The sequence below is a fragment of the Capricornis sumatraensis genome, chromosome 4 (genome assembly GCF_032405125.1).
Source record: "Capricornis sumatraensis isolate serow.1 chromosome 4, serow.2, whole genome shotgun sequence".
NCBI lineage: Eukaryota > Metazoa > Chordata > Mammalia > Artiodactyla > Bovidae > Capricornis > Capricornis sumatraensis.
In genome coordinates this window covers 101,315,990-101,370,001 of record NC_091072.1, presented here as the reverse complement: position 1 = coordinate 101,370,001, position 54,012 = coordinate 101,315,990, and the positions used below count along the sequence as shown (strand labels likewise).

At 46.4% G+C, this 54,012-nt stretch overlaps 5 protein-coding genes across 6 annotated transcripts; 1 reads left to right on the top strand and 4 right to left on the bottom strand.

Moving 5' to 3' along the window:
* The first annotated feature begins 464 nt into the window (after window positions 1–464).
* IL23A (interleukin 23 subunit alpha) lies at window positions 465–2,023 on the top strand. The gene is made up of 4 exons (XM_068969718.1): window positions 465–629; window positions 853–954; window positions 1,593–1,739; window positions 1,855–2,023. Exons 1-4 carry the CDS (start codon window positions 465–467, stop codon window positions 2,014–2,016), a joined length of 576 nt encoding a protein of 191 aa, XP_068825819.1. The 3' UTR covers window positions 2,017–2,023.
* Window positions 1,184–16,199, bottom strand: STAT2 (signal transducer and activator of transcription 2). Its single transcript, XM_068969717.1, has 24 exons — window positions 16,089–16,199; window positions 13,648–13,791; window positions 13,345–13,498; window positions 12,900–12,995; window positions 12,635–12,724; window positions 12,468–12,543; window positions 11,953–12,038; window positions 11,641–11,789; window positions 8,615–8,773; window positions 8,417–8,509; window positions 8,141–8,200; window positions 7,731–7,751; window positions 7,419–7,512; window positions 6,994–7,041; window positions 6,830–6,913; window positions 6,585–6,683; window positions 6,349–6,484; window positions 6,177–6,229; window positions 5,957–6,051; window positions 5,203–5,339; window positions 4,848–5,030; window positions 4,551–4,608; window positions 3,425–3,741; window positions 1,184–3,141 (listed from the first exon to the last, which is right to left on the bottom strand). The coding sequence occupies exons 2-24, from the start codon at window positions 13,776–13,778 to the stop codon at window positions 2,999–3,001; spliced, it is 2,562 nt and encodes an 853-aa protein (XP_068825818.1). The 5' UTR covers window positions 13,779–13,791; window positions 16,089–16,199; the 3' UTR covers window positions 1,184–2,998.
* A 423-nt stretch (window positions 16,200–16,622) lies between these two features.
* On the bottom strand, window positions 16,623–18,637 carry APOF (apolipoprotein F). Its single transcript, XM_068970843.1, has 2 exons — window positions 18,489–18,637; window positions 16,623–18,258 (listed from the first exon to the last, which is right to left on the bottom strand). Exons 1-2 carry the CDS (start codon window positions 18,571–18,573, stop codon window positions 17,327–17,329), a joined length of 1,017 nt encoding a protein of 338 aa, XP_068826944.1. The 5' UTR covers window positions 18,574–18,637; the 3' UTR covers window positions 16,623–17,326.
* A 14,554-nt stretch (window positions 18,638–33,191) lies between these two features.
* On the bottom strand, window positions 33,192–34,584 carry LOC138078968 (apolipoprotein F-like). Its single transcript, XM_068971752.1, has 2 exons — window positions 34,482–34,584; window positions 33,192–34,330 (listed from the first exon to the last, which is right to left on the bottom strand). The coding sequence occupies exon 2, from the start codon at window positions 34,308–34,310 to the stop codon at window positions 33,546–33,548; it is 765 nt and encodes a 254-aa protein (XP_068827853.1). The 5' UTR covers window positions 34,311–34,330; window positions 34,482–34,584; the 3' UTR covers window positions 33,192–33,545.
* Window positions 34,585–39,851: 5,267 nt separating this feature from the next.
* Window positions 39,852–53,430, bottom strand: TIMELESS (timeless circadian regulator). Of its 2 annotated transcripts, XM_068970826.1 has the most exons (29): window positions 53,340–53,430; window positions 53,033–53,186; window positions 52,614–52,728; window positions 52,457–52,519; window positions 52,108–52,209; window positions 51,777–51,932; window positions 51,398–51,531; window positions 51,103–51,190; window positions 50,636–50,812; window positions 50,055–50,272; window positions 49,703–49,806; window positions 49,391–49,560; window positions 47,537–47,671; window positions 47,278–47,429; window positions 46,251–46,348; window positions 46,039–46,159; window positions 45,729–45,930; window positions 45,315–45,460; window positions 44,622–44,707; window positions 44,410–44,527; window positions 44,238–44,320; window positions 42,921–43,063; window positions 42,534–42,708; window positions 42,383–42,451; window positions 42,144–42,262; window positions 40,707–40,968; window positions 40,479–40,577; window positions 40,414–40,419; window positions 39,852–40,345 (listed from the first exon to the last, which is right to left on the bottom strand). In XM_068970826.1, the coding sequence occupies exons 1-29, from the start codon at window positions 53,422–53,424 to the stop codon at window positions 40,272–40,274; spliced, it is 3,654 nt and encodes a 1,217-aa protein (XP_068826927.1). In that variant the 5' UTR covers window positions 53,425–53,430; the 3' UTR covers window positions 39,852–40,271. The 2 variants fall into 2 exon arrangements, with proteins under 2 accessions (XP_068826927.1, XP_068826926.1); XM_068970825.1 differs by lacking the exon at window positions 40,414–40,419 and having other exon boundaries at window positions 40,485–40,577; window positions 53,340–53,424.
* Between the last annotated feature and the right edge of the window lie 582 nt (window positions 53,431–54,012).

Here is a 54,012-nt window from a genome sequence, read left to right as displayed (position 1 = left end):
CAAAAAGATGAGGGAAAGGTTAAACAGGAAGGAACTTGAGACTAGATTCATTTAAATACTTGCTGTTTCCACCCCTCCCCCTGTCTTCGGCCACTTTGATTCCTGGAGAGCATTACACAGAAGTCTCATCCCAGGCCTCCAGCCACAGCCACCACACGACTCATTTCCCCTGGAACTGAGGCTACTTACCTGGGCTCCCCACGGAGGGGGATGATGCAGGAGGGGAATCCCACCTGCTGTGAGTCACCTGCTAGTATAAAGGGCGGGTCTCACAATGCAGGGACCTTAAAAAGAGACTGAGACAAGGGGAGAAAGTCTACAGGAAGCAGCTCAGAACCACGGTGAACAAGAGGACCAGACGCACAGAACAGAGAGAATCAGATTCAGAGCAAGGGGAAGTGGACAGAGGTTCCACAGGGACTGCAAGGCACGGAGCCAGCCAGATTGGAGAGGCAGGCAACGAGATGCTGGGGAACAGAGTTGTGCTGCTGCTGCTGCTACTGCTGCCCTGGACAGCTCAGGGCCGGGCTGTGTCAGAGGACAGCACCCCTGCTTGGGCTCGGGGCCAACAGCTCTCACAGCAACTCTGCATGCTAGCCTGGAGTGCACACCTACCAATGGGACATGTGGTGAGTGCCAGCCCCTAGAGCCTATCTGAGCTCTCCAAGGCTACAGTGGAAGATACTGTGGCCTGGGGTGGAAGCTGGAGGGTTGAAAGCCATCAGGGGTAAGAGAGAACAGTGGCTGAGAGAACCCCTGAAGAAGGGATCCAGGGAGAGTAAGGGCCGAAAGGTCCAGGTAGGATTTGAGAGTACTTATTTCTTTACTCTTCCCACCCCTCCTCCATTTCAGGATCTACCAAGAGAAGAAGGAGGTGATGAGACTACAGATGATGTCCCCCGTATCCAGTGTGAGGATGGCTGTGATCCACAAGGACTCAGGGACAACAGTCAGGTATGAAGATGAGGCTGGGCCCCAAGGAAGAGGGGACTGGAGACAGAGCTGGATACCATGGTGAATTAGTAAAAGTTGTATCTGTCCTTGTCTATTCAGCCTGCTGTAATAATAAACCATAGACTCAGCAGTTTATAAACAACAGACATTTATTTCTCACAGCTCCGGAGGCTGGAAGTCTGAGGTCAAGGTGCCAGTGCAGTTAAATGAGGGCCCTCTTCCAGATCAGACTTCTTGTCTCCTCACATTGTGGGAAGGAGTAAGGAGTTCTGTGGGTCTCTTTTATAAGACCAATAATTCCATTCATGAGGGCTGCATCCTCATGACCTAGTAACTTCCCAAAAGTCCCACTTCCTACCACCACCACACTGAGGGTTAGGATTTCAACATATGAGTTTCACAGGGACGCAAACATTCAGATCACAGCCATGTCTTAAGAATGGCAAATATCAGGTGAGTCTTTGGTGGAGTAATTACAAGGGATCTGTTTTCTTTTATTTTTATTTTGGCTGAGCTGTGCTGTGCCCACCCAGGGATCAAACCCATGGCCCCTGCAGTGGAAGCGTGGCATCTTAACCACCGGACCGCCTGGGAAGTCCCCGTATCTGTCTTCTTTCACGACTTTCTTTTCTCCCCAGTCCTGCTTGCAAAGGATTCATCGAGGCCTGGTTTTTTACGAGAAGCTTCTGGGCTCAGATATTTTCACAGGGGAGCCTTCTCTATTCCCAGATGGCCCTGTGGACCAGCTTCACGCCTCCATACTGGGCCTCAGGGAACTCTTGCAGGTATGAACTAGGGACCTGGAGGAGAGGGGCTTGCAGGTGTCAGAGACAGTGCCTGGGGATGGGGGTGGGGTGAATGATTTAGAGTCCTCTCTGATTGTGTCCTGTGTCCTTTCAGCCCAAGGGTCACCACTGGGAAGCTGAGCAGACTCCAAGCCCTATTCCCAGCCAGCCATGGCAGCGCCTCCTTCTCCGTCTCAAGATCCTTCGAAGCCTCCAGGCCTTTGTGGCTGTAGCTGCCCGGGTCTTTGCCCACGGAGCAGCAACTCTGAGCCCCTAAAGCCAGCAGCTTAAGGATGACACCCAGACCTCCATGGCTCAGTAATGTTAAGATCAATCTATCAACCTAGACACCTGTGAGCCAATGAGTTCATCGGTCCATTAATTTTAATGAGACTTATTCTGTTGAAAAATTACCAAAGCTGACTGACTTATGATGTTGACCCAGGAGAGGCTGAATATTTATTACATGGGAAGGGAAATTTTGGGATTATTTATAGTGGCAGGAGCTTGGGGATGAGGATTATTTATTATATTTATACTGAATTATGTACCTTTTTCAATAAAGACTTATTTATGTGGATCTCTAAGTCTAGGCTTGTCAGTAAAAAGAAACAGAATGGAAAAATAGGGTCAAAGCACTATAAAATGCATCCTTCTGCTCTGCAGGGCTATGGTGGAAAGGGGTCTTACCTTGTGACCCCTTGGTATATAGAGTAACTGGGATCTTTTTGGCCATAATCTCTGCTAAGGCTGAGCAAGCTGAATGAGGTTACAAGGGACTGCAATTGGGAAGTATCGCTCCTATGCGTGGCCCTCTCTTGCTCCTTGACCCAGGGCTTCCTTCCCTGCTTTCTTGGCCAACAGTCAGAGCTGTTATGAGCAGAAAGGGCATTTCAGAAAGATGAAATGAGCACCAGGTTAGTCTTATCAGTCACTAAAATGTTGAAAGCCTTCCATACTGGAAAGAAGCCACTGCCCTGAGCCATACAGGAACCTCCTAACTGTCCTGGCCTGCCCTTGAATGCCTGTACCTCCCAGCACAGCAGGCAGCCTCCAGGCTCCTAGTCGGAGCCATGGGTAACATCTCTTCTGATTCATTGCTGCCTCTCCCTCACCCATATTATGCTTCTCCCTCACATTCCCCCAGGGTTAACCCAGTTTAGAAGGGGCACATGCCTCATGTCCATCCTTGGAGAGCAGTGTCGTGATGTGAGGGGTAGGAGGGCAGATGCACAGAAAGATCTGAGGAAATGTAGCTCCTAGTAGTCAGAAGGGCTCAAGGGCCCATCTGCATAGAAGTGGCTGGAGCTGAAGACGTCAGCTTCATCCATGGTGTTCTGGCAAGGCAACAGTGGATCACCGTTTGGCATGATTTCTTCAATCCTCATGCTGTTCCTAAAGACTGGATCATCCAGAGAAAGAAGTCAGGCCCTGATCTCAGAATAGGAGTTCCCAAACCAGCAGGGAAAATGAGAGAGGATGGCAGCAGAGGCCTAGATAGGGCCTGAGGGGGGCATTAGGTGGGGTGGGGGAGGCATGTGTATTTCCTAATGAAATGAATTGCAGGGAAATCAGCCTTTTTCCAATGAGGAGCTTAGAACATAGGCTTTTTCTGTAGTGAGTGAGGGAGGGGAGTTGGGAAAGGCAGTGTGTCCTCTCTTCCCTGGTTGCACATCATCACTTACTTTCCATGTCCTCAGTGTTCAAGTGTCTCAGATCATAGGGCAAATCTGGTTCTGGCATGGCCTGTACATCGAGCTCTGGAATAGGCTCCAGCTGCAGTTGTGGTCCTGGGTGTGGTTCTAGGACTCCCTGTGACACCTCGCCTAGTGTGCGCTCCAGCGTGCACTCCAGCGTGGGCTCCATGCTCAGATCCAATCCTGCCTCCAGCAGTGGCTCTAAGTCCAGGCCTGGCCCATGCTCAGGCCCTGATGTGAACCCTAATGACTCCAGCTCTGGCTCCAACTTGAGCTCCGGCAGTTGCTGCAGCTCATCCACCTGTCTGGATACCCAATACAGACAAAAGAGCAGGGCTCAGTTGTTTAGGTGAAGTGGGGAATGGCAGAGAAAGCAGAGGCTATCTTTCTAGTCTAAAAAGGCAACAGAGCAGAGGGCTTAAGACCATAGGCTCTGGAATTAGGCTTACTAGAGTTTAAATCTTATCATTTACTAGTTGGGGGACCTTAGGCAAAATGACCCAACCTCTCTGAGCCTAAACAACCATACTTCAGAATACTTGAGAGGCAGGAGGATGGTTAAAATCAGGGCTCTGGAATTTGAGAGACCTGGATTACTGATTAGCCATGTACCTGAGGCATGACACTTCACCACATTAAACCTCAGGTTCCTCAACTGAAAACAGTAATAACAGTATTTTCTGCCTCACAGGACTGTTATGAAGTCAATAAATAAGAAAACGAACACAAAGCTTTTAGCCCAGTGCCTGGCACATAATGAATTTTCATTAACTGTGGCTATTACCATTTCTGGCTTGGCTGGGTTCTCATAAGGATTAAATGGAAAAAAAGAAAAAGAAAAAACCATGTTCTAAAAGAATCTAGTACTATGCTTTGCATTAAGTAGATGTCCAATAACATTAGTGATGATGATGATTGTCAGGGAACCCCCATGGAGACAACCTAGGGATGGCAGCAGGAAAATAGAGGCTAAAAGGGTAGGAGAAAAACCCCCAGAGGGCTGGGGAGCCTGGGTTGGAGGAGAGAAGGCTGAGGAGACCAGAACTGGGCAGGTCTGGGTCACTATATTAGCCAAAAAGGGTTAAGGAAGGTGGGCAAAGAGTTCATATCTCACCTGTTAGAGACAAAAATGAGCTTATGTTTCAGGTATTTCTTCCGCTCCTCAGGATTAACTACGGGGGACAGACACAGGAGGCAGGGGAGGTCAGTGAATTGGACACACCGCCCCAGGGTCCTCTGGCGCAGGTGGTCCTGACTGCCATGCCTCCCTACTGACTGACTAGCAGCGTCCCACAGACACATCCCTCCCCCTCTCGGATGTCGGTTTTCCCATCTTGGAATGGAAGAGCTGCATTTATGGATGCCTGTGGACCCCTGCACTCTACCAGTGAAATGTATCAATGGTTCTCACTTTTCTCCTGGGAGTAGCAACCAAAAGCCTCATCCCGGGGGATTCGTGGGTAGAGGAAGCGCAGTGGGTTCTCAGGTATGTTCTCCTCCGTGAGCATCTGGTACTGGCTGATGATCTTGGTCAGTGGGAGTGACTGCAGCACCTCCTTGGTGAAGGGCTGCACAGAGTTGATGAGCACCTCGTCTAGAGAGCAGATGTAGGAACAGGCAGGCTTGAGAGGAGGGGCTGGGCCCGAGGGCTTCCCACCCTGGCTGCCCAACCCCAAATCTGCCAAGGGATTTGCGACAGAGCCGGGGAAGCCAAGGGCAGTAGAGGGGAGGAAAGGAGAGGCTGAGGGAACGGCAGAGCTGCTGACCATCATCTTGGTGTTCCACCCAGGAGCAGGTAATGCCCCCCTCCAACGTTTCACTGAAGCGCAGCAGGAAGGTGCCAGAGACAGTCTTCTTCAGCAGCCGGCGCACCTGGTTCCGGCTCACAAAGCCCATGATACGTCTGCAGCGTGGAGAGCAGCTGTGAGGTCCTGCTGCTTCCTACTCCCCTTGTAGAGGGACAGAGTGCCAGGGCTGGGCCCCAGTTCTGCCAACCTGTTACAGACTGTTTTGTGTTGGCCAAGTCATTTCATTTGACCAACAGTATCCACCTCCCAGGGCTGGAAGAGGTGTGAAGCTTCAGTGAGATCACACAGGCGAAAAGCACCTTGTAAAAGGCAAAGTGCTGCCCAAATGGGCAGGCAGTGTGGTGGAAAGTGCACAGGGGTGGGGTCAGACCGCCCTGGGTTCAAATCCCGACTGTCCCCCTGGTATAACTCCCTTAATCTCCCTGAGCCCTCACTTCCTCACTTGAGGGTGGCAACACCCACCACGCAGCAGGGCTGAAAGGATTACATGAGAGAATTCATCAAGAGCACCCAGTAGGCTCTGGAACACAGTGGATGCTTGACAAATACAGGCTAGGAGACTACCACTGCCATCGGGAGGGGGTGTGACCCTGCAGCGGGTTTTGTACTCTCCCTCTATTTGCCACATGAGGGCGCACAGAGTCCACTCTCAAGCCCAGAAAAGCAGCTGGGCCTGAGGGAGTGGAAAGAGGGAGACTGACCAAGGCCTTACCCATCCTTCCAGAGATCCTTCAGGTGGTCATGTACCAGGTCCAGAATCTTGTCGAGCCATGTCCAAAACGGTAGCTTGCCAGGGGGACTCTCTCGCTGAAGGAGGAATGGCAAGGCAGAAAGAGGTGCAGAGCTGCCCCGAGAGTGGAGAGCGGGGGGTGGGGGAAGGGCTAGTAACTGGACGGACCCAGGGGCCAGCTGCAAGGGATGTAGGGAATTACCTTAATGAAGTCAACCCAGGACAACGACGCACCTTCAGTCTTGGAGTTCTGCCCTGTGGGAGGACAGTTCAAGATGACGGAAGGAGGCAAGGCCAAAGGTCCTGGGACAGAAAGGACGGAGGGCTGGGGCAGAGAGGCTAGGGAAAGGCTGACAGAAAAGAAGTATTGGTACCAAACAGCTTGTCCCTCAGCATGCCTAGCTGGTCTGAGTCGAGGCCTCGATTAACATAGGAGGAGAATTGCCAGCTGAGAGCAGGGCCCAGCAAGTTCCATGGGGCCTTCGGGGGGTTGGAGAAGAACTGCTGATCCTGCAGAGGTGGGAGGGGACAGGGTGGCTCAGAGCAGTGCCCTCACATCAAGCTCCACGCCCCTCCCCGTCTCCCTTCAACTGTGGGCCCCACCTCCTACCTGGGGGTTTGAGCTGAGCAGATTGAACCAGAGAACAGAGGCCCAGGCAATTGAGAGTTGGTTCATGTTAGAAATAATCACCACAGGGAGGGTGTCCGTCTGAGGAGGAGACAGAAATCACCAGCAAGGGATGTGAGGTTTCCAACTGCAGACGTTTGGTAAGGGCCTGATCCCAGCCTACCCTGAATGGTTTCTGCTTAACCCCTCCTTATGTCTCCCCACAAATGCACTTCATTTTCACTCACTGTCAGCTCCTGCTTCAGACCCTGGAAGGTGTATTTGACTGTGAAGCTAATGATGTGCAATTCCTCTGTAACGGACAGCGGCCCCTGGGACAACAGAAGACTCAGTGATCAGAGTGCCCTCTGGCAAGTTCCTCCTGCCCCCTAACCCTCTGTCCAGGCCTCACCTTACTGTTGCCTTTTCCTGAACCCCCGGAACGCTGCTCCACCAGAGTCTGTGAATGGAAGGGAGGGAGAAAGAATGCCAGAGAAGAGACCGCAGGGACCCTGGAACCCCGGCTTTGCCCTCAGGACTTCCCAGGGCCTGGGAACTTCCCCCAGTCTGTTCCATTGCACTACAAGCTTAAAACAGCATCCCTCTGGGACTTCCCTGACGGTACAGTGGTTGAAAATCCGCCTTCCAATCGACATGGGTTCAATACTTGGTCTGGGAACTAAGATCCCACATGCCACAGGGCAACTAAGCCCACGTACCACAACTAGAGATCCCGCAGCCACAGCAAAGATGCCATGTACCACAACTAAGATCCAGTCCAGCCAAATAAACAAAAATAAATACTGAAAAAAAAGCATTCCTTCTTAACCACCTTACCAGGTAGCCGAAGTCCCAAATTAAGCCCTGAGTCTGGCCTTTCTCGGGGGTCAAAGTTTTCTGGTTTGAGGTCAAAATGTTGAACTTCCGGAAGCTGTTCCGAGGAAAAAGAAGATATATGGAGGTCAGTAGCAGAGTCCGGTAGGAAAACAACAAAAGTTCCACTTCATTTCAGACCTCCCCCCTCCTTTCTCTGTCTGTGCACCACACAAATCACCCTCCTCCTTGTCTGTGCCCCCATCAGGGCTGTCACACGTGACTGTGTAGCTCATGCAGTGCACACAGTCGGCAGCATCCTTGTTAGGTACCTACCCTTGTGACTTGGGAGAATTCCTAAAAAGAAAAAAAAATCATTAGGAAGCAAAATAATGTTGAAGTAAGGGATTCAGTCTTTGGGGTCAGACAGACCTAAGTTCAAATAGCTCACCAGTTATATGGCTTGCACTAGAGACATAAATTCTCTGAAGTTATTTCTTCATTTGAATAGTGCATTGATAATATCTAACTCCTGGGGCTCCTGTGACAATTTTAAACTGGGTACTTGACAAGCTACACGTCACATAGTAAGGACTCAAAAGGGATGAACTATTTCTATGAGGTAGTAATGGAAGGGGAAAGAACACAGCCCTAGGGCCTGGTTGTGAACGGTAGCTATCTCCTCCACTCCATCATCCCATGTCCTGGGCGCCTCTTGGTCCCACCCTTCACCTGCCCCAATTTACCTGTCAACGGAGACTTCCGCAGTCAGTGATTCATTGCCTTCCTGGAGTCTCACTAGCAGCCTGGAGGAGAGGGAGGTAGATGGGGGAAAGTGGTCAACCTCAATCTCCTGGATAGAACAGATGTTTAAAAAAGATAAGGGAAGAGATGAGAAGAGGTAAGTGGACCAAGGGGAAATGAGAGAAGAAACAGCTCAAAGTGAGAAGATCTGAAAAGCCAAAGAGCACACAGTGTCAGGGCTGGAAAAAGGAAGCAGGAATGAGTTCTGAGACGCCAACCTTGTTCGGACGGTGAACTTGCTCCCTGTCTTGAGGATGAGGGGTCGATGAAGAGTTTGGGGCATGCAGGGCTGACTTTCTACTACAAAGGCTCTGGACAGATGTGGAGAGAATATATAGAGGTCAGTATCTGTAAGAATGGCTCCTTTGGTCCTTTCCCTCTGGCCTCCCTGAGGGATCCTTTCTTGGCCTCCAGACCTGTGAAGCAGGCGCTGCAGCAGCTCTGTGACCTGGGCCTCCCGCAGGTCCACCCCTTTGTTCAGAGGGTCCCCCTGATAGGAGACCATGTGACTCAACTCCTTCAGCTCCTTCAGCAGCTGCCGCAGGTGAAACAACAGCTTCGCTCCATCTGTGAACCTGGGTAATGACATAATCCAAGGAAGAAAGAATCATGAGTTTCCTGGAACCCCCAAACAGGCTCCAAAAGCTCCCCTTTAACTATGTGGAAAGTCATAAACTGATTGGGACAAAAAAGAATCCAGGAAGTGTATGAAAGATTATTCAACACTATTCATAATGCAAGGAATGAAAATGAAAACCACTTTCACATATAAAAGCAGTAATTCATTAACATAATAAAGCTAACATATGATGCTTGATCTCTACTTTTTTTTTAAGTGTTTTACACATCTTCATGCATTTAATTCTTAAAACAACCCTATGAGGTAGGTCCTATTTTATCCCTATTTTATGGAGGATAAAGCTGAGGCACAGAAAGAGTAAAGCGACTTGCTCAAGGTCACAAAACTAGTAAAGAATGAAGTTGTATGTGGTCCCAGGCAGTCTGGGTGTACAATCCATACTTTTAACTTCTATATTTTACTGTTTTTATGATAAGAAATAATAACAATAGACAATGTGGTAACAGGAAAACAATCATCCACTATATAAAAGCAAACAGACTGGGATAGCAGTTTGGAACTATTTTTTAAAAAGCCTCAAAAATGTACATATGCTTTACAGTATTCCATTTCTAAGATACACCCTAAGGAAATAATCAAACAAAAGTACAGACAGATGGTCATAGTTCATGGCTTTGTTATCTGTAATAGAAGAATTAGAAACAATTGGTACTGGGTATATATGTGGTGGTAATTCAGTCTCTAAGTCATGTTCAACTCTTTGAGATCCCAAGGTATAAATTATGTTATAGTTACATCATGGAATACTATGCAACCATTAAAAATAATGATAAAATAGGTGGAAATTTTTAACATGGAAAATGTCCAAAATAAATTAAAAAATATAAGATAGTATACATATATGATATAATCTGATTTCTGTTTAAAACAGATGTATATTTGTGTATATGCATAGGGAAAATCTGAAAAAATGTATTCAAAAGCATTAACAGTGGGTACCTCTGCATGATCAGATTATGCAGAGGGATAATTTTTACTTTTTTTTCCTCTTTTCAGTAGTCTGAAATTTTTTCAATTGGCATATATTTACAATCAGAAAAAGCAATAAAGCTCTTTGTATATAAAACAATGAAACAAAAGAACAACACAATAACAGCACCACCACCAAAAAAAGATGTATTCTCTAACCTGGGAATATCACTTCCAATAACTTACAGAAATAAGTTAGGGTTGTAAATAAAGATGTAACTATGAGGTTATTTCCAGAGGAGGAAAAGGCAACACACTCCAGTATTCTTGCCTGGAAAATTCCACGGACAGAGGAGCCTAACAGGCTACCGTCCATGGGGTCACAAAGAGTTGGACATGACTCAGCATGCATGCAAACACACAAGAGGTTATTTACTGCATCACTGTTTAAAACAGTGAGAAATCAAGAATTCCCTGGCAGTCCAATGGTTAGCACTTCCACTGTAAAGGGAATGAGTTTGTCCTTGGTCACGGAACTAAGATCCCACAAGCCAGCACAGCACAGCCAAAAATAAAAAAAGCAAGAAATCACTCACAGGCCATAGTCTGCCAATCCTGCAACTGTAATTTAAATACTTATCCTGTACCCTAAACCTTATACACCTGTTTTCAATTTACCTGAAAGCTGTGGTATATTTTTATGTATTTATTTATTAACTTTCCACTGCACCACATAGCATGCAGGACCTTAGTTCCCTGACCAGTGATCGAACCCATGCCCTCTGCAGTGGAAGGGCACAGTCTTACCACTGGACCGCCAGGGAAGTTCCCTGTGGTATATTTTTAATAGATTGTTATAATAAATTTTCTCATGAGAAAATATTTAAATAATAGGTATCTTTCAAATCAAATGTATTGAAGGACACATTAGTCATTTTTTTAAACATCACAATAGATAATATAAGATAGTTTACTAGGAAACAATAGCAAGAAATTAAAAGCAACCCAAATATCCAAATATAGGAGTTTATTAATTAAATTATATTACTCCCATAAAGGGAACTATGACACATCTATTAAAAGTATCATGGGTAGGGACTTCCCTGCTGGTTAAGACTCCAGGCTTCCACTGCAAGGGGCATGCGTTTGATCCCTGCTTGGGGAACTAGGATCCCACATGCCATGTGGTATGGCCAAAAAAAACATATCACAAGTAAATATTATATACTGCTAAGTTAAAAAAACAAACTCACAGGTCTCAAAGTAGTTTGAACTGTATGTTTCAATTTTTGTTTAATAATATTATAGTAGCTACAACCGGATATTAAGGTAACAGGTGATTTTCTTTTCCTTTTTTTGCGGCATTATATTCATTGCACTAAAAAAAGGTAAAAAGATATTTCTCTGGTGATTAAAGAGGCAGGAAAAATTGGACTGTAGATCAATTCATTACCTTCACCAAAGCAAAGACTGGGCTCTGGGCTTGCTGGGTGGTAAGAATGAAGAGCAAAGTGTAGCTGCAGTCAGACAAGGGAGCTGAGGTCATTCTGGAGAGTAGAGACTAAGGAGGGCGGTGTCTCTTGTCATATACAGGCCATTGTGTGTATACTCAGTCACTCAACCGTGTCTGACTCTTTGTGACCCCACAGGCTGTAGCATGCCAGGCTCCTCTGTCCATGGGATTTCTCAGGCAAGAAAATGGAGTGGATTGCCATTTCTTCCTCCAGGGGATCTTCCCGACCCAGGGACTGAATGTGCGTTTCCTGCATTGCAGGTGGATTCCTTACCACTGAGCCACTGGGGAAGCTCATTCAGGGCATTATAATCTACAAAGCACAGGTGGTAGTTAGGACTAGGGATAGGTGAGCATGAGGTTGGGGAGGTGCCTCTTACCACTTCTCCAGCTGTTCCAACCCTCCGACAGGGGGCGCTCCAATGCAGGCTTTCTGCTGCTGGACTTTCCATTCCTCCAACTTGGGCAGCAATAGCTCAATTAAGGTAGTTAACTGGCCTAGCAGTGCTTTGGAGGCATCCAGCACCTCCTATGGAAGACATAAAGTGAGTACTGAGAGCCTCTTACTGTTACCTTCCACCATCCAACTAGGCATGAAGAGACAAAGAAACCAAGGCCAGGAAGCCAGGGCTCCCAATGCCTCATTTTCCCCAGCTCCCTGCTGCCCACTCCTTCTGTCCTCTGACTCCCACCTTTCTCTGTCTGTCCAGTTCATTGAGTGTTTCCTGAAGAATGTCCATCTGTCTGGTCTGACGGGGGTCCAGAGAAGGAGTCCTCACTGGATGGCAGGAGAGGGAGGGAGACAAGTGCTCAGACCTAGGGCTCCTCCCTCTCTGCTTCCTGACCCAGACCTCAGTTAGAGTCAGGAGAGGGGAGTTTGAAAGGGAGAAGGAGGGGAACCAAGCAAAGCATAGGCACCTCTGGGCCCTCAGGCAAATTCTGCATCATCTTGCTAGAACCAGAAGCCCACCAATCGGCCAAGGCAGTTTCCCAAACACCTCCTCCAATGTTCACCAGCTATCCCTTGGTTTATATCACTATCCTAACCTATACGACATACCCTGGCACTTTCAGCATTGCATGGCAGCAGGACTATAACCAGCAAGATGCAGCCACAAGTGATTACCACTTACTGGGACTTTTCCCTTCTGCCCTACTCTACCCTCGGCCTCCCAGTAGGCACCCCACCCCTCAAAGTGCTTTCTACCTGATTTCTCGATATTATATCGGAAACAGAAGACATCCTGCTGGTCTTTCAGTTGGCTGATGGATTTCACCAGCTTCTGCAGGAGAAATGAGACCCCAGTGAGGCTGCCTCCATGAGAGGAGGCAGGTTGAGTTCTGCCCGCCCTGGCTCTTGCCACGTCTACCAACCTCCTTCATAGCCTGTAACTTCAGGATCCGGGAATCAAGTTCATGCTGCTGGCTCTCCCCAGGTGCTTCAGGGGCTGGCTCTTGTTGCTCCTGAAATAAAAGGCTATGAGTACATTTCAACTCTGATATGTCACCCCTAAAATCCAGACCTGAAATTAAACCACAGGATATGGAGAGATCTTGTTCTGAGGCAAATTTCCTGAGTCCTTTGCATGGTCCCTCTCTACTCCAGGAGCTTTTCAACACACCACCAAATTGTTCTCACCAGCTGAGCCCTCTGAGCCCAGGTCAGAATTCTTTTTTCTTCCAGAAGGAGATTAAAGATCATCTCAGCCAACTGGGTAGAGCCAGTGGGAAGGGCCTGCAGTAGGAAAAGAGGAAAGATTGGTAGAACTCCACTGCCATCAATGAATTACCACCTCACACCCTCCCCACTGGTGGCCTCGGTATTCTCCCACTCCTCAGGATCACAAGCCCTACGCCTTTTCACCACTGTTTCCCCAAACCCTAGCCTCTTTCTAATAGGATCATCTAGACTGTGCCCTTCTCTCTTCCAGGGATCCCCTAAATCCAGACTCTGTCCTTTCCCCCCCAAATCTTCTCCTGTCCCTTTGAACCCCCAGGTCCTGTTCCACGTTCCATATCCAGAAAAGTCCTCCTCTTCACTCAGCTCCCATTCCTACTTTGTTATCCCCCGCTCCTCTGAATACCTGAATGTCCCGATAGAATTTTCGCAAGTTGTGCTGTAGCAAAAAATACTCAGAGTCTTGGCTGCATCGGCCACACTCAGAGTTGAGTTGGTCCAAGAAGTGGAAGAATAGCATATTAGCCATAGCAGCATCGTTTCCCAGTGCAGCTTCCTGCCTGGGGACCAGGAAGAACAAGGATGAGTTTGTCTGCAGGACTGGTACTATTTTGAGGCCTTTCAACCCCTTCCAGGTGTCTCCAGGATGCTGGGGACTCAGGAGAAAGAAATCACTCTCTTCATCCCCCCGATTCCCAGAAGGCCTCACCAGTTCTGATCTTCAATCCAGACAGCCAAGTGCTGTCGAACATCCATTGGCAGGAGGCTATTTGAGTAGAGCTCATGCAGCTGATCCTGAAATGGACTGTCAAGGTTCTGCAGCATCTCCCACTGCGCCATTTGGGGTCTGAGCCTGAAGGATGTAGATTCCCAATTGGAAATTTTGCTGGACTAAATCATCCACAGTCTCATGGTTATTTATTATTACAAATTTTAAAATTAAATCATACCGGCAAGAAAAAAATTATAGTCTAGATTGATCCCACTTCCAATCTTGGTTCCTTTTCCTCCTCTCCAGAAGTAACCAGTATTACCAGTTTGGTGCATATTTTTCTACGGAGTATTATATAAGAGCTCCAACTTGTAGGCCTTTTTGTTTCAGTGGTAATTTTCAAACATACAACAAAGTTGAGTGAGTAGTACAAGGATCATCCGTGTACCCGTCAACCATCTTCAACAACCAGTAATGGTACTTCCACAATCTTTATTTCATTTATCTCCCCCAATGAACTTATACATGCATTTGTTTGGTTTTGTATACACTTATGCTGGACCATTTAAAAGTCAGTCTTGAGTTTTTATTTCATCATTATCCCTGCTGGCCCCAAACCTTTTACCAGAGGCTGAAACCTCCGTGGAGATAAACTGCTCTCCCAGTTGGAAGGAGGAGCTCCATTCTTTAGCAGATGAATTGGGCAGGGGCTCTACCATTTTAACCCTTTAAATAGAGCTTGACTTTTTAAACTATGTATTTGTATTGCTTTTAAAAAACAAATGACCAGACCTCAGTTCCTAAGGAACTAATCAGCTGGTATTAATAAAGCAAAGTGGCAAGTAAACCGTGAGTTTTAAATATGAAAAATAAAAACAAAAACCTAGCCTTCTTAAATAGATTGCAAACATGGAGGTTAAGGGCTATAAACTCTTCTTTCTCCAGTTATCTATTACTCTTTCAGGCGCACATTTTGTTCTCCATAAGCTTCTCTGAGTTGAATTGTATTTTTTTTTTTCTTTTGCTGAGGATCAGAAATAACACAGACCATATGCAGGTCAGGAAGCAACAGTTAGAACTGGACATGGAACAGACTGGTTCCAAATAGGAGAAGGAGTACGTCAAGGCTGTATATCGTCACCCTGCTTATTTAACTTATATGCAGAGTACATCATGAGAAACGCTGGGCTGGAAGAAGCACAAGCTGGAATCAAGATTACCAGAAGAAATATCAATAACCTCAGATATGCAGATCACACCACCCTATGGCAGAAAGTGAAGAAGAACTAAAGAGCCTCTTGATGAAAATGAAACAGGAGAGTGAAAAAGTTGGCTTAAAGCTCAACATTCAAAAAACTAAGATCATGGCATCTGGTCCCATCACTTCATGGCAAATAGATGGGGAAACAGTGGAAACAGTGGCTGACTTTATTTTTCTGGGCTCCAAAAACACTGCAGATGGTGATTGCAGCCATGAAATTAAAAGATGCTTACTCTTTGGAAGAAAAGTTATGACCAACCTAGACAGCATATTCAAAAGCAGAGACATTACTTTGCCGACTAAGGTCCGTCTAGTCAAGGCTATGGTTTTTCCAGTGGTCATGTATGGATGTGAGAGTTGGACTATAAAGAAAACAGAGCGCTGAAGAATTGATGCTTTTGAACTGTGGTGTTAGAGAAGACTCTTGAGAGTCCCTTGGACTGCAAGGAGATCCAACCAGTCCATCCTAAAGGAGATCAGTCCTGGGTGTCCATTGGAAGGACTGATGTTGAAGCTGAAACTCCAGTATTTTGGCCACCTGATGCAAAGAGCTGACTCATTTGAAAAGACCCTGATGCTGGGAAAGATTGAGGGTAGGAGAAGGGGACGACAGAGGATGAGATGGTTGGATGGCATCACCGATTCAATGGACATGGGTTTGGGTGGACTCCGGGAGTTGGTGATGAACAGGGAGGCCTGGCGTGCTGCGGTTCATGGGGTCGCAAAGAGTCGGACACGACTGAGCGACTGAACTGAACTGAACTGAACCTACAGGAGTGGGATGGGGTGGGAGGTGGGAGGGAGGTTCAAGAGGGGACACATATATACCTATGGCTGATTCATGCAGATATATGGCAGAAACCAACACAATACTGTAACGCAATTATCCTCCAATAAAACAAACACACACAGACCAAAAAAGTAAAAGTGTTGGCCAAGACGCTAAACCAATGCAACAAGGCCAGATTTCGGGTCTTGGAAGTAGGGGTGTTTCTGGAGTGGGGCATTACGATTGGACCCCTAGGTTGGACAGGAAGGGCAGCAAGCGACAGCTCCTATTTCTACCTGGAAACAGAGCCTGACTCCTCCGGGGTGTACCCGCCCAGGCCTACCTTCCATCTGAGGAAAAAACTCGCGCCTCCACCTACACCCCCACGCGCGCTCTCAAGGCCAGTACCTGGTTAGGGTCTCAGACCCAGTTCCCTGCAGTAGCTCCGGTCCAGGCTTCCGGTCGCCAGAAAGCGTTCCGGCACCAGGGCCTCCAGAGACGCCCTCGGCTTCGGCCGGCGTCTCGGACCCGCCCCCTTTCCGCAGGCTTGAGAAAGAGGCAGAATCTCAGAGCTCGTCACTTCCACAGGGGCGCCTCGGCACCGGCTGCCATTCAGCCAAACGCTTCCCCAGACAGTGAGCTCATTGGCGCCACCACAACTTCTCCTTCCCCCGAGGGGCGGGGCAAGAGGAGCCGAAACCACACCTCCAGCAGCAGCAAATGGTAGGCAAGCTCAAGTAAGCCCCGCCCCGTGCGTGCGGAGGGAGGAGTCCAATTAGCAGAATTGCTCAGGACTGAAACAGCTGATTTCCGAGAATCGGAACCCACTCGGCGGAACCGAGACTAGCCAAGACGTTGAAGGCGTTGATCTAAGAAGCGGAATTGCGACGCTTTGGGACGGGAAGGGGAGGGCTTAAGTAACAACAACAATAACAGTGACAAAAGCTTCTTTATTGTTGGTGCGGTGCTAAGCATTAGTACAGCGTATCGTTTTTAATTTCCACGAAACCTATTGAGATGCAAATCATTACCCTCACTTTAGAAATTTAAAAAAACTGAGTTTGCAGAAACAAGTTGCTAGTCAGTGATCACTGAAGCTCTAACAAGTGGAGCCTGAATTCAAAGCCAAATCCTCTGATTCCAAACCACAAATTTTAAAACTCTTACACGTTACAGTACTGCTTTTCTCCTTGATAAGAAATCAGAGATTTGGGTTTTGAACACACACATTACAATTTATCAGAATACGAGATCTAGTCATCGTGTTTACCACCTTCTTTTATTATTTACTTATTTATTTTTGGCCACACCGCCAAAAGGTGAGCAGAAAAAGGTTAGCTCTTCTCATTCCCCTCTTTCTTTGCCTGTTTGTAATCTCAGAACACTTAATCCTGATCTGGTTATGAATGGTAGTTTATAGAAGGGAAGGAAGCAGAGTAGAGTTCTGCTGGATTAAGTGGACTGGATTGAATTCTCTTTACTCAGAGGTCACCATCTTTTTTTATTTTGGCTGTGCTGCACGGCTTGCATGATCTTAGTTCCCTGACCAGGGGTTGAACCTAGCCCCTCTGTCAGTGAAAGGGTGAAGTTCTAACGGTTGCATCCTACCACCTTTTTTTATATCCCAATATTCCAATACCTAGGATCTAAGCCACAGTTGTTGAATAAGGTCCACCCCAGCATGGATTTGAACTTACTACTTCTGACACGAAAGGGGCCATGATAGTTGTTTCTTTCACTTCGCTCATATCTGAGGTGCTCCGCAAGACCTTCTTGCTGGTCTCTGGTGGAGGGGTGTTTGCCTCTCTCTCATAGTAATACTGGATCAACCGCTGAACCCCAGCCTTCAGTGCAGGTTTAAGTGCAATACCCATCATTAGTCCTGTGGGTCCCCCTGACGGTCCAGCCATGGCCATCAGAAGATCATAACCCAGATCTATGACCCCATCTCGGCCTCGTTCCTTGGCCATGTCCGAGCAGTTCTGAACAGCATAATACATTGCTGTGCCCAGGTTGTAGAAAGTTCCCACTCCTGGCAACATCTGGACTATACTGTGCACACTCTGCTCCTGCTCCTGCTCACAGTTTGTGATGGAGGGTGATCGTCGGGCTCTCTGTGGGCCAGGGTTCTCTCTAGCCCACAGCTGCAGAGCAGAGGCCAGAGCATCTACTGACACTCCCCTCCCTGTGCTTCTGCTTTTCTCTAGCTCTTGAAGATGTCTGATGAGGGTCTGTGTAGCATTTACACCCCCATGGCGGTACAGCTGAAGCTGCAGGACCTGTACATCAGCTTGACAACCAACTTTCTCCAGGGCGATCATCAGTGGCAGGCTTACCAGAAACCTGGGGAGAGGGGCCATCTGAGTGAAGCCAGGGAGGGATTTGGGAAGAAGGGTCTGGCAAGACAAGGAGTATGAGGAAGTTAGCGAGGATTCCAAGGGTGAAGGAAGATGTAGTAAGACATCCGTCTGGTTTCCAGATGAAATGGCCTTTGCAGCGTGCAGCAGGAAGCAGCAAAGAAGTAGCTCAGCTGGTAACATGATGAGTCTGAGACCACGCAGGTTCGTAACAGAGCGCACTGGAGCGGGGAGAAACCAGAAACATACAAACCGTTTCCTTAAGGGCTGTGATCCAAAAGGAGCCCAGGACTCAGGGCGAACCTCATCTGTTACCTCCAAACTTCTGTTCTTTTTTTAGCTAAAGGACTGAAAAACAGGAAACTCAACCCAATTGTTCCCACCTGACCTTCTCCATCTTCAGATCTTCCTCAGCATGATTTCCACCCATTTACAAGGAATTCCAAATTACCACACAGTCCGGTGATTAAGAAGTGAGACTGCCTTGATGGATTTGGTAGCTTCTCAATCCTGTTCTGCTGACTCCTCTGCCCCATGAAGAGAGCAGATACACTGGCTTTCCCCTAGTATCAGTAAGAGATGTAATCTCTGCAAATATTTGTTCATCTGTTCTGGCTTCTCAAACTTTGTGCGCCTGTTGCACACTTGGCCTCAGTATCTAAAAACTTTGGTATTTGGCATTTCCAACCAGTCCCTGCCACGTTCCCACTTTAGCTCATGATAGAAGCTGGGAGATCCAGAATCAGAAGAGATTAGATGTCTGTGATTCCCTTTTATTTCTCTTTTCAGTTTAAAAATTAAATTAGCAAGCTACAGTGTCTCATTGGGGATTTAGTACAGGTAGATGAATGAGGAAAAAAGTTCAAACACTTCTCATGCTGAGATGTATTACAGGCACAGTATATGCTAACTGAAAGAAAAAATGAAAAATGGAATGTGAAATAAGGACTGAGAGCTACTAAGTGGAGAAGGGCAAGGTTAACACCAGCACTGGGATAAAATAGAGTATATCTATCCTAAGTAGGGAGAAGGCAATGGCATCCCACTCCAGTACTCTTGCCTGGAAAATCCCATGGATGGAGGAGCCTGGTGGGCTGCAGTCCATGGGGTCGCTGAGGGTCAGACACGACTGAGCGACTTCCCTTTCACTTTTCACTTTCATGCATTGGAGAGGGAAATGGCAACCCACTCCAGTGTTCTTGCCTGGAGAATCCCAGAGTCAGACACGACTGAAACAACTTAGCAGCAGCAGCATCCTAAGTAGTGTCCAACATTTCTGCCTACTTACTATGTCCCATCTTATTATTTACTTGTCTGTGTTTGGTGTTTGTTCCAGCACGCAGGATCTTTGTTATATTGTATGGGCTTCTCTCTAGTTGTGGTGCATAGATGAGGGTGTACGGGCTTAGTTAATCTTTGGCATGTGGGATCTTAGTGCCCAGACCAGGGATCAAACCTGCTTCCCCTGCATTGGAAGGCAGATTCTTAACCACTGAACCATCAGGAAAGTCTCTGTCCCATCTTTGAACACAGTCCTGGGAGAGCAGACCTGTCTACAATGTGGCATTGAATATCTGACGTAAAGAATCCAGACAAGTTCCTGAATCAGTTTCTCCATAAAGCACTTCAGAATAGCTGTAGAACATTTTATAAATTATGTTGTCGTCATCCATAGACATTGAGAGGCTCTTAACTTGGGGATGTTTTAAGCTTTTTACCTAATTCTCCAACTAGTTCCCAAGACTCATACTGGCAGTTCTAGAAAATGTTGATAGCAAAAGCTCTGAATTGTGTTACCAGCGACATGGGAGATGGCTTCTCAGCGAATTCAATCACCATCCAAGTTAACTGGCAGACTAGCCAGCACAGAGGGTTGTATTCACCATCATTAATAAACCTCTCAAGGTAAGTAGCTGAGTTTTTTTATTTAACCAGGCCTCCCTGGGGGTCCCCCAAGATTCCTCAGAATTACTTTAGCATTGCCAGTGCCTTTTCCTTCATTGTGCTTTTTGCTCTCATGGATAAGGGGTTTGGTCCTTTTTTCCCATCTTAACAAGCTGAAGCTGCAGAATGTGAGCCTCAGGTTGTGCAACCAGCCTCTTCCAGAACCACCTCCAAAGCTAAGTTGGATAGGTGCTCAAGCAGAGGGGCTAAGGAGGGGGCCACATGCAAGAGATGCTGGCAGGTTTTAGGATCTGGGAGAGGGATCTGGTTGGAGAGCAGGTTCAGAGGATGCCCAATCTCTGAGATAGACTGCTGGAAGGTCGGGGCCCCTCCCTGGGCATTTTTGGGGAAGGAAGCCACTGAGACAGCAAGACAAAGAAAAGGAACAGCGCAGCCTGCATCATGGTGGGTCAGCAGAACAGCCCTGCTGGAAAGAAGCAGGACTCAGAGTGGGAAGTGGGGAAAGGCTTGGGATGAAGAGACTTCAGGACTGGTCAGAGCTTGGAAGTGCCTCAGCCCTTAAAAACTTCAGTTACCCTGAACATACCTCACACCCATAAAGGCTATGGGAGGTCCTCACTGTTTTGAGGAAGAAACAAACCAGAGGAACAAGAAAGTCCAAACATCTTTGCTTTGATATCTTCATGGCTGGAATGACTGTTTTGATTTTTTGGTTGTATCCCACTTTCCTCTTTACCCTAGCCAAAATCTCAAGGACCAGAGTGCTGATAGCATCCAAAACAGTGAAGGACGTAGCATGTGCAAATATTTATTCATCTCTTTCCAGCCCAGACTTTGTCCTTCTCACCTTTGTCCTATGCTGACAAATATAGGGCCTTTTCTGTTTTTGACCCTGCTAGTCCTGCCCCATATCCCTATTGTCCTAAGGTTTTACCCTGGACCTATACATGAGATGAGGGAAATTTCCTCTGTAGATTCTGAAAGGGAGAAGAGGTAAGGTAAAAAGACTGATGATCTCTGGCAAGACTCTCCAAAATGTTTAATGAGTTCTCATTAAAAGGATACACTGGGTGAAATTCTAGGGAAACTGAAAATATTGGTAAGTTGAATGAAATCAGTACAACTTTCACGTCTCACTTTTCTAATTTTAATAGAAAACATTTAAAAAAATCTATTCATCATCTGGGTAGTAACTCTTTCCATATCTAACCAATACTCCAAAAATTGGGAGTTTAGGTTTAAGCAGTTTCCTCTAGGGTTTAGCAGTAAAGATGGTATCTGATGCCTTCTGAAATTAGTACAGGTTCCTACATATGGTTGTGGTAAAAAGTTTCCTTGGTGTTGTCACTCACTTCTGATAGATAACCAAAAGGAACAGGCCAGAGGGAGGGGCTCAGGGTCCTTCCCTCTTTTTATTGCTTGTAAGGCTTGGAGAACCGCACTCTGAAAAGGACACTCCTGGACAGCCTCTAGTGGACTGACAAAGTTTATTATCCAATTGTGTAGTTTTATAATTTTCAGAGAATAGAGCATAAGGCTGACTTGCATGTAGCCATTCCAGATAAACATTAAAACATTCAGGCATAAAATACAGTTCCTACCGCCCAAGTCATAACATAGCTTTGGCGAAACTCTAAAGGGAGTCTTATCATGAAACAACAGTCCTTGCTCTCAGAAACAGGTGGTCAGAAGGAAGCCTTCGAACGCCTCAAGGCCGGGCATATTGACCCTTTGTCATCCGTTCCCAGCCTTGGGCACTCAGTGAACGCTCATAACCGTTTGTTATGCTCGTCCCAGCTTCCAACCTTTGTCATGAGTGGAGCAAATACATTTTCAGTATTTGCTTAAAGCCTTCCAGCTCCTCCACAATTTCTCTTAGTTCCCAAAAGTGGCCCCTGATGACTAAGAGCAGATAGAAGAAAGAGGAGGGGTTGGTCTGTACAGATACACTACCAAAACTGTAGGAAGTCAGAACTAGGTGCAAAGGGAGGGATCCTATGCTACCTGAAGTTGTTGTTACTGTTTAGTCACTAAGTTGTGTCTGACTCTTTGCAACCCCATGGACTGTAGCCTGCCAGGCTCCTTCTGTCAATGGGATTTCCCAGGCAAGAATACTGGAGTTGGTTGCCATTCCCTTCTTCAGGGAATCTTCCCGACCTGGGGATCATTGATGCCGCATCTCCTGCATTGGTAGGTGGATTCTTTATCACTGAGCCACCAGGGAAGTCCAGTTACCTGAATTTGCGTGTGAGCGTGCTAAGTCAATTCAGTTATGTCCCTATGACCCTATGGACCATAGCCCACTAGGCTCCTTTGTCCCTGGAATTCTCCAGCCAAGAATACTGGAGTGGGTTGCCATTCCATCTCCCAACGGATCTTCCTAACCCAGGGATTGAACCTGCATTTCTTACATCTCCTGCATTGGCATGCGGGTTCTTTACCACTAGATAGACCTTGAGAGCAATTTGCTAAATGAAATGTCAGACTCAGAAAGACATATACCTCATGATGTCACTTATGTGTGGAATCTTTTAAGAAAAATTGAACTCATAGATACAGAGAACAGATTGGTAGTTGCCAGGATGTGGGGACTGAGCAAAATGGGTAGAGGAAGTCAAAAGGCACAAACTTCCAGTTAGAAAACTGAGATGTCCTAGGAATGTGATGTACAACATGGTGAGTATAGTTAATAATACTGTATTGTATATTTGAAAGTTGCTAAAAGAATAGATCTTAAAAATTCTCATCACAAGAAAAAAGTCATAACTATACATGGTGATGGATGTTAAATAGAATTATTGTGGTGATTGCTTTGCAATATACACAAATATCAAATCATTATGTTGTACATCTGCAACTAATATGTCAATTACATCTCAATAAAAAGAAGAAACAAAAATGGGGATGTTAATACTTGTTTTACAGAAACAAAAAGGACTTTAAGAGAATTTCATGAAGAGGTGTGGGCTTCCCAGGTAGCACTAGTGGTAAAGAACCCAGCTGTCAATAAGGGACTTGGGTTTGATCCCTGGGTCATGTAGGTTCTCTGGAGTAAGGCATGGCAACCCACTCCAGTATTCTTGCCTGGAGACTCCCATAGACAGGAGCCTGGAGGGCTACAGTCCATAGTGTCGCAAAGAGTCAGACTTAGCATAAGTGGATGCATGAATCAGTTCAGTTCAATTCAATCGCTCAGTCGTGTCCAACTCTTTGTAACCCCATGAATCGCAGCACTCCAGGACTCCCTGTCCATCACCAACTCCTGGAGTTCATTCAGACTCACGTCCATCGAGTCAGCGACGCCATCCAGCCATCTCATCCTCGGTCGTCCCCTTCTCCTCCTGCACCCAATCCCTCCCAGCATCAGGGTCTTTTCCAATGAGTCAATTCCTCACATGAGGTGGCCAAAGTACTGGAGTTTCAGCTTTAGCATCATTCCTTCCAAAGAACACCCAGGGCTGATCTCCTTCAGAATGGACTGGTGGGATCTCCTTGCAGTCCAAGGGACTCTCAAGAGTCTTCTCCAACACCACAGTTCAAAAGCATCGATTCTTCGGCGCTCAGCCTTCTTCACAGTCCAACTCTCACATCCATACATGACTACTGGATAAACCATAGCCTTGACTAGACGGACCTTAGTCAGCAAAGTAATGTCTCTTCTTTTGAATATGCTATCTAGGTTGGTCATAACTTTTCTTCCAAGGAGTAAGCGTCTTTTAATTTCATGGCTGCAATCACCATCTGCAGTGATTTTGGAGCCCCAAAAAATAAAGTCTGACACTGTTTCCACTGTTTCCCCATCTATTTCCCATGAAGTGATGGGACTGGATGCCATGATCTTCGTTTTCTGAATGTTGAACTTTAACCCAACATTTTCACTCTCCTGTTTCATTTTCATCAAGAGGCTTTTTAATTCCTCTTCACTTTCTGCCATAAGGGTGGTGTCATCTGCATATCTGAGGTTATTGATATTTCTCCCAAAAATCTTGATTCCAGCTTGTGCTTCTTCCAGTCCAGCGTTTCTCATGATGTACTCCGCATATAAGTTAAATAAGCAGGGTGACAATATACAGCCTTGACGTACTCCTTTTCCTATTTGGAACCAGTCGGTTGTTCCATGTCCAGTTCTAACTGTTGCTTCCTGACCTGCATACAGCTTTCTCAAGAGGCAGGTCAGGTGATCTGGTATTCCTATCTCTTTCAGAATTTTCCACAGTTGATTGTGATCCACACAGTCAAAGGCTTTGGTTTAGTCAATAAAGCAGAAATAGATGTTTTTCTGGAACTCTCTTGCTTTTCCCATGATCCAGCGGATGTTGGCAATTTGATCTCCGGTTCTTCTGCCTTTTCTAAAACCAGCTTGAACATCAGGAAGTTCACGGTTCACATATTGCTGAAGCCTGGCTTGGAGAATTTTGAGCATTACTTTATTAGCATGTGAGGTGAGTGCAATTGTGCAGTAGTTTGAGCATTCTTTGGCATTGGCTTTCTTTGGGATTGGAATGAAAACTGACATTTTCCAGTCCTGTGGCTACTGCTGAGTTTTCCAAATTTGCTGGCATATTGAGTGCAGCACTTCCACAGCATCATCTTTCAGGATTTGAAATAGCTCAACTGGAATTCCATCACCTCCACTAGCTTTGTTCATAGTGATGCTTTCTAAGGCCCACTTGACTTCACATTCCAAGATGTCTGTCTCTAGATGAGTGATCACACCATCGTGAGTATCCGGGTCGTGAAGATCTTTTTTGTACAGTACTTCTGTGTATTCTTGCCACCTCTTCTTAATATCTTCTGCTTCTGTTAGGTCCATACCATTTCTGTCCTTTATGGAGCCCATCTTTGCATGAAATGTTCCCTTGGTATCTCTAATTTTCTTGAAGAGATTTCTAGTCTTTCCCATTCTGTTCTTTTCCTCTATTTCTTTGCATTGATTGCTGAAGAAGGCTTTCTTATCTTTTCTTGCTATTCTTTGGAACTCGGCATTCAGATGCTTATATCTTTCCTTTTCTCCTTTGCTTTTCACTTCTCTTCTTTGCACAGCTATTTGTAAGGCCTCCCCAGACAGCCATTCTGCTTTTTTGCATTTCTTTTCCATGGAGATGGTCTTGATCCCTGTCTCCTGTACAATGTCATGAACCTCACTCCATAGTTCATCAGGCACTCTATCAGATCTAGGCCCTTAAATCTATTTCTCACTTCCACTGTATAATCATATGGGATTTGATTTAGGTCATACCTAAATGGTCTAGCAGTTTTCCCTACTTTCTTCAATTTAAGCCTGAATTTGGTAATAAGGAGTTCATGATCTGAGCCACAGTTATGAACAGTATGAAAAGGCAAAATGATAGGATACTGAAAGAGGAACTCCCCAGGTCAGTAGGTGCCCAATATGCTACTGGAGATCAGTGGAGAAATAACTCCAGAAAGAATGAAGGGATGGAACCAAAGCAAAAACAATACCCAGCTGTGGATGTGACTGGTGATAGAAGCAAGGTCTGATGCTGTAAAGAGCAATATTGCATAGGAACCTGGAATGTCAGGTCCATGAATCAAGGCAAATTGGAAGTGGTCAAACAAGAGATGGCAAGAGTGAACGTCGACATTCTAGGAATCAGTGAATTAAAATGGACTGGAATGGGTGAATTTAACTCAGATGACCATTATATCTACTACTGCGGGCAGGAATCCCTCAGAAGAAATGGAGTAGCCATCATGGTCAACAAAAGAGTCTGAAATGCAGTACTTGAATGCAATCTCAAAAACGACAGAGTACTACCCAAAGAGACTAACAAATCTGATGCAATCTCTACCAAAATCCTAGTGATGTTTTTTGCAAAGTAGAGAAACCATCCTAATATTCACATGGGATTTCAAGAGACATTGAATAGCCAAAACAATCTTGAAAAAGAAAATAAACTTGGAGAACTTGTTTCCTGATTTCAGAACTTATTACAAAGATACATCACTACAAAGAAGAAAGCAAATTTGGTGATTGAAAAGAAGTTAGTAAAATAAAAATGAAGTGGTTCCTGAAAAGTTTTAAAAACTTATAGTAATCAAAACAGTGTGGTACTACATAATGACAGGTGCCACACAAAAGCCATTCTTCCAGGCCAATCAAAGCTGAGCTGCAGGTAGAGAATAATCCTCTTCTTGAAAATAAGGATACCAACTAGGATACACGACTCAACAAGGCTTGCCTCCCAAGAGAATATGCTTGGGAAAGTGAAAGCATTTCTTGAAAATAATTCTAGGTTAGCCCTAACAGATAACTGAATGAGAGACTTTGCTTAACATATTGGGAACTTATAAAAATCAATGAGAAAAACAAAAGAAAGTTTCAGTTTAAAAAATAAACTAGGGACAAAATTTGCAAAAACACACAAAAACCAGTATGGAATAGGCATAGAAATGGAGGTATAGACTAATGGAATAGAACAGAGAACCCAGAAGTAAATCTTTGCTTACATAAATAATTTTTTATAAGTGCGTTGAAACCATTGAATGAGATACAGGGTGCTGAGACAACTGGATATTCACACGGAAAAGAATGAAGTTTGACCCTTCCCTTATATTATATACAAAAATTAACTCAGAATGGTTTAAAGGAACTTCCCCCATGGTCCACAGGCTAAGACTCTGCGCTCCCAATAAAGGGTGTCTGGGTTTGATCCCTGGTCCCACATGCTGCAACTAAAGCTCCACATGCTACAAGGAAGACTGAAGATCCAGTGTGCTGCAACTAAAATCTGGCCCAGCCTAAAGAAATAAAAATATTTTTAAAAAGAATGGATTAAAGACTTAAACATAAGAACTAAAACCGCACAATTCTTAGAAGAAAACATTGGGAAAAAATCTTCATGACATCATATTTGTAATGATTTCTTGGATGTGACACTAAAAACACAGGTAAAAAAAAGAAAAATAGATAAATTAGACTTCACAACAACTGAAAAGTAATAAACTTTTAAAACTTTTGTGCATCAAAGGACACTAACAACAGAGTGAAAAAGTAACCCACAGGATGGGAGAAAATATTTGCATATCGTAGAGCTGATGAGGGGTTAATATTCAAAATATATAAAGATCTCCTACAACTTAACAACGAATAATTCAATTTAAAAATGTGCAAAGCGAGGCTTCCCAAGTGGTTCGATGGTAAAGAATCTGCCTGCCAATACAGGAGACACAGGGAGATGCAGTTTCGATCCCTGTGTCAGGAAGATCCCCTGGAATAGGAAATGGCAACCCACTCCAATATTCTTGCCTGAAAAATACCATGGATGGGGGAGTCTGGCAGGCTGCAGTACATGCGATCACAAAGAGTCGGACATGACGGAGCACATGCATATCACACCATAAGATTGCTTCCAGCATTAAAAAAAAAAAAAATGTGCAAAGGGGAATTCTTTGGAGGTCCAGCGGTTGGATCTCTGGTGGGGGAACTAAGGTCCTGCAAGATGAGTGGTGCGGCCAAAAAAAGGGGAGGTGGGGAAGGGACTTGAATAGACGTTTCTCCAGAAAAGACATACAAATGGCCAGTAAACACATTAAATATGTTCAACATAATTAATCATTAGGAAAATGCTAATCAAAACCACAGTGAAAGACTATTTCACTCAATCTAAAAGTCTGTCACAAACGGGTGAACAAAATGTGGTATATATGTGGGCTTCCCTGGTGGCTCAGAGGTTAAAGCATCTGCCTGCAATGTGGGAGACCTGGGTTCGATTCCTGGGTTGGGAAGATCCCTTGGAGAAGGAAATGGCAACCCACTCCATGGACAGAGGAGCCTGGTGGGCTATACTCCATGGGGGTAGCAAAGAGTCATACAATGGGATAAAAAGTAAGGAAATTTGTAACATTGATGAACCTTGAGGTCTGTGTGCTCAGTTGCACCCAACTCTTTGTGACCCCATGGACTGTAGGGGTCCATGGACCCCATGGACACCAGGCTGCTCCGTCCATGGGATTTTCCAAACAAAAATACTGGAGTGGGTTGCCAGTTCCTATTCCAGGGGATCTTCCCAACTCAGGGATCGAACCCACATCTCTTGAGTCTCCTGCATTGGCAGGTGCTCTCCCTGAGCTGAGTCTTGAAGGCAGAAGTTTAACCTGGAGGACAGGTAGAGGACATGACAAAGCTTTGAGAGAAAAAGCCTGCTTTTGAAGAATGGAAAGTAGTCCAAGATGAAGATAACTCCAGTATAAAGCAGGTGTGTGTGGGTGGCATGGTCCAAAGGCTACCAAGGTTAGTCAAAGACAAGAAACATTCAGAGGCTCTGGACTCTGTCTTATAAGCAATGGGGAAATATCAAGTGCTCTGGACAGGGAAGTGAAAGGATCAAACCTATGTTTTAGAAAGACAACTCAAATGTGTATGGGTACTCAGTCATGTCGAACTCTTTGCCACCCCCTGGCCTGTAACCCACCCGGCTCCTCTGTCCACAGGATTTCCTAGGCAAGAATATTGGAGTGGGTTGCCATTCCCTTCTCCAGGTATATTCTCCACCCAGGGATTGAACCCTGGGGCTCCTGCATTGCAGGAAGATTCTTTACTACTGAGCCACTTGGGAAGCCCAGATCACTCAAGAGGGAATGTGAAAGATGGACTTAGGAGAAGGGGAGATATAAGAGAGGAAAATAAGCAGGACAGCTGTCACAGGAATCTCAATCAGAGATGACAAACAGCAATGACCAGGAAGAGATCTAGAGGAGTCAAAGTTATAGAAACTTTGGATGGTTTCTATATAAGGGTGGTGGCTGGGGGCTGAGGGGAGGAGGAAATGGAGAGTTAATGTTTAATGGGTAGATTTTCAGTTTTGCAAGATGAGAAAGTTCTGGAGATGGACCCCACAGCAATGTGAACACAGTTCACAGTTACAGGCCAGCTATTGAACTGTACACTTAGAAATGGTTAAGATGGCAAATTTTATGATATGTGATTTTTTTTTTACCACAATTAAAAAAAAACTAAACTGGGAATTTCTTGGTAGTCCAATGGTTAAGACTCGGTACTTTCACTGCCATGGGCTCAGGTTCAATTCCTGGTCAGGGAATTAAAATCCCACAAGCTGCGTAGCATGGCTTAAAAAAAAAAAAGTAAACTAAAAAAAGAGGAAGCAAGAAAATTATTTTCTTTAGTTTTAAGTTCCTTTTTTATAACGAAGAAGACAATTGTTTTTTCAAATTGAATAGACTCACAGGATACCAGAAAATAGGTGAGAAAAGACCCATACTTAATATATTAGTGTGCCAGGGCCGCCATAACAAAATACCATAGACAGGATGATTTAAACAAAAGGAATTTATTTCTCACGATCTGGAGGCTAAAAGTCCAAGGTCAAGATGTTGGCAGGTTTGGTTAATTCTGAAACCTCACTCCTTAGCTTGCAGATGGCTGCTGTCTTGCTGTTCCCACACATGGCCTTTCTTCTATGTATACGCATTTTTGGTGTCTCTTCCACTTCTAATGAAACCAGTCCCATTGGATTACAGTCCCATTCTTATAATCTCATTAATGGTTAATGGCCCTCTGCCCTCTCCTTAAAGACCCTCTTAGCAAATACAGTCACATTGTGGGTTAGGGCTTCAATCTATGAATTTTGTTATAAACGATTCAGTTTATAACACTTAGAGACATTAGCATGTAATACCAAGAATAAAAACTATGAATAAGAATTTAAAACATGGAAAGAAAATTCAGTTTCTCAGTTATACCACCCACATTTCAAGCACCCAGTAGACACATGGGGCTGTGTCCACCATATTAGACAGCACAGACAGAGAATATTTCCATCTTCCCTCAAATTTCTGTTGGATAGCAGTGGTCTGGAAATTGTGGAAGAAGTTATAAAATCCCTAAGATTGCATTTTAATACACTCCTCAGTTCCTCTTCCCTCCTGTAATCAGATGGATTATCCTGATCCCAACTATCTGAAATTTCAAGAAGAACTGGTAAGATTTATGTCACCTCTGATTTTCAATGTGTGGATTAGCACACTGATGAAAGACTTGCTGGCCTGGCAGCATTCTTGCTCCTGGGGCCATTTGATCGTTGGGAAATCTCAATTTATTGCAGTACCCAGAGTCTGAAAGAATAAAGCAAACGTGTATGTCTTAAGGAGTCATATGATTTTATGATGAAAGGAAAAACTTTTTGTTTGTTTGAGGTAGGAGGAGTCTCTTTACTTAGCAGGAATACTGATAGACTAACATAATCAGAGTTGAATTATTCTATTCCATACCTGAGGATTAGGATAAGGGAGTCAGTGACAATTTAAAATTCAGTTTAATTCCTTCTGTGCATATCCTCTTTATTTATGTAAAGTATAAGGTTACTAGGAAAAGTATCTAAGTCATGGCCCTTAAATAAGGCCCCAGATGAGTAGGAGTTGAGATCACTTCTTCAGCAGTCTTGTCCTTTGAGGCCTTAATTGTCGTTTGTCACCTCTGGGTGATTCACATCCGTGCTGCCTCCCAAGCCCTCCTCCCTAGTCTCCAATAGAGCAATATTTACCTCTTTTTCATAGTAAAACTAGATCAGCTACTGAATCCCAGATTGCTGGGAGCAGCGTGAGGAATCCCACCCGTGGCCAAGGTCATGAGGAAGGAGGCTTGACATTACGTAAAGGCAGGATCAAGCCTCAGGGGTCCCCCTGGAGATTCTCGAGCATCTACCCCCAAAACCAGAGTCTGCCTGCTTTACTGTGTTATGCTTTCCACCTACTCTTCTGACATTAACAGGGGGCTATTCCCCCATCACCTTTTTCTGGAAAAAGTTAATTTAGAGCTTTTAGATAATAAGTCTCCTGGGCATAATATGAGTGTTTCAATCCAAAAACCCCTCTGATGGCTTTCTAGCCTTCCTGCCGGACTCTTACAGCTGCAAATGTGATTGTTTGCGGCCTCCCAACCGTGAGAGGCACAGGAAGCTTCAAACATCCTAGGAATGTAGGGGCTTCCGAGGAGTCAAAATCATTAGAATAGGACTGATTAAGGGTTTCATTTGTTGAGCCAATACTTGCTGCCAAGTTTTCATATCTTTTATTTGTTGATATGGTTGGTATGTAGAAAAAACAGGTAGTAGCCCTGGTATTAGCAACATTAGATCTTTGAGTTAAGTACTTTCTTTGTTATAACCCACTGCAACTTTGTTCTACAGGAATGTAACTTTATTTAGTATTTTGAGGGTGATGAAGAATAAGGAAAAACACTTAGGGGAAAATGAGTTTTCTGGTTGATAGACATTTATCTAGGAAAAGAGCCATAAAAATGTTAACAGGCCCCCTGGCCATAAGATGATGTAAAACCACCTGAGACCTTTTGTATATGGGAAGGTATGCAAAAGGAAAGCCTGGTCTCAATAAGGGTCAGGACTGCTGCCCCTGCATAACTCTGCATATTCCATTATTCCTTTATGTACAGCTTGGGTTATATAAGCTGCTTTTGAAAATAAAGTTGTGGGTCTGGCACCGATGCTTGGCTCCCCCACGTCATTCTTTTCTCCCTTTTCTGGCTGAATTCCCATCTGGAGCACGGAGGCTCACTGTGTCTACTTATTTGCCCTGGCTTCTAAGACCCACGTGAGAGGGAGCCCAAGGCGGGGCACCCTCCGCTATTCAAGCGGGTGCCGGTGGCCTATGTAGACGGTGCAAACCCCTTGTCTCAGAGTTTTATTGGTTCTCCGCATAAACCAAGTTATTCAGCCTCTTTTCTTCACTAATTTTCCTACTACACTATTCTTTCCTAATCTCTCTTTATATATCTAATAAATAAGTCTCTCCTCGCTGACTCTGCCAATGCTTTGAATTCCCTGGATCCACTGGGGCTAGACCCCGTCACCAGATTTCACTGAAGATTTAAGCACAGAGCTCACCAACAGCCCCTGGTCCCCCAACAACCTGGGCATGAGCTATGGCCCCAAGTCTACGGCCCCATCTCAGCCTCACTCTTCGGGTCTGTTGTAGTTCTGAGCAGCAGAGTAGAAAGCTACGTTTGACTTTGTAGATTCCCACTCCTAGCGACAGCTGGACTACATTGTACATATGCTGCTCTTGCTCATACTAACTTTCTAGCACAGAGAAGGCACATCTTACTCTCCTGGATGAGGCTGAACCCTGCCTAATAACTGCAGTACAGAGACCAGAGCACTCCCTGGGAGGCCCCTCCCTGAGCTACTGTCCATCTGGCACCTTGTTTTTAGTTGAAAAAGACTTACTTGGCTTTCATGTCATCCAGGTTATAAAGATGAAGCTGCAGGGTCTAGGGATCAACCTGGTGATCAGCTTGCTCCAGGGACATTCTTGGCAGAGGACAAAATGGGTAAGGTTAGGCAGGGACTTTGGGAGTAGAGCCTGGCAGAACTAGGCATCTCCAGAGGGTGGCTGGATCCCCAGAGATGAAGGAAAAGATACCAGGGTCTTTTCTGGGCTCCACATGAAGTGAGAACCACAGGGTAGAGCGGGAGGCACTCAAAGAGCAGGTCACAATGGGTCTCAGCGATGCTTAGCTAGATCAGACCACGCTAGACTGGAAGACAAGCATTCACAGTTTCCTCTGGGCTGTGGTCTGAAGGAGCCCAGGGTTCAGTTGGAAGACATCTTCCCCATCAACTCCCAGCCTCCCTTCCTTTTCAGTTTGGGGCCAGGGAGTAGGGAATGGGACTCAGTTGCTCTTCTTGGTCTCCCCATCCAGATTACCAGGGGCTTTTTCTGCTTCACGTGGGCTCATTCCACAAAGGTATAGGACCCCAAACTACTGCACAATCCAGTCACCGAGACGTGAAACCGCTCTGGTAGGTCTAAACTCACTCTGCCCAGTTCTCCATCCCATGAGGAGGAAAGTTGGTTGCTTTTCCCAACAATCAGCAAGGGACATGCCCTCTACAAATATTTGCCCATTTGAATTGACTGGTCAAACCTTGTCCCTCTGTTACATACTCAGTCTCAAAATGCATTGGCACTTCCTATGGGTCCTGCCACATTCTATCTCCAGCTCACAAAAGAAGCTATGGAGGGAATTCCCTGGTGGTCCAGTGGTTAAGTCAGGAAAACAAGATCCCATGTGATGCAACACCAAAAAAAAAAAGGCTGTGGAGACCCAGAGTTCAGTTCAGTTCAGTTCAGTTCAGTCGCTCAGTCATGTCAGACTCTTTGCGACCCCATGAATCGCAGCACGCCAGGCCTCTCTGACCCAGAGTTAAAAGAGATCAAATAACTGTGATTCTGATCTAGAAGCAACATTTAATTTCTCTTTTCAGTTTAAAAATGAACACAAGCAAGTTACAGCACCCAGCTGGGAATTAGAAAGTAAAAGGTAGATACATGGGGAAATATTACAATATCCTTCATGTCTAGTACGTAATACATCCCCAGTACCTGACAAAGAGAAATTGGGGAAAAAAATAGAGACTAGGATTTATTAAGAGAAGGGGCAAAGCTGACTCTGGTCACATGGCTTTTAGCATTGGGATCAAATGAATAGATACTTCTGCCCTAAGCTGTCTCAACATTTCTAACTACCTGTTGTGCCCAGTCCTTGTACATGATCCTATCAGAGACATTTGAGAAAGGAAACAGGGTGCCTTGGAGGCCTTCCCTATCCAAAAATATTCTGGACTTGCGTCTTTATGAATTCCACTAGAATGTGCATCAGAATGGTTGTGGAACGCTTGATAAAGTACAGCTGATCTTGCATAGGCATTGTGAAGTCTTTCATCTCAGGGCTGTTCACTAGCCGGTTGCTTACTGCTTGCAAATGCTCCCAGGACTCATCTGTGCACTTCTGGGTGACATCAATGGCAGCAGCCTTAAACTCTGTTACCAGCTCAGTGTTAGGGAGCTTCTCAGCAAATTCAGCTATCATTTTTGCTGTCTCATAGAGCACCCACCTATTTTCCTGCCTACATGCCTCCAGAAGGGTAACTGAGCGCTGCACCCGCCTAAGCTCCCCTGGGGATCCTCCCAGATCCTTCAGAATGACCTTAACTTGGCCAATCCCTTTTCCTTCATTGTGCTTTTTGCTCTCACGGATGAGGGTTTCAGTGGTGTCCTTTCCTCCTATCTTAACAAGCTGGAGCTGCAGAATGTGAGCCTCAGTTGTGCAACCAATCTCTTCCAAGACCACCTCCAGAGCTAAGTTGGATAGGTACTCAGGCAGAGGAGCTAAGGAGGGGGCCACATGCAAGAGATGCTGGCAGGTTTTAGGGTCTGGGAGAAGGAGCTGGTTGGAGAGCAGGTTCAAAGGATGCCCAGTTTCTGAGATGGACGGCTGGAAGGTCAGGACCCCTTCCTGGGCATTTCTTGGGAAGGCAGCCACTGGGGACAGCAAGACACAGCAAAGGAGCAGCACGGCCTGCATCATGGTGGGTCAGCAGAACAGCCCTGCCGGAAAGAAGCAGTGCTCAGACTGGGAAGTGGCCAAAGGCTCGGGATGAAGAGACTCCAGGACTGGCCAGACATCGGAAGTGCCTCAGCCCTTGGAAACTTCAGTCGCCCGGGACGTCAGAACTCATGGGCTGTGGGAGATATTTACCTGCTCCTGGAAAAAAAAGAAGCCAGAGGAATGAGATGATCTGAACACGTCCTTTGCCTCCGTGCCTCTCTTGATCTGAATGACTGCTTTCTAGATCTGACCTTCTCTTTATCTCAGTCAAAACAGTTGACCCCTCTGAAAACCTCAGTTGACCTCACTGAAAACAGTGAAGGACACAACCTTCACAAATATTTATCTGCCTCTTCTTAGTTCAGGCTTTGCCCTTACCTTTGCCCCAAAGCTGAAATCAGGTTTCTCCCTCTGTGGATACTGCCCCATATCCCTCTCACCTTAGGATTTCTCTAGACTTAAACTTAGATCAGGAAAATTTCCTCTGTGTCTTCTGAGGAAGAGGGAGGTGAAAGGCAGCGATGCCAGTGATTTCTGGATAGGAGACACCAAAATAGTTCTTTTAAATTATTTTTTATTTTCTAATTGAAGTATAGTTGATTTATAATATTGTGTTAGTTTCAGGTGTATAGCAAAGTGATTCAGATATATATATCTGAATTATACATATATTCTTCAGATTCCTTTCCATTATTGGTTATTACAAGATATTGAATACAGTTCTCTCTGCTATACAGTAGGTATTTGTTTATTTTACATAGAGTAGTGTGTATCTGTTAATCCTAAACTCCTAATTTACCCACTCCTGCCTTACAGTTTTCCTTTTGGTAACTGTAAGTTTGCCCCAAAATACTTCTTATTCAATGGATTTAATAGGTAGAGAAATAGAACAATAGAATCCACCAGCTGCTGCTGCTGCTGCTGCTTCTAAGTCGCTTCAGTCGTGTCTGATTCTGTGCAACCCCATAGATGGCAGCCCACCAGGCTCCCCTGGGATTCTCCAGGCAAGAACCCTGGAGTGGGTTGCCATTTCCTTCTCCAATGCATGAAAGTGAAAAGTGAAAGTGAAGTCACTTAGTCGTGTCTGACTTAGTGACCCCGTGGACTGCAGCCCACCAGGCTCCTCTGTCCATGGGATTTTCCAGGCAAGAGTGCTGGAGTGGGGTGCCATTGCCTTCTCTGAATCCACCAGCAAGTCAGACCAAATAAGAGCAACTTCTCAGTTTTTACATTAATTCCAGTGCAGTTCCTTAATTAAACGTGTCTATTATCTTACTACCCCTTTCTAAGCCAATATAAAAATGTAAGGAATTGGGCTTCATTTCTCAACCAGGAGTCTAGGAGAGAAACTGCAGTCTGAACAATAAGGAACGATGGCATATGGTACCTTCTAAAACTGGTACAAAGCCCACATGTGATCAGGGCATCAAGGTTTCTCTCTGGTTCCATAACCCACCATGGCACACAGCTAAAGGGAACAGATCAATGAAGGGATCCCAGGTCCCTCCTCTTATCTTATTTACTCCTCTCAGTCCCAGGAGGGCCCTTTAGTAAGCAAGAAGAAATCAATCCCTAGAATAAGAGAAGTCAGTCTTCGGGGAGCTACAGGGACACATTCCTAAAACCAGGAGACCCAGATGTAGAGATATCCAACACTGTTGCCTGAAATTCTTGGACCCTAAATCCACAGGGAACCTCAAGAATCTACTGCTTCTGTACAGCTCAGTTAGGTCTTTGGATTCTGCCGAATTCTCCCGTTTCTGACTTGAGTTCCCCATCCATGACTGGACCTCCAGTATTACGATCAGGTCGTCCTCAATATGACAATTACTTTTCTTTGAAATTGCTTGCATTTCCAACTCTGGTGTCTTGGGAATGACAGGGGAGAGAGAATGTGTAAATGTGTAGGGGATGGAGAGTGATGGTTTGTTTGTCTCCAGGACTGAGGAGAGGAATAGAGGGATGAAGATAAGGTCTGGTCCCTCCAATCAAACTCCCTACCTATGCTCCTGCCCTCATCTGCTACCTGTTCATCAGTTCCCATTAGCTATCACTCCTTGAGTGATGGGGTTTTTGTTGTTTTAATTAACAGTTCATTTTTGGGAATTCTCCGGCTGTCCAGTGGTTAGAACTCCAGACTTCCACTGAAGGGAGCATGGGTTCAATCCCTAGTTGGGGAACTAAGATCCTGCATGACACATAACGTGGTCAGTAAAATAAAATAAAATGGCTCAAGAAATTGAGTAAAAAAAATTTATTATTTTAGTAGAAAAACTGAGCAAGAACTACAGAATTTCCAAATATTCCCTCTTCCCCAGCCCCCAAGTTTTCCTCTTTTTAATATCTTCTACTGGTGTGGTACCTTAGTTACATTTGATTGTTATATTTAAAATGTTATGTATTATTGTTATTACCTAGGTCCATAGTTTACATTAGGGTTCAGTTCTTTGCATTTGCACAGTTCTATCATACCAAATGTATGTCATAAAACTTTACACTATCATACAGAATACTTCCACTGTCCTAAAAATCTTTGGTGCTGTTTTCAGTTGCCAATCCCTATCAGCCTGGTCTCCCATCAAAGTAACTTCACCAGCCCCCTAGACCAGCATGGCTGGGACCTAAGTAATCAGTAGTGGTCTTGCTATTATCCCCTTGGGACCCCAGACCTGCTCTCCTTTTGCTGGCTAACAGGAGGGCCCTCGGGCCTTGCCCTAAAGAGACTTCGGGTTCCACACTGGCTGAAGCTTTCTTCCTCCTCTGAGTGACTCAAAGAAGCATCTAAAACACTCAGGGTTCAGCATGCGCGGACTCCACGGAAGTTTTCCTATAGGGTCAGAGAAGCTGAAAATGCAGTAGGAAGAACCAGCTTGTTCTTTCCAGATCACCAGATTGTTAGTATTAAGGACTACTTTATGCTTAATTTTGCACGGGTGAAGATCAGTAAGCATGGTGAAAGTGAAAGCACGTGAAGTGAAAGTCACTCAGTTGTGTCCGACTCTTTGCCACCCTATGGACTATACAGTCCATGGAATTCTTCAGGCCAGAATACTGGAGTGGATAGCCTTTCCCTTCTCCAGGGGATCTTCCCAACCCAGGGATTGAACCCAGGTCTCCTGCATTGCAGGCGGATTCTTTACCAGCTGAGCCACAAGGGAAGCCCATTGTTTACCCAAGTGAAAGTGAAAGTGAAGTCGCTCAGTCGTGTCCAACTCTTTGCGACCCTATGGACACCAGGCTCCTCTGTCCATGGGATTTTCTAGCTAAGAGTACTGCAGTGGGTTGCCATTTCCTTCTCCAGGGAATCTTCCCATCAGGGATCAAACCCAGGTCTCCTGCATTGTAGACAGATGCTTTACCATCTGAGCCACCAGGGAATTGTTTACCTAGGCCTCTCCCTAATCTGAACAGTTATTTCCTGAATCTCACTTCTACTCTACCTCAGCTGAAAACAGAAGAGGGCCAGAAAGCTGATGGTTTCCAAGGAAAGGGAAGGACGTGACATTTGCAGTTTACTCATCTTTCTTGCCCAGCGTCTTTCCCTATGCCCCATGCTGACAGACTGACTTTTCCTCCCTGTGTGTCTCTTGCTTCTTCCTGATGTGTTTTTAAAAATAAGTTTGGCTGTGTAGGGTCTTAGTTGCAGCATGTGAGATCTTTTGTTGTGGTGCAAGAGTCCTCCAGTTACAGTGCTCAGGCTTAGTTGCTCAGTGGCCTGAGGGATCTTAGTTCCCTGACCAGGGACTGAACCTGTGCTCCCCAAGTTTCAAGGTGGATTCTTAACCACTGGGCCACCAGGGAAGTCCTCTGATGCATTTCTTTTTAATAATTCAAGGTATAGTTGCTATACAATATTTAATATGACATAGCAATTCACAATTTTGAAGGTTATTCTCCATTTAGTTATTATAAAATTACTGCCTATATTCCCTGTTATCTTTGTGGCTTATTTTATACATAGCAGTTTGTACCTCTTAACTCTCTACTTCTAAATTGCCCCTCCCTCTTCTGTTTACTTTAGTACTTTGGCCACCTTATGCGAAGAGTTGACTCATTGGAAAAGACTCTGATGCTGGGAGGGATTGGGGGCAGGAGGAGAAGGGGATGACAGAGGATGAGATGGCTGGATGGCATCACCGACTCGATGGACCCGAGTTTGAGTGAACTCTGGGAGTTGGTGATAACAGGGAGGCCTGGCGTGCTGTGATTCATGGGGTTGCAAAGAGTCGGACACAACTGAGCGACTGAACTGAACTTCTGTTTCCCAACCAGAAACTAGTTTGTTCTCTATAGACAGAGTCTGTTTTTTTTAAAAAAACTTATGTATTCACAATTTTACTGTATTTTTCAGATTCCATATACATGTGATACGGTTTTGTCTGACCTATTTCATTAAGCGTAATACCCTTCCAGTCCCTTCATGTTATTGCAAATGGCAGGATTCCATTCCTATTTATGGCCGAGTAATATTCCATCACATATTTGCCACATCTTCCTTACCCATTTTTCTGTTGATGGACACTTGGGTTACTTCTATATTTTGGCTATGGTAAATAATGATGAACACTGGAGTGCATGTATCTTTGTGAACTAGTGTTCTCATGTTTTCCAGATATCTACCCAGGAGTGGAATTGCTTGGCCATATGGCAGTTCTATTTTTAGGGTTTTTTTAGGAACTTCCATACTGTTTTCCACAGTGGCTACACCAATTTATGGGGTTGACAGAAAAGTTCATTTGAGTTGTGCCAGCGGTTAAAGCGTCTGCCTCCAATGCGGGAGACCCGGGTTCGATCCCTGGGTCAGGAAGATCCCCTGGAGAAGGAAATGGCAACCCACTCCAGTATTCTTGCCTGCCTCCCATGGACGGGGCAGCCTGGTGGGCCACAGTCCGCGAGGTTGCAGTCGGACACGACCGAATGATAGCCAGCTCAATATGGCTACCCACTCCAGCGTTCTTGCCTGGAGAATCCCAGAGGCGGGGGAGCCTGGTGGGCTGACGTCTATGGGGTTGCAGCACAGTATGTTCCTATCAACAGTGTACAAGGGTTCCTTTTTCTCTATATCCTCACTAACATTTATTATCCATGGTCTTTTTGATGACAGCCACTCTGATAGGTATCAGGTGATATCTCATTGTGGTTTCAATTTGCAGTTCTCTGATGATTAACGACATTGAGCGTTTTTTCATGTGCCTGTTCTGATGCACATTCTTTTAACCCTAAAGATTTATCCTAGACAAAGGATCTTTGTCTAAGAGGTAAGAATGTTTTTGTGTCTTTTGTAGGGAAAGCAAGAGAAAAGGGAAGGCTGATGGTTTCTTTTAAACCTAACAGTTAAAAGTGCTTTCACAAAGATGCAGGTGGAGGGTTGGGGTATTTAGATTGGTAAGTCAGAGCAACATTGGCAACTTTAAATTTTACATGTTTAATTCGATGCCAAACACCAACCAAACGTATTCATCATCTGAAGAATACTGCATTTCAGCCTTACTTCAGTGGCAGGAACTGGGCTCAATCTGGCATTTTGAAGGTGATCACAGGAAAGAATATGAGAACGGGAGCCTTTTTAAAATGCAACACCCACACTCATCACGTCACAAGACTCCCCATCTAGTGCTGGGACTCACCTCCAGCAGAAAACCAAAACAACAGACCACTAAACGGGGTCCAAGGTGCCTTCTATATTTCATTCACACCTCTCCTTTGCCAGGGAGTGCTATTAAAACCAAAGAAGAGGAATAAGTCTCCAGAGAGCTACTGAGGCACACTGATAAAACTGGGAAAAGGAAGAAGTAACAGGAGGCCAATACTGTTGCCTGGACTTCCTGGACTCTAAATCCATGGGGAAGTCGAGTAAGAGGAGTTTCCAGGTCCTCCAAACTCAGATTCAAATTCACCACCTAAAAATGGGGTTTATCTCTTCCCTGGGCATCTGCATCTTCAGTCGCTCTCATCATCATCCTCAATCTGAAACCGTTTCTTCTTCCGGATTCCTGGAACTCCCAACTCTGGTGCTATGGGAATGACAGGGATGAGAAGAGAGAGGAGATCTAAGTATGTTATGGAGAAGGAGGATGGTAGCATTTATCTTCTGGACTGGAGAGAAGAGTGCTAGAGGTCAGAAGAAAAAGCAGGTCCCGACCAGACTCCCACCTTTATCTTCCTCCTGCTCCTCATCGCTGTCCAGCAGTTGTCGCTTCTTGGGTGCCATTATCAGCTGTTCTTTCCCACCATTGGTCCCTTCCTCTGAAACAACCACAAGAGGCATGAAATTAGGGAACTAGGTTCTTGTAGTCTCAGAAGTCTTGTAGACACTCTCGATCGATATGGCCAGCATGCAGTAAGTATACAATAGATAAGTGGTCCTGGTATTACCCTCTGGTGACACCAGGCCTGCTTTCTTTTCCCGGGCTAACAGGAGGGTCCTCAGGGCATGTGCTCGGTGCTCCTTTTGGTGCTCCTCCTCTTGCTGATGCTCCTCTTCCTGTTGGTGCTCCTCTTCTAGGCCTGGCTCCCCAGGGACCTTAGATTCTAATCCTAACTGAAGCTTTTCCTCCTCTTCTGCTTGGCTCAAGGAAGCTGCCATCCTCCGGAGCTGGGTGGGACTCAGTTTGGCTGGAATTCGCCAGAAGGTTTCCTACAGGCACAAAGGAGTTGAAAGCAGGAGCAATGGGAAAGGAGAAGCCTCTAGCTCACCAGATTTTGATATTACTCACTGAATACATATGAGCCTACACTGGTGAAGCGCCACAAAGGTTGTGAACTCTCATTGCTTATTGATCCAGTCTATGCCCAGTGTCTAGCACAGGGCCAGAGAATACAGTTGTTAATTACTTAAGTAAATGAATGGATTCTGGGGATCTAAAAGTGAGTCAGATACGATCCATGCTTTCAAGGATCTCACAATCAAACAGAATAAAGAACCAACGTACTATAACAATGTACTGTAACACCACAGGACTGGGCCTATACTAAGGGAACAAACAAATCACAGCCACCAAAATGATTACAGTTGGCCCTCTGTATCTGTGGGTTTCATATCCATGGATTCAACCAACTACAGATCAAAAACATCGGGGAAAGAAATGAAAAATTCCAAAAAGGTCCAAAACCAAAACTTGAACCTGCTGCACACTGACAGCCATGTACATAGCATTTATATTGTATTAGTTACGACCAGTAATCTATAGAGACTATATGCAAAGATTATACACAAATACGATGCCATTTTATATTAGAGACTTGAGTATCTGGTGAATTTTGGTAGGGAGTGTGGTTGAAGGAGTGAAAGAGACTGCTTTCCTGAGGAAGTGACAGCTGAACTAAAACTCTTGAAGGTCGGGTGGACTGCTCATCAGGAAGATGGGGGATCGGCCACCTGTGTATGTGGTTGGAACGTTCCAATAGGGGGAACTGGCATGATTGACTGTTTACAGGTATGAAAAAGTCTGTGTGGAGGATGGAAAGAGCTCAGGATGACTACAGTATGAGGCAGGTGTTGGGTGGCATGATTGTGAGGCTGCAAAGCTTGGCCAAGGCCAGATACATCACTCAGAGGCTGTGGACTTTGTCCTGCGAACAGTGGGGAACACCAAGTGCTCTGATCAGGGGAGTGATATAATCAAAACTATATTTTAGAAAGGTAACTTGGAAGCAGTGTGGAAGATGGACTTAGGAGAAGAGAAGATAGGCGAGGAGAAGATTAGCAGGACAGCTGCTGCAGGAGTCATGGTCAGAGATGACAGGGAGTGAGGAGATGTGTCTTAAAGAGGCAACAACATGCTTGGCTGATGCCGTAACTGGTGTATCTACCTGTCCAAAGGCAGGAGGCCGAACCCCTAGCTTTCGCAACAGCTGTTGAAACTGTTCACTTTCCATCGCTTCCTCATTTTCTTCTGTCAGTGGCACCAATGGAACTGCCTGAGAGCAGCCTAGGACAGGACCCGGTCACATGGTGAAGATGTGAAGAAAGAACTGGCCCTCCAGCCCATGGCAGGTCCCCAGTAGCCTCCAGACCCCAGTCCTCCCGAATCCGTCACTTATTCACTCACCAGCCTCTTCCCGATCATCTGCTGCTCTGATGAGGCAGTTCTGGAGCCAGAGGAGGGGAGCAGAAAAGCCTGAGGGAATGTGGGAAACTCACAACTGGTCCATACAACCAACCCCCGCCATCTGAGACATCTCTCCCAACCAAGCCCTCACCTTCCTGGTGCAGACTTTGCCCAAGGTATTCAGCTGAAAGGACAGAGCCACCCTGGGGTTGCTCTGCTTCTGAGCCTTCTTTCTCTTCATCCTCTTCATTCTCTTTCTCTGGCACGTTTTCCTCTTCTTCTAGATCTTCCTGGCAAAAATCGTGCAAGGATTCTTCTTCATTAGGCTATAATTCATTGGGGTGAGAAATGGACCAAAGGAGACAAGATAAGGAACTGTGTGGAGTCCTCTGGTTCCTGACTACCCAGCTAGGCGAGACGTATTCAGAAGAGCCTGAGGCAGGAAGAATCTGGGTGGGCTACTTCTAAGGAGCACTGCATGGGGAGAGGGGTGGGAGGGAGGCATGCCCAGCTGGCAGAGCCAGGGTAAGACTGTTACCAAGCCCGAGGGTGCCAGTTTCTTCCGGCGTTTCTTGTACAGCTCCCGCCGCTCAGCCACCAGCCCCAGAGACAGCAATTTATCCACTATTCGGGCCCGTGAGCGTTTGGCTGTAATGTTCTTCATGATATTACCCAGGACATCTATAGAGAGAGAAAGTGTGAATAGCCAAGAGCAACAGGGAAAGGCACTAGCTAAAAAAAAACAGAGAACAGTCTTTGGAAAGGGGATAACTCAATTCACTCAAAAAGACACCACACACACACAAAAAAAACAACAGTATGGAGGTCTTTCAAGAAACTACAAATAGAATTATCATATAACCCAGCAATTCCACTCTTGACTATATATCTGAAAAAAATAAAAACACTAATTCGAAGATACATGTACTCCAATGTTCTTGGCAGAATTATTTACAATTGCCAAGGTATAAAAGCAACCTAAGTGTCCATAAACAGACGAATGAATAAAGCAGATGTAATACACACACAGGGCTTCCCAGGTGGCTCAGACAGTAAAGAATCTGCCTGCCATGCAGGAGACGTGAGTTCAATCCCTGGGTCGGGAAGATCCCCTGGAGAAGGAAATGGCAACCCACTCTAGTATTCTTGCCTGGGAAATCCCATGGACAGAGGAGCCTGGGAGGCTACAGTCCACAGGGTTGCAGAGAGTCAGGTACAAATTAGTAACTAAACAACAATAATGATATACATATATACAGGAATACTACTCAGCCATAAAAAAAGAATGAATTTTTGCCATTTGTGGCAATATGGATGGACTTGAAGGGCATTATGCTAAGTGAAATAATAAAGACAGAGAAATACTATATGATATCACTTATATGTGGATTCTAAAAAAACACAAATGAATGAATGTAACAAAAAAGAAGCAGACTCACAGATATAGAGAACAAATTAGTGGTTACCAGTGGGAAGGGGGAGGGGCCATACAGGGGTGGGGGATTAAGAGTTGCAAGCTTAGCTATAAAACAAGCTACAGGGATGTATTGTACAACATGGGGAGTATAGCCAATATTTTTTAACAACGATAGATGGAGCATAAAATTTAAGAATTAGTAAATAAAAAAAAAATTAGTGACTATAGTGAATCATACTATAGTGAATTGTACACCTGTAACTTATATAATTAAAAAAAGAAAAAATATCTTTAAAAACAAACAAACGCAACACCACAAATAGAGCAGGTGGACAGAAAGAAGAAAATAAGCCTTTCTTGGGAAGAGGAAGCAGCAGGAAAAGAAATGGACAGCTTGGCTCTCCTCTCAGAGGCCCCCTGAGCTTGCCCCTCACTCACCATCGGAGTCCTGAAACTCCTCAAAAAGCCGCTGCAGCTCCAGCTCCTGATCCTCCGTCCACAGCACAATCTGGGTCCCTTTCCTATTTAGGGAGGTGTCAGCAGAAGGGGGTGCTCAGGGGCTGCATGGGGGATTCCCCAAATCAGTTCCCTCCAGAGCAGGTGCCACTACCTCTGGAAGTCCTTGACGCTGTCAGCCAGTCCCAGCCGCACCAGGTGGTGGATGACCTGCCTGCGTGTCCGAGGAGCAGTTTTCAGGTGTGCCAAGATGGTGTCCACCACATCCTGACCTGAGGTGGAGGAGGGGTGATGCTGGGAACGGGGATCCCGGGGCTCTGGCTGCCTTCCTCCCCGCCAAGCTCTTCAGACCTCGAGGCCTCATACCTTCCACGTCCTTATGGGCAAGGTACAGTTCCCGAAGCTGGGCCTCCTCCTCTGGGCTCCATCCAGGGAGTCTGCGGCTAGAAGATCTGAGTGGGGAAAGAAGGGGATTGGGGAGGCTGCTGGGTCTGAAAGAGGAGACCCAGGGCCTTCTCTTCGAACAGGAACAGGGCGACCCAGGTGCCTCAGAGCAGCCAGCCAGCAGAGGCCTAAGGTGTGTCTCCTTCCTTTTACTCTCCTTCTATTTAAGAATCCCAAAATCGAACTAAGAGTTTCCAGGTTGGGCCCCTGGAACCTGACACTGCAGGGGCTGAGGGTATTACGAGGAGAGAGGAGAGTGAAAGGAGAGAGCTACCCAGAGAAAGAGGACAGGCGTTTCTGTGCTCCGTTATAGTTTCCCAGCACTTCCTGGGATCAGGCACATACAGAGCCTCTGTGGGCCTTCGACTCTGAGCGCCCCCGAACGCTGGTGAAGGAGAAGGAGACTAGAGTAGGCAGGACACTTAGGCTCGATCCCAGTTTCTCTCTTGGGCGAAATTAGCTAACACACTTCACCTTCGGGGCTTGTTTTCTCGCCTATGAAAGGGAAGAAAGGTGACGCCACCTGACCCGCCAGGCCCTCCAGCTCTGGCACACTGTACTGGGCCACCCCACCGCCACCCCCCACCAGGCCCACCATGCTGTCCTCAAGCTCACCCGCCATCCAGGGTGCCGTAGCCCTCGGTCATCTCTCGAACCACAGCGGTGTTCTTCCAGAACAGCAGCTCCACAAAGGATTTCTGGTTAACAGCAGCCAAAGCGAAGAACTTGCCCAGGATATACTTGGCAAAAGTCACCAGCTCCTGTGGGAGAGGGAGGCTGCTGTTAGGCCCGTGGCCACACGTACATAAACACGGGCCTCCAGGTATCGTCTCTAGACCTGCTCCCAGCTGGTGCCTCTCGCTCAGCCTCTCCTATCCTTCCCCATGCAGCTCCTTCAAGCTGCCTGCCTGCGTCTGCACTATTCTCTCATGGCTCAGCCCTGACACCCCGCAGGGCACTCTACCTCTCAGCCTTTTCCCCCAGGACTTCCCTAGGCCTCCAGACCCCCCTTCGTTGGTGCTTCCTCACTTTGTAGGCCCCGGCGGCAGGGTCGCTGAGCAGACGATTGAAGAGGTAGAAGAGGGAGAGCTGGAAAAGCAGGGCTTCCATTTTGAGGTCGTGGGCCAGCCGGTGCAGCATCTTGACCACACAGTGGTTGGTGTGAGCGCTGTTCTGCTTGTAGCTCCGCAGCAGCAGCAGGTAGGCTCGGAGGACGGTTGAGTTTGCGAAGCTGCACCGAGACAAGGAGTGAGAGGATGCAGGTGTGAGAAAGATATAGCTCGTCCGCACGGCACCCCGGTCTCCACCCTGACACCAACTCCATCCTCTGGGCGCACACCGTTTCAGGTAGTCCAGAAAGTTAAATTCTCTCTCCGACACCTGGACCACTTCTAACTCTTCCTCCTCCTCCTCTTCTTCGTCGTCTTCCTCTGCCCCTTGTTCCTCCAGCCCCTGCTGGCCTACAGAAAGAGTGAGGATTACCGGGTATCTGCGACGTTGGTGCTGGAGAAGCATGGGAAGGAGAGTGATGAGAAGGAAATGGAGACTCACGGGGAAGCGGGGCCCAGAGGATTTGCTTCAGTAGCTGGATCTCCTCCTCTGGGGAGATGTCCTGAGCACCAAACACATCTCTTTCCGGCCACACCTCCCTGGAACACAGAAAGAAAAAAAAAAAGGCTTTTCGCCAGAAGGAATTTGGGCTTCCCTGGTGGCTCAGATGGTAAAGAATCTGCCTGCAATGTGGGAGATTTCAGTTCAATCCCTGGGTTGGGAAGATTCCCTGGAGAAGGAAATGGGCACCCACTCCAGTATTCGTGCCTGGAGAATTCCATGGATAGAGGAGTCTGATGGGCTACAGTCCATGGGGCTTCAAAGAGTCAGACATGACCGAGTGACTAACACTTTCAGCAGAGGGAATCTGAATTATAATTTGAAGTAGTACAAGGAATTTAGACTTATTTTCCAACTGGAAAGAGAATGCAAACAGTCATCTCAAAGATGAAACAAAGACTCTAGGGCAATTTTCCCTCCTACGCCTCACTGCAATGAAAATCAGAAGAACAAAATGCAAGTAATCTAAATTGCATGACATTTAGTTGGACAAATATACACAATGGGGTTTTAAAGCCATTAACAATTGCAGAAATATATCTGATGTGAAACGATGCTCACAATATATTGAGAATTGAAAAAAAAACTATAAATCAGTATCATATAATATTTTGATTTTGTAAAAGAAGGTGCATATGTCTATATATAACACAGAGGGGAAAAATACTCTGGAAGATAACTCAGCAAAATGTTAATGATGGCTATCTTTGGCTCATAGAATTATCTCTATTTTTTCCCCCAAGTAACTGTGCTAATATTTTTCAAAAGTGAAACAAAACAAACAACAAACCTCCCTAATAAACCAACCAAAACTTTCAGGACTCAAGTGCTCCATGCAGAGCTCTTGCACTTCTGAGAGGACCGCTCTCTTTGAAAGTCTGAGAACCCTGTGCCCCAGTGGAAGCCACTCTCTGCCCCCAGAAGCCCAGGGGCTGGATGCAGGAGGATGGGCAGGCAGTGCTCTTACCGGGCAGACCTCAGGAGGCTCAGGGCCTGCAGGGCCTGGCCAGCCAGGAGGCAGTCCTGGATGCGCACCATGGCTTCTGCCCGCTGCTCTTCCACTGGTACCTCTGAGGCCGCATCAAAGGGAATCACAGAGTCCACACTGAGCTCAGAATCCTAGAGAGGGATGATTCAAGCTATGCAAACAGTGGTGGGGGCGAGGGGATGCCAAGACAGCCTGTCCAGGGCACTAGACTCAAGAGAAGGTTTCTGCAGCTACTTACCTGGGCACGGCACTGCAGCTGCTCGGCCAGGGAGGGCCACATGGCCTCTAGTTCCTCTGGGCTGTAGGGGGCATTACCAGAAGCAACAGAATGATCTAGGGCCTTCTTTTTCTTCTTTCTTTTCTTTCGTTTGTTCTATGGAGAAAGACCTGTGTGAGGACAGCAGGAGAGCCAGAGAGGCCTTTTCCCATCAATGTCCTCTGAGAACTAATTAGTCAGAAGTCTGAATTAATCAGACATTCATGGAGTGACGACTATGTGCTACTTGATGGCGACGGGTAAGCAGCAGTGACCAGCACACTGCCTTCTCCTTGAGGCACTAGTTGGGGGAAACAGGTAAGTAGGAAAACAACACTACAGCGTGGATAAGACCTAGAATGTGGCTGAGCATAAAATGCCATGGCCAAACACAGGAACAGCACGTGACTCATTTCTTAGGGCAGTGACACCTTAAGCAGAAGTCTAGAGAATAAACAGATTTGCTATAAGGATAAAAACTTCTCTATGAAAAGGCTTTGTAAAAAGGAAAGCATTCTGCAAAAGTACACCACGATTTTCTTCCTCCTGAAAAGCAGGATCTCGCCAAGTCATGGCTGTGGATCAGTCTTTACTGTGGGTAAATAAGATGGGTTATGAGGTCCTTAATGAGATTCATGCTATATTCAAGGAACTTAAAACACACCAAAGGTCAGGAGCATGAGCCTGGATTCCAGCAGGATTTAAGCATGGATGCTAGTCATTTACCAGCAAGACCTTGGACAAGTTGCTTAACCACTCTGTGCCTGTGTCCTAGTTGTTGTAAGGATTAGGGGAAAATCTTAGCACAACATCTGAGACATAGTAAATGCTAAACGCTCAATACAGTACTGAGAATACAACAGAGTTCTGAGTGTAAAAAGACCTTTTAGAAAAGTCTCATTGGTACTACAGGTGTCTTAGGTGGCGCAGTGGTAAAGAATCCATCTGCCAATGCAGGAGATGCAAGAGACTTGGGTTCGATCCTTGGAGTAGGAAATGGCAACCCTCTCCAGTATTCTCGCCTGGGAAATCTCATGAACAGAGGAGCCTGGTGGGCTGCAATCCATGGGGTTACAAAGAGTTGTAATGGATACAACTGAGTGACTGAGTACATCGGTACCACAGCCCCTTTCAAGTTCACTTCTGACTAAGTTTTAAGCTGTAGCAAATAGAAGTATAGGAAAATTTTTACAAAGCAGAGTCGTTGTGTCTCCAGGATAGAAACTCCTTGAGGTTTTCTTCTTGTCCCAGGTTTTTCATTTATTATTTCATTTCAGGCTTATATGGGTAGATATTATAATCAACTTTAAAGACCTGGAGACTCACACAAGCAGCTTGAGTTATTCTAACAGTAACTAATACAGGATGAAATCCAAGATCTCTGACTTCTTCTATTTTTGGCTTCTCTAGGTGGCATGCAGGATCTTAATTCCCACACCAGGGATCAAACCCTGGCCCCCTGTAGTGGGAGTGCAGTCTCAATCACTGGACTGCTGGGCAAGTCCCCAGATCTCTGACTTTTAATGTAAGGTAAGGCCCTTTCTATCTCATGACAGTGCTTCTGAAGAATAACCAGGAAATAACACAGCATAATTAATAAATCCTAAAATTATGGACCCCCAGAGTCTATGTGCTTTTAGCACACAGCAGGTGTTTAATAAATGGTTCCTGAATGAAGATATTTATGGTAGATCAGGAATTAACCTAATGAGAGGAAATTCACAAGCCCAACTCACAATGGCAACACCAACAAAACTCTTGGCCTTAGTTGAGAGATCAGCTTTCCCCTTCCTCTTTATCCTCCAGCTCTTTCTACACCCCTGGACTGCCCCATACCTCCACCATCAGGTTCCCACGGCTCCGACAGAACCGCTCCAACATCTTGAGGAAGAGGTGGGTGGTTTCCACCAGGTCACGAAGGAAAGAGCGGGGCTGGCATCTCTCATCAAACTTGCGAAAGAGAGCCAGGAAGAGCTCCCGGTACTCCATCACGTAGAAAATGTTGTCTGAAAACAGGGAACAGAAGGGGATGGATGGACTGGTCTGCAAAGCCTGGGGATGGGAGAGACAGGTGGAGCTGGGATGGGAAGGGTGAGGTTTGGGTTGAGAGGCAGGGAAGGCAGGAGCAGCGACCAGGCCAGGCCTCACTCTTGATGATGCGGCTGCTCTCCCTCACAGCCTCGTCTGGGCACACATCCATCTCATTCACTGTGGCCAGCAGCTCCTGATACGCCTTCAGAGCCAGGTGCATCCTGCAAGAAGAAAAGAGGTGAAAAGGAGGACAGCTTAGGACCTTGGTTCATGGAAACAGTATCACCCCTTTGCACCCCCACATCCCAAAATAGTTCCATCAAAAACTGAATGACCCAGCCCATCCTTGCTCCCCAGCCTGACCACTTGAAGCCTGAAATAGGGAAGAAAGCACCATCCTGAATTCAGGCATTCCGATTTCCAACCTGGCCAAGATGCCCACTCTGACCCTAGTTCTCCGCCCGCTCACCGGCGTGCCCAGGAGGCGGCTTCCTTGCGGTCGGTCAGCATCATCTCATAGTAGTTGGTGAGGTTCTGCTCAATGAAGTGGAAGGTGCGGACACTGAGGGTCTCAGAAACCAGGCCTGGCCGGAAGGAGGCAGCTCGGTTGAAGGCCATGAAGAAAGCCAGGGCCCACATGTAGTAGGTCTCGTCGTGCTGTTGAGCCTTCTCCCGAAGCAGGTGGTCCTATGTCCAGGAAACAGAGATCACTCCGTGACCTCAGGGCTTCCCACTTCCTCCCATCGTACTGCGACCGGGTGGACCCTGGACATCACTGTAACAATATATTAGGACCCAAATTTCCATCCTTCTCTTATCCTCTCCATATTTCCTTCCCTTTCCTCTGGGGCAACTACTCTATAGTCTTTTTTGTCCCATCAATAACCCACTCCCTCTTGACTTCATCACCATGTCTCAGGAGCACCCTACACCCCTCCCATCTACTAGTCCATGCTCTTCAGCTAGCTTCCCGTGGGCTCCTTGCCAGCCTGCCCTCCCCACAACCGCGGCCTGAGTCACCTCTCTGCTCCATCTTTCCTAGGCTCTCACCTTCACCGAGTCCATGAGCCGGTTGTAACAGTTTTCCAGGAACTCCGAGCAGAAGTCCCGGAGGAAGAGTCTCACGTTGAGGGCAGAGCGGCGCTGGACAGACAGTTCCCGGGCAGCCTGGCGACGTTTGGGCACCCGTCGGGGCTGCTTTCCCAAATCGGAAGTGTAGTTTTGGAGCTAGGGGTAGAGGTTGAGGGGATCAGAGTTACTTCTGAACACCGCCCTCCCTGGCAGCTCTTTCCGCATCCTCGGTACTTCAGTTTTCTCAGAAGAAACTTGTAGAAGGTTCTCTCCCTCTAGTACTAAGTGAAGATGCCAGTAAAGACACTGCCAAAACTCTATGCCTCCTACGTCTCCAACTTTCTAAGCCCAAGAACAGAGACAGCTTTACCTCCAGAGATGTTTACCCTTTGTAGGCCCCCTACTCTACACTGTCTCCCCAACCGCCCCGACGGGACCATACTCACATTGTGGAGACCTTTATGAAAGACAAGGTCCCTCTCCCCAATAGATTTCAAGCCCTGGATGATGTAGGAACCCCCAAACCGAGAATGCCTGCAGAGGAAAAAAAAAACAGAAAACCTCCAGGGTGACTCCTCAATTCTGCGGAGGCTCCGTCCTCACTCTCTCAGCAGCGCAGCAGAGTGTGCTGTAACTGCAGAGTGCTCCCTGGCCACCACCGTGACCCAGTGTCTGGCCCAAGCCCTGACATTCCGCGGTGCAGGAGCGGGAACACGGGTAGAGCGGCTCTCTGCCACTCACCTGTTGCCTCGCTGCAGGGCTCGAGTCTTCTTTTCCGCCATCTCTCGCTGGCGCAGCACCTCCAGCTCCGCCACATCTGTCCTCCGTTCCTGAGCCAAGCGTCCCTGCCCTACTCCTGCCAGTTGCTCAGGGTTCTGGATTTAGAACAAGGAGGGACGAGTCAGAAGGGTAGTCATTTCCTATTCTGAGTTCACCTCCTAGGGGGATAGAAGGACTGAATGAAAATAGGACTGTTGGTGGGACCCTGTACCTAAGACATGGCTACTCCACAAGTGACCTGCCTCCCCCAGACATTTCAGTCATGACTCAAGAGCAATTCTGCCCGCACAGCAGAAAAGGACACGAGGGAAGGGATGGAGGCACCAGGTCAGGGTCTCACCTGGTCACGAAACATAAGGGAGATGATCTCCAGCACATGGAGGCTCCACTGCTGCTCCGCAGGTGAGCTGGCCAGGAAGAGGAGCAGGTCATCCAGGCCACTGAGGTGGATTGCCCAGAGAAGCCGGTCGTGGACACTGGCGTCATCGTCAATCCGCTGAGCAATGAGGTGGAAAGGGGGCACTCAGTCAGCTCTCCTGCCCTGCCTTGAGGTTCTTCAACTCATTCCTTGACCAAGGTGGCCCCCACCAAGGTCTGTCAGAGGACAGAACAGTGGAAAAGGGGGCTGCTCACCCTAACCAAGCATGAGAACTTAGACAACCCCAGATCACCTTCTCCTGCTCAAGGTCGGCGGGGACATGGAGGACGTTTCTGACCAGCAGCAGGATCCGCTCAATCAGCAAGTTGTCTTCCTCCTGGCGTTCCTCCCAGCCCTGGTCAGAAGGAGAGACAGAGGCACACAGAAGGGTCAGGATTAAAAAGAAAGGAAAGGAAGTGTTCAAGCAGTCCTGAGGCAGCAGGCTCAGTGCAGTGGATTGGACCTGTACTGCAGGGATTGGGGCCGTATCTCCATGACAATGCCCTGCCTGGGGCTCTGTGCGGAGGAGGAGCAGGGCGCTAACTGTACCCCTCGCCCCCCTCCAACCCCACTGCCCGGCATCTTGGGAAGCAGAGACTCACCAGTTGCAGCAGCTCATACAAAGTTTCACTGAGGACCCCAAATGCCTTCTCACTGGCAAAGGCCTATGAAATAGGGGAGTCGACCTTAAGTAGCCTCCACTTTCTCCTTCCCCACTGCCCCCAATTCTGCCCCAGGGACTCTGGGGGAAAACCTCACCTCTTTGTAAGCCTGCAAGTATGCCAGCACCTGCAGAAAGTGGTGCCGGAAGCTGGGCTCCTTGGGTACACTGCCGAAACAGAGCAAGGCTGGTTGTGTCAAGTTCACCATCAGCCTAGGGAAATCATGAAGGAGGGAGAAGCTCACCAGGCACCAACACCAAAGGCTGGCACATGATAAACCTTAAAAAGCTGAGGAATCAACAATGAGATCCTGCTGCATAGCACAGGGAACTAGATTCAACATCCTGTGATAAGCCATAATGAAAGAAAATATAAAAAATAATGTGTATATATATAGACATACATATATATACACATGTGTGTATAACTAAGTCACTTTGCTGTACAGTAGGAATTAACACAGTATTATAAATCAACTATATTTCAATTAAAAAAAAAAAAGCTGGGGAAATCAACCTGATAACAGCATCAAAGAGAGGCTTGTCCTGGCGATGCTGGGTGAGGATGGGCAGGAGGTCGCTCTGCAGGATCTGAGCCGATCCCAGCTGCTGCCGCACGTCCCGTGTCTCATCCTCGTGCCTCAAGTAGCGGATCAAGTCCTTCACACTCTCTTCAGGGACAGAATAAACACTTACATGGAACCAGGGAAGAAGCTCCACCCAGGTCCATGTGCCCTTCATACCCATGACTTGAGAAATTCAAAAGATCTTGGTTCAAGTAAGTTTTTTTCTTTTTTAATCTGTTTCCTCAAAAAGGGACTCACCTAAGCAATCTGGCTCCTTGTGGTAAGTGTCTCCCTCCAAGTACCCAAGGGCACTACATGTGGCAAGAAGTTCACAATTCATCATGCTCAAGTCCACACATCAGTGGACGAGCCAAGGGACACAGAAATGACGAGGCCTACAGAGACAAGGAAAGATAAGAAATGTGGGCTCCTCCCCATAAAAGGGATAGGGGAGCGTGCAGGCCCTGGATGCTTTGGTTAATCTGAACAAAATCCTCAAATGCTTCACTTCCATCGGCACCAACAGTGTTGTTCCCAGTCTCAGGGAAAGCTTTAAGTTAAGGCTTCAACCAAGGAGGCTCCAAGCCTAAGAATTAAGCCATCCCATCCTCTAAACTGGGGCTTCCCAGATGGTGCTAGTGGTAAAGAACCTGCCTAGCAGTGCAGGAGACATAAGAGAGACAGGGCTCCAGTATTCTTGCTTGGAGAATCCCATGGACAAAAAGAGCCTGGTGGGCTACAGTCCATGGGGTTGCAAACAGCTGGACACGACTGAAGTGACTTAGCATGCACACATCCTCTAAATTGGGTCTGAAACTGTATGTTTCAGAGTCTGGATGATGTAGTACAAAGAAAGGCTGGTTAGTGAAGGGCATCATCACCAAGACTCACCCTGAGAAAGCTCTGCAGCTCTATGAAGGGAACGAGCTTT

Coding starts and splice junctions, on each gene's coding strand:
- TIMELESS (XM_068970826.1), bottom strand. CDS start 53,424: ATGATGAATTGTGAACTTCTTGCCACATGTAGTGCCCTTGGGTACTTG. Junction 52,210..52,456: donor TGTATGAGCTGCTGCAACTG/GTGAGTCTCTGC, acceptor CCTTCTGACCAG/GGCTGGGAGGAACGCCAGGA. Junction 44,321..44,409: donor AGCGTCAAGGACTTCCAGAG/GTAGTGGCACCT, acceptor CTCCCTAAATAG/GAAAGGGACCCAGATTGTGC.
- IL23A (XM_068969718.1), top strand. CDS start 465: ATGCTGGGGAACAGAGTTGTGCTGCTGCTGCTGCTACTGCTGCCCTGG. Junction 630..852: donor ACCTACCAATGGGACATGTG/GTGAGTGCCAGC, acceptor CCTCCATTTCAG/GATCTACCAAGAGAAGAAGG. Junction 955..1,592: donor GACTCAGGGACAACAGTCAG/GTATGAAGATGA, acceptor TTTTCTCCCCAG/TCCTGCTTGCAAAGGATTCA.
- APOF (XM_068970843.1), bottom strand. CDS start 18,573: ATGGGGCAGAGGAGTCAGCAGAACAGGATTGAGAAGCTACCAAATCCA. Junction 18,259..18,488: donor CTTAATCACCGGACTGTGTG/GTAATTTGGAAT, acceptor TCCCCGCTCCAG/TGCGCTCTGTTACGAACCTG.
- LOC138078968 (XM_068971752.1), bottom strand. CDS start 34,310: ATGATGCAGGCCGTGCTGCTCCTTTGCTGTGTCTTGCTGTCCCCAGTG.
- STAT2 (XM_068969717.1), bottom strand. CDS start 13,778: ATGGCGCAGTGGGAGATGCTGCAGAACCTTGACAGTCCATTTCAGGAT. Junction 11,790..11,952: donor AACTGGACAGACAGAGAAAG/GTGGGAGTCAGA, acceptor TGTCTTCCATAG/GAGGTGCTGGATGCCTCCAA. Junction 6,230..6,348: donor GCTGAGGGACAAGCTGTTTG/GTACCAATACTT, acceptor GTCCTCCCACAG/GGCAGAACTCCAAGACTGAA.